The 72089-nt window shown below is 36.2% G+C and overlaps 1 protein-coding gene and 2 pseudogenes across 1 annotated transcript; all 3 read right to left on the bottom strand.

Annotated features, from left to right (window-relative positions):
• Positions 1–1190: 1190 nt before the first annotated feature.
• On the bottom strand, positions 1191–24694 carry LOC149813033 (E3 ubiquitin-protein ligase UPL5-like). Its single transcript, XM_089990965.1, has 3 exons — positions 22085–24694; positions 11649–12238; positions 1191–1630 (listed from the first exon to the last, which is right to left on the bottom strand). Exons 1-3 carry the CDS (start codon positions 24285–24287, stop codon positions 1367–1369), a joined length of 3057 nt encoding a protein of 1018 aa, XP_089847091.1. The 5' UTR covers positions 24288–24694; the 3' UTR covers positions 1191–1366.
• A 28971-nt stretch (positions 24695–53665) lies between these two features.
• Positions 53666–54465, bottom strand: LOC149813034 (phospholipid-transporting ATPase 2 pseudogene; annotated as a pseudogene).
• Positions 54466–68918: 14453 nt separating this feature from the next.
• LOC149813035 (phospholipid-transporting ATPase 2 pseudogene) lies at positions 68919–69718 on the bottom strand (annotated as a pseudogene).
• Positions 69719–72089: the final 2371 nt, after the last annotated feature.

A 72089-nucleotide genomic window follows, 5' to 3' on the forward strand; every position in this document is an offset into this window, starting at 1 on the left:
GATTTTAAAACCTCAAAAAAAAACTGGGTTATGCATCAAAATTGGATGATTCAAGAGCAGATTATTATAAAACCAAGCATGTTGATCACATCGGTACGGTTAGATTCAAGAGAAAAGAACAAAAAAATCATGAAAATCACGGTTCACACATTAGTTTTCATATTTTCAGTTCTCATATTAAGGTGACTATATATATATATATATATATATATATATATATATATATATATATATATATATATATATATATATATAGAGAGAGAGAGAGAGAGAGAGAGAGAGAGAATAACTAAAATATGAGAACTAAAAATATGGTCATTTCCAACACTTTTTTTTGCAAATCCAACCATGTGGAGGTGATTGGCATGGTGAATTTGCTAGGAATCAACCATTGGATCATGTATTTTCGATAAACAAATATGATTTTTGAATGCTTGAATGTTTATGAAGATTATGAGCCATTGATTTTAAAACCTTAAAAAAACATGTTTATGCATCAAAATCGAATTATTCAAGAGCTAGTTCTTATAAAACCAAACATGTAGATCACATTTGTACTTTTAGATTAAAGAGAAAAGAACAATAAATCCATGAAAATAACAGTTCACATATTATTTCTCATATATATATATATATATATATATATATATATATATATATATATATGAGTAGGTGCTTGAACACCTACTTGAAGATGGTCGTCCATTGCACGCTTGATGAATGACCAACACGCAAAAAAAAAATTTAAAACTCGTCAAAATGATGAATTTTCTGCCCAAATGGCTTTAGCGCCTTTTGAGCACCGCTAAAGGTCTGGGCAGAAAAATGACCTTTAGCAGCACTCAAAAAGTGCCTAAAGGTATAAGAGACATGCACGGTATTACAAAATTGTAATGCCGCACATATCCCTTATACCTTTAGCGGTGCCGCTAAAGGTGGTTTTTTCCACCCAGAAAAGCACGGCTAAAGCCATTTGGGCAGAAAAACTAGTCATTTTGACGAGTTTTAAGTTTTTTTTGTGCTGGCCGTCCATCAAGCACGATGGACGGCCAGCATGTTCAAGCATCTCTCTCTCTCTCTCTCTCTCTCTCTCTCTATATATATATATATATATATATATATATACTGTTGTCATACTACAGATGTGAACGTGATCAACATTGTCAAAACATGACATGAAAGTAAAAAAATGCAGCAGCAATTATTTATTATATATATAGACAGCATAGCGTCCTGCATTTGTGTACTGCAGAAATATTTACATGTATGACGACAGAGGGTAACAAACAATAGGTGCAAAATATGTACAAACATTCATGAAATAAGAAGATACACCACATGCAAACGCCCGTCTTTTCGCTTTCTCCTACCCCATGCCAAAACTGGCAGCAATATGCTTTTGACAGATGAGATGGAGGCGATCGTTCATTATACCAAAGGATGGGTAGGGGGGAAGCATGAGCTGATAGAAGCAGGTATGAGATGAAGGCAGATGATCAGAAGAGCAGTCGTGCTTGTAGATTTGAAGCTTAGTGTCCAGTCCAGCAAATCCTTTAGCCGGTAAATGATGCAAAGAGATCCAAAAGCTTAGAAGCATCTTCTGCTCCTCAATTGTCATGTTCTCAACTACCTGAGGGAAACATTAAAGTGTGAGCAGGAAGGCAGTATCCATCATTAATGTGCATGCAATTCACAATGCCTGCATGTGCACGTGCACACATGCACACCGAAACGCACGAGCATGCACACATGTATGAATGTATACATGTGCTCAGTTGTGTGTGAGCTATTGTGTGTATGCTGCACACATGTATGTATAGCGCTGTGCACTCATGCTTATGCATATTGTATTGCTTGTGTATGTGTGAACATGTGTGTGTCATCATCCATTTTTCACTCCACTACATCCCCTTAACTATTTCTAATGGAAACTTCATCAAAGCGCCACCTCTCTCTCTCTCTCTCTCTCTCTCTCTCTCTCGTGTCAGTGTACACAAACATAAGCAAAACAAATTATTTACCAAAACTTCAAATCATGTTTCAAGTATCCACATGGCAAAAGGTTGTTTAACCAGACCACACCAAGCTAATTAGCATGAGTTTTTCCCCGAGGCCACAAGTAATTAGTACGAGCTATTCCAATAAAGAGAGAGTCATATGGTTTGGCTTTTTTTGGTGGGGTTCAAACATCCTTTTCCAAAAAAATTGTAAAAACACAAATTTGATGAAAGTCAAGATTGAAGGAATACACGGAGAGAAACAAGAGTATAGGGAGTACAAAGATTGAGGAGAGAAAACTTAGTAGAAGGGATACAAGATTTGCATGTTTCTAGGTAGGTTAGAAAGGACTTGTGATTGCTCTGGTACCATGACAAAAGAAAAGAATAATCCTAGGTGACAGCTGTCAAAGAGCACATGCAGTTTCTACATGATTTTTTTGTGTGGAACAGCCTTCTATTATTGTCATACAGTCACTTGATAAACCCGACAGTAAAGAAAGTAGATAAGAAAACTATCCTTAACAATATTTCCTAATAAGCGCTACTATGCTATGTACCATCATTGGATGTTCAGCAAACCAAGAAGGGTACAGGTACCACGGTCATTTGAAACATCACTTCTAGCTATCTAGGCATATCGATGACCAAAAGTGTGGCCTCTTGGTTAAGTTGGCACACTATCCTTTCCTATTGAAGTTCATATCTAACACCATTGGCATCTCATTTTTACTATTGGATATTTCATGAGAGCCCTGTCCTCGACTTCTGTTATTAGTCCTATCACTTAGTACAACTAATGCAGTGAAATCTGCAACATAGCCAGCTTAGAGTAGGTGTGCTCAGTAAGCTCGTGAAGACTAGTACAGTTCATGTTCTTGAAATGGTAAAAGATCCTAGCACAACTACAGACTCTTCAACTAACTATGTATCTTTAATTCTACCATCTTCGGTTCATAGATTGCTCAAGGTGTCCACTAGGTTTGCATCTTCAGTGTATTTTTTCATCAACAGCCAGCAATTACATTAGCATTTATGGCTTTTTGAATGTTTATAGGCACACAGCAATAAAACTGAAATAGGAAAAGCCCATACACACTTCATGGCAAGGTTCAACATAGGAGGTTGCTCCTTGTCCTGATGAGAATAGATCCAAATGAATTTTAAAAGGTAAAAGCACAATCTCAATCCACTCTAAGATGCTGCAATAGCCATAAACATCTATGATATTTTGCAATTATCGCATTTTCACTGGAGTTCTCAAAATCTAATAAAATAATTTTAAAAAATATTTTCAAAATAATGCCTATATCCAAGTGTTGGTCTATGTCAGACGGACACTTCACTCAGCATGTGTATCCCGTGTAGACACGATACGACACTTGGACACACAAAGACACTTCATGGACATAGTCAACACCGGGTCATTAATTTTATCTATTTTCTTTTATGATCTTAATTACTTATTTCATATTCACTTGCATTCTTTTTTTTTTTAAATTGATCATCAATTACATAATATTTAAATTTCAACTTAATTTGATTATTTGATGTAGTTAAAGCGATTTAGCATTACTATTCAAGAGCTTGCACTTGAGATGAATATTCATATTTTATTGCTTTAAATTAAGAATTATATGTATATATATATATATATATATATCATAGTCACCAATCTTGGTGATATTTTGAACATATGACATATTTATCAAATTTCAAGGTCAGCTGATATTATTGCGATATTTTCATAATATTGCCAGAACATAAATTATCGCAATATTATCATTGATATTTTCCAGAGATTTTCAAAGGAATCATCTTTTTATGTATTTCAAGTATATGTTTTCCTTTTTGTTTCTTTTATATTTTAAAAACTTTTCCAATTGTTTATTTATATTTTGAAAGAAAAATACTATAAAAACATTATTTCTTATCATTTTGATTATTTTTATATTTTCAACCTTTTAAAACTTTTGATATTTTCTCCAGAAATACGACTTTTTGAAAAAAAACTGAAAAAACCCTTGCCCAGAACGATATTGGTGACTATATATATATATATATATATATATATATATATATATATATATATATATAGGGTGCTCTGGTGCACCTACTCCCTAATACAGCTATTGGATCTATTAAGATCCAATCGCTATGATAATTCATTTAATATGGATAATAAAACAAGCAAACCAAAAGAGGGATCACTAATTAAGTTTAATATGGGTTTTCAAACTTCCACAGAAAATTAATACTCCTAGCAAAATCAAACAGAAAGTAATTGCATTTAACAAGGGTTTCAAATCTCTATAAAGCTCCTCCCTTTTTCAAACTTCCACAGAAAATAATTACTCCTAGCAAAATCAAATAGAAAGTAGTAATTGCATTTAACAAGGGTTTCAAATCTCTATAAAGCTCCTCTCTCTCTCAGCTATTTCAAGACCAATCATATTGTTGGATCCAATAGTACGTAAACAAGTTTTGGGTCCATAGTTGAAATTCAGAATAAGAGGGGTAGAACTTAATCCGGACAGATTGGGTCCAAACTAGATTAATATGTCTCAGATGGATCTGAAATAAAATGATCATTATCTAGTTAGTATCCATAGAATCCTGCATTTCTGGGTTTATTAAATCATTATGAATTCAATATCTCCATAGTTGTCATGCACTCTATACTATGTCACATGGGTGCGGGTGCGGCACTTTCAAAAACCTTGGGTGTGGGGGTGCGGCAGGGGGCAAAAATGTATATATATATATATATATATATATATATATATATATATATATATATATATATATATATATATATATATATATATATATAGAAGGGGGGTCCGGGGGTTCCCCCGGGCGCGGGTCCCGCATCCATGATTGCTCATTAGTGATCAGAAGGTTACCAAACATATTTCTAAATGTTGGGATTTGACTACCTATCATATGGGTGCCAATGAATTCAATGATTTCATAGACTTAGCAGGACTGATAGAGATTGATTATGGGTCTTCCTGTTTTACTTGGCATAACAAGCAAGTTGGTCCTAACTATCACGCCAGTAGGATCGATCGTTGCTTCGTTAATGACCATTGGATGTTCAGATCATTCCAACTCTTCCACCTTATGACAAACCGCAATATGTAGCGTAAACAGATGAACTGACTTCAGAGGGAGGGCGAATCCTATATGGTGGGAAGAGAGTATTTTTTAAGAGGCCTCAAATTATTTCTTCAAGTCATTTGTCAGGGGCTACATCAATCGTAACCCTTTTAAAGGTTGTCCATATCCGTGGGGTTGGAAGAGGAGGTGGTTAAGGTGGTCTTTATTCTTGATGGAGATAGCGCCCCAAGCTTAGATGGGTACCCAGATAGCTTCTTTACTTCATTCTGGTCTATTGTATCTAAAGACATTTCTGAGGCGGTCAGAGATTCCTTTCTCGAAGAGAACATCATGTCCATGATGAGTTGTAGAGCCTGATTCATAGTTTTTGCCCTTGCAGGAAGGGGGTCCGGGGCTCCCTCCGGCATGAGTCCCATCAATATATATATATATATATATATATATATATATATATATATATATATATATATATATATATATATATATATATATTGCCGATATTTTGAAAATATCATGATATTATCGACTATTTCAATGTAGCCGATAATATCGGGAATATCTCATGAAATTTATAAAATATCGTGATATTTTTTCAGAATTTTTTTTTTTTTAAGTTTGCATTTCCTATTTTTTTGTTTCTTTTATATTTTAAAACCTTTAAAACGTGTTTCCTTATATTTTTGAAAGAAAAACAACATAAAACTTATTATTTTCTTAGTTTTTTTGTTGTTATTTATATTTTTTTCAATTTTTTAAACTCCCAAGAATTTCCTGAAGTATTCCCAAGATTTATCAACTTTTGAAAATCACTCCAAAGAAATACCCTCACCGAGAAATTACCTTTAACGGTACAGGTCACTATGATATATATATATATATATATATATATAGAGAGAGAGAGAGAGAGAGAGCTACCTAGAGATTTTTTTAAGCTAGATAGCAATTTTAATTGCACAATGCTAAACGTTTAATGTTCTTCTATTAATAAATTTGCAAAATTTTTTACTAACCTTAGGGAATGACTTATCACAGCCAATGGATTGTAAAAGACCCAATGGCTATTATTAGGGAGTAGGACCACAGGATGTCTCCATGTCCTATTTTTTTGAGAACTACCGGACGCACCAAGTTTATCTGCATTGTGCCTCATTTCTACATTCATATCCATGCACCAAGTCTATTCGCATTGTGCCTCATTTCTACATTGGTATACATGTGACATAGATGTTGGGATATTAACACTTCTTAATTCTATATTTTCTTATATTTAATATAGTTCCATATTTTAAAATTGTATATATGCCAATATTTTCCCAAAGTTTTTTCAAGGAAAATATTTCTTAATTTATCATGGGATATTCACATCAAGAAAATCCCATAACAAGAATTGTGACTCTGAATGCTGCTATAAGGTCAGATATCAAGAATTAGCATCAGGATTATGTAACTACAAAAAAGACTTTTGGCCTAGTTGCTAGCATGAATATCTTAAGGGCTTTCATTAGCAGAAACTGCATTTAATTCAGATGAACACAACAGATGATTTTCCCTACTGGAGATATACATAAGTGGTCAATCTATATCAGAACTCCATTTGATATGAGAATTCCTTAGTGCCTATGTTACACTGACTATCCATTAGGTTCATGTTTGCCTTTTACAAACGTGTCTTCATCAAAGCCCCCATGAAAATGGCCTTATCCCTGCTATCCTACAGCCAAAACCTTGGGACATAGTGTTCAAACGATAGATTTACCTCTTGCCAATGGACACTGCTATGAGAGATCTTCTAAGTTATGTAGATTGCTAAAGTAGATGACATGATTGTTATCACAACTGAAGACAATATCTGTCAAATAAACCGGTTGCATTTTTATCTTACAGGTGAGTGACATGAGATTTATATCACATTTTCTGGGAAGTAAGGTAGAATATGAAAATCTGTAATACCAGCTTAGAAGGAGAAGAGATGCAGCAACTGACCTTGTTCTATTGCAGGTTAGGAGAAAATTTTGTGTTATTTTATTTATAAATGAAACCCTGAAAGGGTGAAATTTAATGATATAAAATATAAGAAGAATATCACATAAATCATGGACAATAAAGTACAAACAAACAAAAAAATAAAAATTACACGCCAGTTCAAGATGGGCAACAGCCAGCATAATGACCAAAATGCCTTGAAGAACTTGCTTCAAGAATCTTTCTCTTATTGATGAAGTCTTAGGAAACCTGATTTCTCGATTTATCTAATCAACGAGCAAAGTGGTTCACTGCCAAGGAGTTAAATTCTGAGATGCATTGGGTAACCAACTCCTTTGTCAATTTTGCCTTAGGATGCATGCCATAACCAACTATCATGAAAGACTAAACTACCCCTGTAAGGGACGTGTGCTACCCTTAACATTCCCCCTCAAACTGTGGAAAGGATATGACCGTGAACAGTTTGGTTAGAGAAACCAATGCCAATTAATGAATAGAAAGCATTGTCAAAAGTCAGTTATTTGATTTTCTCTAAAGATGAACAAACACTGCAACTCTTTGCCTCCAACTTTTTCCACATGTGAAATGTTACTAAGGGCATCAAGATCTTGAATATCAATTGAAGATGCAGCATAAGAGTGATTAGTTGACTGCGCAAAGAATAGACCGATGAGAACCCCTATGAAAGAAGAATTGCCCTCAGACATGCTGGAATATGAATGGTCGGCAACCTATAAGAGGACACTTTCTCTAGTAGCAACCCAAGTTCGTGTCTCCATGCTTATTACACATTTGGCATGTCGGATCATCAGGTCTAAAGAGAGTAGAAGGTGTAGGGTTGGGAAGCAATCCTGTTCCATGTCCACCATGATTACTGCCTTTAAATCAACCATTTCTACATGAGAGAGAAAAATTAGAGGCAGTATTTGCAAACATGACATGAAGGCAACTAGTCCCATTCTCCTTTTATCATGAACTATTAAACGTTACTTCATGTTTAAGTAACAGGGTTTGTAACCCATCAAAGAAGGGTCATGATACTCTACTGGAATACATGGTTGCAAACATGTAATATGGACCTAAATCATGTATAATCTACATACAAAAATCATTGGAAATAAGAGATCCAATCGCAACCAGCTGATCAATAATGGAATTTCATGCAATTTAGAAAGTCTAGAAACATCGGAATTCCTGATGTTTTAACTTGTTGAATTCAGTTTTTAAGTGATAGACCTTGGAAAATTTTGTGCAAACCCGCTTATGGAAGATCCACAAAGTTTAAAGGCAGTAACCCCAGTGGAACTTGGAACATGAGATAGGGGGCAGTGATATAGGCCACTATAACTTGATCATGCTTATGCCAACTTACACATTTTGGGTTCCGAGTAAGTTGTGCTTGGTTGTATTCTTCCTTTTAGGCCCTCTCTTTGGACACACTCTCAAGCACAAGCTCAAATCCATTGAAGTGCCTCATCAAGTCATGGATACTGGTAAAGGGAAGGATTTGTTTTTTCTATGTAACAGAGGTGGTAAAATCTAGTTTCTCAGTAACCAACCGAATTAGGAAGGATCAATTTATGGGCAAAGGCACACTAAAGCCATAATAAGAAAGAATATTTTGAGTAGCCATAATAAGAAATAAGGCTGAGTGGGAGCAAAGGATCAAAAGAAGATTTTGGTCGAAAAAATCTCCGGATGTTTGTGGGTCCTAATGCAAATCTAGATAAGGACCTCCTGGTGCTAGATCCAAATCAGGATAAAGCCCTTTCAATTCTATATTTGTGAACCAAATAAATGTCCAAGATCCAAAGTAGATGTGGAACTAGATATGGAACTTTCGATGCAATATCTGAAATTCATTGGATCCAAATGGTCCCAAAAAATTTGGATCAGATCAAAGACCTTTCACCACTATGATCTAAATCCAGATAATCTGTGATCCAAAGTAAATGTCTAAGATCCAAAGTGGATCAGAATCTATAAATAGACCTTTCAATGTGATATTCCAGATCCAACAGGTCCAAATGGTTGCAAACAATTTAGATTGGATAAAATATCTTTCAACCTATGATCCAAATCTAAATAAAGCAAATGACTAAAGAAGGCAAATGGTCCAAGATAGGAAACACAAAACAAATAAGCATATGCTCAAAAATATCCTGAAAATATGCATGCAGTAGATTGAAGATGATTTTCTGATGTCACCAGATGCCAATGAGGAAGAAAGGCCTAATCTATTGATTGGAATAGGTAAAAGAAAGCACTGGAAAGAATGATAGGTTTTTTTCTTTTCATATCTGATTTGGAGGAATGAATGAAGAGAAGAAAATATTTCTTTGGTTTTCTTTTAGGGACTGCTTTGCATGGTGGGGTAACACTCTCCATGCAAAATAGATTGCAGAAAGTGTTAGCACAGAAGCAAACTTTGTTTCCACAGTAAAGGAGGGTGGAGCACAAAGCCTTTACAAAAGCTCTTCTCAAGTTTGCATGTGACACACCTTGTGTTGTGGGCCCCATATAAAACAGCCTCTTTCCACCCTTTCTAGCGGAAAAGGGCTATTTTCTGTGACACAAACTGACCCTTAAGAAGAAATGAAAGAGATGGCAATGCTTTGGTGAAGAAATCTGCAAGTTGACATTTTGATGTGACATAGGGAAGTTCAATAATGCTTTTCAAAAATTCACCACGAATTTGTCGGCCATGACGAGAAAGAAAGAAGACAGAAGAAGAAAAGAGATTTGCTTGAGTAGAATCTTCACAAGTACTTCAATCAATAAAGCCCAAGAGTGTAGACACCTAGGTACCATGTAATGAAACCAAATGTGAATGAATACAATGCCACTAAGGGCTACAAAGAGTGCATAAACACAAAAGCCTCTAATGAGCAAAATACAATACGCCGCAAGGGCTAGCACAATCAACTCGCAAAGAGTGTAAGAGAGAGAGAGAGAACACAAAATATAAAAATAATATCTACTGAAAATGCTTGAGACAACCATACCACAAGAAGGGGATTACCCCTCTTTATATAGAGAAGAGAGGACATATAGAGCCCTTGCGAACCACCCTATAAATATAGCTGTTGGGGAGGTCCCAACAATTCTAATGGCTAAGGACCATTATTGTAATGAAACCAAATGCTGCCCCTAATGGGCAGCTACTATTACATAAAACTAAAAAGACTAAAATGCCCTTAGAGGACATTACTAATTACATCATAAATTCATAATATATATACATATATAAATATGTATAGATTTTAACACCCCTGGTATAATCTATGTCAGTTTAAGAGTCTTCTCTCAAAGTTGTGTTATTGTTTAACCTCTTCACCAGGTTGTCAACTATGTATATATGCATACAGAGTTTAAAAATTGTGTTATTTTTTAACCTGTTCATCAGGAATCAAGTTTTGCATCTGTTGTTAACAAACAGCACAAAAATGAGCATGAGCGCTAAGAGATTTAGCCACTGCTAAAACTAACTAGACCAACTGGATATAAAGAAATGGATCTCTGTATTAATGTTTTCTATCATAAAATCCCCATTAAATATTTAGCATTTGGTTTGTAATGTACTATATATATACTATAATGTCTGTAATTTTCTTTTTGAGTCAGGGGTATTTTGGTCTTTTCCCTTATAATAAAGTATCCACTAGGGACTGTGTGCACCCCTTTTTATTTTATTTTTTTCTCTTTTTTTGTCCTTGGCCAAATGTCCAAGGGCTCTTTGATCCTTAGCCAAAGAGCTGTTGGAGGCTGCCCAACGGTCAGATTCTGACCATTGGGAGCTCCCAATAGTCTTCCCTTTGAATGGGGGCTAAGTGTATAAATAGGGGTAAACCCCTCTTGTTTTCTTCAATGATTGTGTTAAAGATTTAATGAATAAAGGCTGATATTTTTTACTTTTATGTTTTCACTATTGCCTTATTGGCTTTTGTATTGTCCCATGGTGGACTTGTGCATGTGCACTTGTGTGATTATAATCTTGTAAGCCCTTAGTGGCTAGTGTTTTTCGTGCTTCGCATATTTCATTACACTGCATTCTTCAAATTCATATATTGATGTACTAAACATATAGCTCGGATGAAAAATACATCTAATAGTTGCATATCGATGAAAAAAAACAAACAATAACAAGAACCATAACTAACACTACAGGATGATTTATTATTATCACAACCACAATAATAATGACATAGAAGAAGGGAAAACATATACAAAGAGTCCTTATGAGGAGCACAATCACTTCATCTTTGACATTCTCTGCCAAAGGATGAGTCTACCACAGGACAACACTCACGAAACCCAAGATAAATTTTACGCTAACATTTCAATATCCACAATAACATTCAATGAATAGATAAAGCTCACATCAGATGCTTTTAAGCCCAATATACTACAAATCGATGCTTTATGAAAAAATATATAGATGGAACCTTTGTATCTAAAGAACTCAATGAAAAGAAAATGTCTAAAGTTTGAGCAGAAACAAATGTTAAGAGAGATAACAGAACTATGTTAGTTTAATAATTGTACCTGCCAAAACCAGACTATTTGACAGTCTGACTCCAAGTACCCACTGTAGTCAGTATGTGCTTTCCACTCATCCACTGATATATCTCTATCACCACCATGCAGCATTAGGTCAAGAATTCCCTGCTCAGAAATTTGGAAGAAAATGCTGTTGAGCTTTGGAGTATTAAGAATATCACTAAAACCCTGTGAGAAATGCATAACTTGTTTAGATACACGTTTTGAGAAGCGATGCTCAATAAGCAGGTCCACAAACTGTTGTCTGTTGCTGCTATTCACACTGATGTTCTTGCCACCAGGGCAGAGTTCCACGGATTTCCAAGAACCCATATCTTCATATTCAACAAAAAATGAAAGTGCCAAGTCGCCTGAATCGAGAAATTCAGTATCCATCTCCAAGAGCTGTTTGCAGCTCTTATAAACTTCTGGTTCTTCATCTTTAATGTCTTCCAATGAAATATGTTTCCCAGCTAAGTTCAGGACAAATGACCGTGCAAGGACAACATTCACTTTTACTCTATGCATCAGTGCCAACGCAATCATTCGGCCACAAAACATGAAGTACTGAAGGTGCATAGGATCAACATTAGAAGCTGTCATTAAAAGCTGTCACGTTAGAAGAATAAGTTGTTTTTCCATGAGAAACAATGATATTGCTATTTCTTCACTGAAGAGGACAGAAAGAATCGAATATAAAATATCTCAGAATCAGTATCGTAGACTATTAGTGATGATTACAACTACTATTCACAAAGTATTCAAGAAAAGAAGATACACACACAGGTCTGTAACAAATAAACTATGTTGAACACATCTAGGATACAAAGAATCAAATATAAAATATCTCAGAATCAGTATCATAGACTAGCAGTGATGATTACAACTACTATTCACAAAATATTCAAGAAAATAAAAACACAGGTCTGTAACAAATAAACTATGTTGAACACATCTAAATGGTCAGATTGAGTCATCACAATTTGCACTTATGGTTTCTAGTTCAATAGTTTTGTACCTTCATTAGTACCAAATATTTACCAGAGAGAGAGTGAGAGGAAGAGAGAGAGAGAGATCGGTCTCAGCAATATCTTGGCAAGCAAAATCTCATGATAGTATATGTTGTTTTGATAAATCTTGAAAAAAAGCTCGGCACTTAAAAAATTTAAAACATGTGTATATAAAATAGCAGAAATAAGCAAGAAAAGAATATGTTTAGATGATAAAGTTTTAATATGTTTAGATGATAAAGTTTTTGTCAAAATGTCAATAGAAGTTACAAAAATTTTGAAGTATAAAAAATATAAAAGATTAAAGAGAAAAAAATATAAAGTAAAAGTGATTGAAAATATCACCATATTACCGTGGTAATATCACGACAATATCACAATAAATTTAATTTTGAAAATCTTGCGATATTTTACCTTTTAAATCATTTTCTCAGGTGATATTTCCAAAATACTTCCAATATTTGTGAATATATATATAGGGAAAACATTTGGTCATGTCGCCTCTAGAAGTCATAGGCGCAAGTTGCTTTGATCCAATTGGACATCATAAATGTGTCAGCATGTTACAAATAGTGGAACCGGTCTTTTAATCATGTTTTTCCAACAAAAAACACGATTGTATGATCAGAGAAAGTACCTCATATTGTAGGGCCTTTATTTTTTAAGCCTTACAAAAACACGCCTAGTTGTCCTAATCAGGTGATTAAAAAAACGATTCTCATTAAGAAAAACATGTAGATCACATCTCTAAGGTTAGTTTCATGAAAAACAACCAAAAATGGAAATAAAGAGGCATTTGTACCTCATGTCACCATGACCAAATATGTGTGTGTATATCATGGTCAACTATATTGCTGATATTTTGAAAATATCATATGATATTATCAGTATTTCAAGGTCAGCCAATATTTTCGAGATTTTCAAAATATTGCGATAATATTGCAATATTTTCCCGAGATTCTCAAAAAACGTCTTTTTTATATGTTTGAAGTATCTTTTTATGTTTCTTTTATATTTTAAGAACTTATCTAATTGTTTGCCTTGGATTATGCTTTTTGATGTGAAAATATGAGTTTTGAATTCTAAGTCACAAAATTTTGGCACATTATGGGCCGTTGATTTTTTTATATCTTAGAAAACATGCACGTACATTACAATTAGATGACATAAAATTTGTTTTCTACTAAGAAATGTATGTGGAATAGAAAGTCACCGAAAGTTTCTTAGGTAGGTGGGAAGTGTGCTTCCTAGAAACTCGCTTCGGAAGCGCGATACTCCTTGCTTCCTAAACTTCATAGGAATTCTTTCACGTTTCTCCTATGCTTCCCATACGCTTCGTCCATGCTTCCCTACAAGCTTCCTATATGCTTCTCTCACATTTCTTTTTATGTTTTTCATGTATCTCCTCTCACGCTTCCACTCACTTCCCATGTGCTTTCTCTAAATCGGTAACCATCATTGTTAGATTTTAACAAAAATTTAATTCTTACACTAAAAAATCATGAAATATAAGAATAGTCATTTTTATTTTAGTTTTTAAATTTTCAAATGTCTTGTTTCTAGCTTTCGCTTCCCGTATCATTTTCCGCTTTCACTTCCTAATCTAAAAACCATGGTTTGATCAACAAAGAAAAACTAAAAAGTTATAAAAATGATGTATATATAGGGTTAAATATTTGGTGCTATTGAAGGCACAAAACTATTGCGCTGGAAATCTTAAGTTCAAACTTTATTGACACAATCGAACCACATAGATGTGTATAACATGGTTTGTTTGCTAAGCTATGTCACATGGGTGTGGGGATAACGCACTTCCAAAAAACCCCGGTGCGGGGGTGCGGCAAAAATATATATATATATATATATATATATATATATATATATATATATATATATATATATATATATATATATATATATATATATATATATATATATATATATATATATATAAAGTCCAAAAGTTGGACATAAATGACCCTGGTTGCATTGACTGCACCCAAAGTCAGGTTGACCGCATCGGGTGCCGGTGCGGCACCTAGTTGGAGAATCACTGTGACATATATTAAAAACAAATTCTTGGCAAAAAAAATTTTAAGTCCAGAAAATTGGACCAAAATGACCTTGTGTGCGTTGACCGCACCTGGTACCGCATCGCGTCGCATCGATGCGGGTGCGGCACCCTGTTAGCCGAATCCCTGTGACATAGATGCTAAGGATCAAACCTTAGATCATGTGATTTAGATCTATAATTATTATTTTTTTAGTAGGGCGTAGGTGCTTAATGAAACGTGCTTAATGGGTTTTTCTCGTTTTATTTTTAAATTTTGACCGCATAGATGTGATCTATGTACTTGATTTTATAGGGATCAGCTTTTGAAGTGTTTGATTCCGACACGTGGGTGGGTTTTTATAAGGTTTGAAAAATCAATGGTCCAAAATCTTTATAAATTTTTGAAGCTCCAAATATCATTTTTTTTTTCATCAAAAACACATGATCCAGGTGTGGATTCCTCACAAATCGACCATGCCCAACACATTTATGGGGTCGGAACTGCGAAAAAAAAACACCAAAAGAGCAGAAAAACCCATTAAGCACTAACGCTCTACTCATATATATATATATATAGGGATGGGAGTAATAGTGGACAACGCATTAACATAAAAAATCCCCCTTTAGCAGTGGCCGCAACCACAGCTAAAGGGTTTTTTCTGCCCAGCTCTTTAGTGGCGGTATAAGACTACAGCTACAGAGCTTTTTTGGATACACACGACACGCTGTAGCGCGTCCGATATGTTAAAATGTGTCTATGCTTTGTTTCTGCAAGACCATTTTATTGCGGAGTGTTTGGACAAGAACGCTGATGAAGAATTTCATTTTCTTTCAAATAGCTTTGGAAATCATTAGACATGTATTCACCTCCCGAGTCAGATCTAAGAATGGATAGGTTTCCTAAAAATTGATTTTTAACCATTGCATGAAATTCTTTAAAAAAAGAGAAAACCTCATATTTACGGTTTAAGAAGTAAATCCATGTAAATCGAGTAAAATCGTCAACAAAGACAACGTAATAAAAGAAACCTCCTTTAGATACAACAGGAGAGGGACCCCATACATCGGAATGAACAAGTTCGAACGGCCGTGTGGGAACATAATTGCTTTGAGGAAATGGAATAACTTTAGATTTCCCAAAAATGCAATCTTTACAAGTCATGTGTTTGTCTTTACAAGTATTGTCGAAAAAAGGGAAAAGAGACATCCTTAAAAAGTTCGGATGACCAAGTCTCTTATGCCAAATTTTAATACTTTTGACATTTACAAAATTAGAAAATGACTTAGATGGAAGAGTCAAAAAATTCATAAAATAAAGATTGCCCCTCTTATGGCCTTGCTCACTCTGCTTCCCTGAATGGAGATCCTGCACGGTGCAATCTTTAAGTGAGAAAGAGATTTGGCAACCATGATCGGTAATTTGAGAGACCGAAAAAAGATTTAAGTTAACTTTCGGAACAACTCTTACTTTAGGAACAAAAAAGTTTTGAGAGGATTTTAAGTCAAGTGTTCCAATACTTTCAATTTTTAAAGATGTCACATCGACCATTGAAACATACAAAGATATAGGGTTGGAAAAAACATTCGAAAGAGAATTTTTATGAGATGTCATATGAAAGGAAGCATCAGAGTCAAGTATCCACATACCTGGAGGTAATGATGAATAGGCTATGGCGGCTCCAGAAGTGGAGGTAGAAGAAGTCTTGAGAAGATGTTGGAGGACTTCGAAAATTTGGCAAAGAGTTTCTTTGATATCTCCTCCATTGATATTTTCTTCTTCCTTCTTTGGAGTGTTTTCTCCAACCACGACCACCTTTCCTTTAAGCTTTGGACAAACCGGCTTAATATGCCCCAGTTCATTACAATAGTGACAAATTACTCCTTTTCTATACCCATTATTTTTTGAAAAATGGGGCGGTTTATATGTTTTTACATTGTTTCCCGGCCTAGTAACAGGCAAAATTTCATCATTCTTAAGGCTTATGCCAAGACGAGTTTCCTCTTGGCATACTTTGGCAAGGGCATCTTCAATAGGTAAGGCTTTACTTCTATGAAGAAGAGATGCTCTAACTTGGTCAAACTCGGGTCTAAGCCCATGAACAAATTGAAAGAAATGCTCATTTTCAATTTGTTCTCTTCTAAGCTCAATATCTTCCGGAGCCACCCACTTGAGCTCAATAAGCGAGTTCATCCCAAAGAAAAGTTAAAGCACTAAAATAGTCACGGACACTCATGTCCGCTTGTCTAGTAGATCTAACCTTTTCTTGACAAAAAAATTGTCTAGCTAGATTTTTTTTGGTATACATACCCTTAAGGAAGAACCATGCTTCATTGGCTCTCCTAAACTTAGCAATGTTGGTACAATTTTTAATATCAACATTGTTCATGAACCATGCCAAAATTTTGGCATGCTTTACTTTTCCAATCTTCTACCTTGGATTGGTGCTCATCAATGGCTCTGATGCGGTTGTCTCCATCTAGAGCTTTCTCAACACCTCCTTCAACTGGTGAGCTTTAAGGTGGGTTCAAGAGTGGTGCACATCACAAAACCTCACAACTTTTTACCTCTTAGACGATTTTCCATAGTCGAAGCCCACATAAGATAGTTTGCGCCATTGAGTTTTAAGGAGAGCTCGACTATTGATTCATGCTCCATTGATGACGAGAAATATAAAATATGAAGAGCACTAAAGATCTTTCAAGAATATAATGGCTCTGATACCATGTAATGAAAATAGCGAAAGCACCAATAAACCAAAGAACTCTTTAAAAGAGTCAAGCAACGAGGCCAAGAACACAAGCACGTAAAGTGCACAAATAACCCACTAAGGGGTAAAATGCCTAGAAGGCAAAAATATATTGAAGAGAGAGAAAGTGGGCTGAAAACCCATGCATTTACAAGAGGGAAAGCCCTCTATTTATAGGAGAGGAAAAGAGAATTGAGAGGGACCACAAGGGGGGGGGGGGGGGGGGGGGGCTCCCTTCTAGTCGTTGGGAGCCCCAACGGTCATAAATATGACTATTGGGGCCCCAACGACTAGATGGGTGGGCCCCCTTGGTGGTCCTATTACATAAAGAAAAGAAAAAATCAAAAAAGGATAAAAAGAAAGAAAAAAGGAAAACCTAAAAAATGGAAAAGTACATGGCAATTTACCAAAATACCCTTATCAGGTATTTGGATGTACAGAAAAAGAAAAAAAGATATGTATATATATATATATACACATTTTAACACGACATGCATCCAATGTTAACTGCATCCACCATTACGCTGCTCCATATATATATATATATATATATATATATATATATATATATATATATATAGGAATAGGAATAGTAGTAGTTGCCTACCGCAAGTGAAAGGGCTTTTTTGGATTGTTTTTCATAAATCTGACCTTGCAGATGTATTCGACATGGTCGATTTGCTAGGAAACAACACTTCGGTCATGTTTTTTCAATAAAAAAATGAATTTTTATGCTTTGAATATTTATTAAAATCTTAGACAGTCAATTTTTAAACCTTATAAAAACCTACCTACATGTCGGTATTGGACGATCCAAGAGTAGATTCCTATAAAATCGAGCATGTACAACACATCTGTAGTTAGATTTAAGAAAAACATGGAAAAAAACCTTCAAAAGCCTGGTAGGCTGTCAGTAGGCCAGAAAAAATGGTAGGAAGCTACCACCTACCTTATATATATATATATATATATATATATATATATATATATATAATTTGGTAGCTGCTCAATCCATAGGTGCACAACCCGCACTCAATCGCGTTGACAGTCCATCGTGCCGGCATGATGGATGGTCAGCACGCAAAAATGAGCAAAAAAGCACAAAAATGTGTTTTTTTTGCTAAAGAAACACCCTTTAGCGGTGCTTCAAAACGTCGCTAAAAGCCCAACGGGGACATGCACGGCATTTTATTTCTTCTTTTAACGGTGTTTCAAAGTGCCGCTAAAGGTCCTAGCGGAACTGGGATGGATGGTGTTTTTTGCACTTTTTCACATTTTTTGTGCGATTTTTGTGTTTTTTGTGCTGACCGTCCATCACGCGCGCGATGGATGGTCAGCGCGCTTGAGTTCAGGTTGAGCACCTACCACCCTCTCTCTCTCTCTCTCTCTCTCTCTATATATATATATATATATATATATATATAGAGAGAGAGAGAGAGAGAGAGAGAGAGAGAGTCAAGTATGTCAATATAGACAGGACTCTTGACAGCAACTTTTTCAGCCAGCTGCAAACCAGTGTAAATACCTTAGCATTCATTAGTCATATTCTATATTGCAACACCTAACAGGTATAAGGGACTAATTCCCATGTTAGATTGTAGGGCATGTTTGCTTAGCCCCTTGTAAGGATTACCCTCTCCCAATTGTGAGAGAATGATTCTCACAAGCCCCATTCATGAGAAAACAGGTCTTGAGAGAATTAACCAAATTTGATTCATTCTCTCACACTTTGTGAGTCAGAGTAATGTGGTCAAGACCGTGACTCCAATTATTATGGGAGAATGATTCTCATGAGAGTCTTGCAAAGGGCCAAGCAAACGTGTATATAGAGCTCTTTGAGAATAACAGAAGAGGGAAAGAGCCATCAGGAATTCTCAACTCCAACAATAGAAACCCCACCACTGACCACAGTTCATGAGACCATGGTGAACCAGAAAGCAGGGTGCACCGTCCATTCAAGGAAAACCTCTTTTCCAAGAAGGTACTTATGGTTGAATGAGATAATTGGATGGTTAGGTCACACTATCATAACTGAAGGATCTTGGTTTTGAATCCGGCAGGGTTTATCCCTCAGCTTGCTTATCAAAACAAAAAAGAGTTTTTTGAAAACAACAGCATAGACCTGCAAGTACTGTCAAAGTAATTCTCTTGTGTGGCAACCAAGCATACACAATGTGGGATTAAATCATACCAGAAAGGTCCGTCACCCTCCATCTTTAAATATTGCTAACTATGTCACATGGGTGTGGGTGTGGGTGTGGGTGCGGCGATGCGGCGCTTTAAAAAAACTTGGGTGCGGGGCTGAGGGAGGGTATATATATATATATATAAGTTTTAAGTTTTAACAGTTAACAACAGAAACACTAATGAAATAAAAAACAATTATCATAATATCATCAAACTTTACACAATTATCATAATTATCATAATAAAAAACAATTATCATAATATCAGCAAGCGAGGGTTTAGGTAAACCCTTACCAGTTTATTATAACTGAAAAAACTTTACATCTATTTATCCTTCCATTGAGGTTGCCAGTCGGACTGGGTTTGATTCTTTCCAAAATTTCATCACCACTCTAGCCATTTTGGCTAGTGTTCTAGCCAAAAAAATGGGGATTACAAGAAGCTTTCTGTACTTGAGTTCTATAAAACCTGTACACCAACGTCTTCAAACAAACAAGGAACCATACCTCTTCCCAACTTGCCTTCGCTAGATCTGTCTCAAAGGTTCTTTCTCGGCCAGCTCCTCTCCAGACCCCTAATGTTTCAAGACATGATCTAGAGAGAGAGGTAGCCGAGAGATTGAGACACAAGTGGAGAGAGAGATTGAAGGAGAGAATGTGTAACTCAGAGATGGAGAGGAGGTGTCGCCGGACGGTGGCAGCTTGTAGGCATCGTCGGCGTTGGGGTAGGGAGACAGGTCGTAGACTCGCAGCGTCGGGGTCGGGAGACAGAGGAGAGGGCAAAAATGTTTTGCCCTAATCCTCTTCAGCCCATTTCATCGGGCTCTTTTTTTTAAGTCCAAAATTTGAACATATATGACCTTGGGTGCGTTGACCGCACCCAGGGTAGGGTTGACCGCACCCGCATCGCATCGCATCGACGCGGGTGCGGCACCTGGTTGGCCGAATCCCTGTGACATAGATTGCTATTTGCTGAGCATTGTTAAGTTCCTCATATTTGAACTATTCTAGTCATTGAACCTTTTGAAGGAAAATCTAACGGTTTCAGGAAAACCCTAGAATTTCCAGATTTTTCGACTAAAGAGATTAGAACCCAGCTCTTGGCATTAACTTGAAACTTTAGGGACATGTACCATATAAAATGGATTCTTTGCAGAAGAAAACAATGATTTGATAATAAACTCCTATAAAGTAAATGCTATGTCACATAGGTGTGGGGGCAGGTACGAGTGCGGATGTGGATGTGGATGCGGATGCGGATGCGGCACTTTAAAAAAACTTGGGTGCGGGGGGTGCGGGAAGGATATATATATAATTTTTAACAGTTTTAAGTTAACACTATGTGTATTTTTGTGCATTTATGTATTTACATATATAATATAGATAAAAATGGACTTGATTAGGGTTAATTGAATCTACTTTTGGATAGAAATGGACCTCAGTGTGGTTGACTTCACCTAACATAAAGGAAGTTGTGTCCAAGTGTCGCGCCCGCCTGGGTGCGGGTGCGACACTGGTGCGGTGCCCTGTTAGAAGAGTCCGTGTGAATGTTATTGAGTCCCAGGTCAAAGGGTAATCCTTTACAAGTCCAATTACACAAAGACCAATTATATGACTTGCACTCAGCATTTCTCCATGAAAAGTGTCAGATTGACAAGAAGTCTTATTCCAATGAAGTAACTGAATACATAATGATCAACAAACAAGCATCTCCATAAAGTTTAACAAAGAAGCAAATGAAGTCCAAACTACAAATTCCAAAAACAAGTGTTGACCGAAATAAAATGAAAACAATTTAAGTAAAGATCTACACTAATTTCAAGAACCCAAATGTTTTCTATAGCAATGTGCAGCCTAACGACCACACTCACAAGGACTGATGATACTTTTCCTGGAATTCCTCTCAAAGTGTTGATTGAATTCTCAACTTTCTTGTCAAAGTGGATATGCAAATGCAACTTCATTATGACCCTCATAGTGGCAAGAATGCCTATAACAGAAGCAACTGTCTGCTAGAATCTTTTGTTGAAAAGTGAGTTTTAAACATTAATATCCCCATGAAGTCTGTTGTTTTGGACATGATATTTAATTTTGCTTATATATGACATATAAATTTCAGATGTCAACACATGAAGAATAACTTTCAAAGTTCATGTCTGTGATGATTGATCAATGCAGGTGACATTGAATTAAAATAGCAGAGAAAGTTGCAATGTTAAGGGCAAAGAACTAACAGCATACAGGTGCATGTTCAGATGTTATTTATAATACAAACTAGTTAAAAGCATTAAATTTAACTCCTCAACACTGTTGTGCAGACCCGGAAATTCAGAAATGAAATTAAATAAGCAATTCTGACTAGGTAAAATCTCTAAAAAAAATTTAAATCACTAGAATTGTGTAAAAGTTTGTCCATGAGTAATATATTCTGAAAAAAGATGCATACCGGGATTAGGGAAGAATCTTCGATTGTCATCTGGACATGCCACAAAGAGTGGTCTTTGTGGATCAAAAAGTTCATTGCATACTAAATGAAACCATTCACGAATGACACCAGGGCCAGTTGCTTCCTCATCTTTGAAACCTATTAAAAGGTCACGTTTCAACTGGCCTGGACTAGACCTGCCCACATATTCATATGAAACTTCCAATAGCTTTGATCTTTCTATAAGCATCTCATAAGGGTCTCCTAGTTGTTCATCATCCACATCAGGAAACATTGCAAAGAGCAGATGTTCAATTGAATCGACATCAAGAACATCCTTATAATCAAGAATCCATAAGTGATCATCACCCCGCTTCACACACCGAACTAGAGAGTTTAATACCAACCTCCGTGATTTTATAATCAAATAAAACTTTTCCGCCTCACCTTCAAAGAGCTTAGACAGGTGACCAAATTCTCCCAGGAGAAGCAGAATCTTTTGAGCAGATTCATTGCCAATTTTTCTGATACCCGTCGATGAATGTCTAGTCAAAAGACCTTCCATATCATTGAGTAATTGAGAAAGTCCAGACAGTACCTTCATCAAAGTAGAATACGACCTCTCGATCACGCTTGTGCTGTACAGTTGTTGAATAGGGATCGGAGTTCTGCCAGAAAACCCAACACATTCCTCCATTGCTTGACGCAATGGGCGCATAAAAGCAGTCAACTCACCCAGATCATTAGCTAACGCTGAAGACGATAATGTTTCCAATATAGAACTTGATTCCAGCTTAAAGCCCAGCTCAGTGACATAGGTAATGAGGTTGTGAGTCATGGTATATGGATCAGCATTATCGAAATGTTCACTCCCATGCGCAACACCGATAGTTTCAAGCGACAATGCAAGAGCATGCCGGCATGATGCATACAGGCAGGAATCGTGTGCGATACAAGCAAGTCGCTTACAGAGATCTAAAAGGACTGAAGCGTAGCATGCAAATATATCTTTACGGTCATCGCATTCTAGTGAGGAAAATAGGTGAATGCATTCTTCAGCACACTCCCTATTACCATCTATGGGTGACATATATAGCACGCACAAAGCTAATGGAGCACCCGAATACTGGAATACCCGTCGGTGTTCGACACTGTCCGCGTCGCCCGAAGGATGCGTCTTGAGGAACAGAGTCACCAAGTGGGGAACTAGATTTTGCAGATATGCAAGCCCGATGTTCCCTGAAATCATCCGACATATAGACGATATGATCTCATCCGCGAGCTGCCATGACTTGTAATTGCTCGTGCTCCTTATCCGGCCGACCAAGTGAAGCTCCGAATCCTTCTCGATACCACAATCTGCAAGGCTGTGCTCTAAGGATAGTTGTTTCCCGGAGTAGATGAGGCGCTGCTCGCAGAGCGGTATCCCCATCCTACGCTCGATCTCTTCATGGAGTGATCCAACAGTATCACTGGAATTTGCGTGAAGGACGAGCGTCCGGCTATCCGGAAACGTCCTCACGAAGAAATGCAATTCTTTGGAAACGATCACCTTGGAAATCTCATCATCCACCGAGTTGTTATTATCGAGCAGAACCAAGCCGGAACGGCCGGAATCAGCATCGGCTGCACGTGGGATCGCGAAATCAACCGAACAACAACGAGCACCATCGATCTCATTGTGAACTGCTCCACTCTCGGCGTCAGCAGGGGAATTGAGCGCTTCCACAGCTTCAGAATTGGGACAACCCAGCGCACAAGGGCCGGTAGTAGCATGCGCCTTGTCTGTCTCCAACGAATCAGAATGAACCATCGCCGAGAACGCCTTGAGAACGCTATAATCCATCGAATTATCGCCGTCCTGAGCGCCTGCTCTCGCAATTCTGGCCGGAACAAACCCAATCTCGGACCACCCAACCAAGCGTCTCTCACCATCCATCATCCCTTCACAATCACCGCAGGTTCCCAACGGCGGTTTATCATCTTCTGGAGGAGGACGATCGATGCATGGGATGAACTCATCGGGGTCGTCCCTTCTGGCCTTGGTCAACGGAGAGCACGCAGCACAGTCCCATTCATCCGTCATGAACTCGTCGTCGTCGAATTTCCTCTTCAAGAAGGGCTTTGGATCCGCACACTCGGTGCTGGTGCTGTCATCGACCCTACTACTGCTTCTCAGCAGAGCCTCTAAAGAAACCGTATCACCAAACGACCTCTCCGCCATAGGCTTCGTCTGAACCTCTGCATACCAAAAGGAGGCGGCGCTGCTGCTGGTGGTGATGATGAGGGCGACACCATGCAATCGAGGACATAACAGAGCGCACGTAGGATGGAAGGATCGAGGGAATACCCAAAATCAGAAAAAAAAAATGAAAAAGAAGACCAAGAACGGGAAAAATCCAAGAAACCCAAATCAGAATTTCACAAACCCCAACGAAAACCCACGAAGCCGAAAGCAAGAGATGTCAACAGAAACCAAAAGCCCCATACACCCCAGTTGAATGCACCAACTTCCGAGTTCAAGAACAAAAACCCAATTTGAAGAAATACCAATAACAGAAACTACATAAAGAGTAATAATAGCCCCCGCAGAAGCGAAGAAGGAAAGCAAAAACCGAATCCCAGGAACCAACAACACAAAGGGCACGTTTGAAAGAGAGAAAAACTCTCATAGTAAAAGAAAGTTTTGCAAGAGTTTTTGATATGAGAAGTTTTCCAAAAGAAAGTTTTTCCCTTGTTTGTGTAAGTGATTCCTATAAAAAAAAGTGTACTTTTTACAAAAAATTCTCTTGAAAAGTCTCGTTTGAAAGGGTTGGAAAATCCATACCGAATTTTCCATTTTGCATTACTTCTCGTGCATCTTTTTAGCTTCTAAACGTGTCAAGAAGTAAGACACAAGAACAAGAGATGAGGCAGACTCCAAAACCACCCGTAATTGTAAACACTTCAGGTTGGTCTGGACTCTGGACCCTAGCTAGTTCAACCTTAGCAAACTGGTCAGCCTCAATGGGACTCGGGTCGGATACAGTTTTTTGATGTATTGTAGGCTAATTGAATTTGAAATTGAATGAAGACGGCGTACACTTTCGTCACTGTTATCATTGCAAAATTTTACTTTTGCAAGTTAAACTGATCTTTGAAAAAAGATTTTGAAAATAACTCGCTTTCGTTTTGAAATGCAAGATAATTCTGAAGAATGAGATTCGCCTGTCTGTAAAACCCATGAATTTTAGAGAATTTTCAATAAAATAAAAATGTGTGTTTACGTGAGATAATATGGTTTATGAGATATTCAATGTGATTTTGAGGCTTGTGGGTCAGTCGAGCGAACCCAATAACGAATACTGGAAAGGGTACTTGGATCCGGACTTTGACGAGATCCGATGATCTGACCCGATTCACTAGGCCAAGTAAGGAAACCCGATGGTTTCGAGATGATAGCGTGAGATCTGAAGCACAATTAAAGTAAACGAGTGCAAGTTTAAAACCAACGGGTGAAAAATCCACTTGAAAATGAAAGAAATCCATCAACAAGGAAAAACGTCCCAATATGACATAAAAAAAATATTTTTGCAAAAGTAAACACTAAGTGATGGTGTGGTGTAGTGGTAGGGCACACGTTTGTTTGGAGCCACAACCTAAGTTCAAAACCCCTTGTGCACAAATTATTTTTTTCACAAGAAAGTGATGATTTCTACCTTGGTGAAAAAGGTAAAAACGTGGGCTCAAATTAAACCTTACCTTTTTGGTCTCTCTCCACCAAAAACGTGAGCAACTCCTCTCACCTTACCAAAAATAGAGGAGAATCCCATACATCAGGGGATGAGGGGTACCACAATAAGAAAAAAAAAGAGTGGAAGTTGAAAAAAATGACACATGAAGTAAAGGGCAAAATCGGAAGAGATGTTATCCCAACAAAAATCGTGGGATTTGGAGGAGATTTATGAGGTTTGAGTTTTGAAACTCCACCTAAGAAAGAGGAGACAAATCAAGAAGTTTTTTTTTTTAGAAATCGTGAAACACAATTTTCTATATCTTTCTCTCTTTCTCTCTTTATCTCTTTCTCTCTCTCTCTCCCTCTCTTGGGTGATCAGACCTCCATAGTTGGTGGTGGAGTTTTCTATTGCTGCACGACTGGACTTTCATTGGCAAACACAGTGTGCTACTCCAACGAAGGAAGAAGCGTTGCTTCGTTCGCTTGACGCTCCAACAAGAGGTAAGGAGCATTGCTATTTGTATGTAAGTGGTTGATGCCTTGTTGCACATCTATATTGCAATATCATGGAGTTTACGCGACAAGCACCACCTATATGTAGGTGCGTTTAGGGCCTCGAGACCGAGGTGGCATCAGCTGAAACACCTACTCGCCAATAGGTCAATATGGAGTGGTTCAGCCAATGGTTCTCACCCTTGGCCAACGTTGGGGCACTGTGGTGTTCTTAGTAAGGGCATTATGTTCATATGTGTATGCCTGGTGATGTGTAGTACTCATATCAAAATCTATAGTTCAAATCTATGTAGGGAAATGCATATATTTTTGGTATGGGCGTTAGCCATGACGGATTCAAGATCGAAACAATATTAAGTAGGCGAATGGCGTGAAACCTTAAGTATCTCGGATTATTATTCATGAAATTATTGTTTGGTTGTATTTTCTTGTTTAATACACCTTTCATACTTTGTAGATTGAATGGTCTTAATCAAGTCTGAAGTTATGTATACGTGATTGCTATTTCACATCATGGTAAAATAAAGATATATCATTCCTATTGGGTAATTCGATTGGATTTAATGTTTTTGAGTGTTGAGTGCACTCATATTTATAGTTGAAAGATTCCATACATTGAGGATGAAAGGGGTGGCAAAACAGTCCATTTAGAATGATCAAAATGTTTGAAAAATAAAAAGATACACCCTTTTAAAAGTTACAGAAAAACGACAAAATTAGTTGACTGGAACAATAGTTAGTCGACTGATAATATGTTCAGTCGACTGATAAAACCTCCAGTCGACTGCTGTTAAAATTTTCAGGAAACAGACACTCTGTTCAGTCGACTGATAAAACCTTCAGTCGACTGATGCTAAAAATTTTCCAGAAAACAGACATTCTGTTCAGTCGACTGATAAAACCTTCAGTCGACTGATGCTAAAATTTCCAGAAAATAGACATTCTGATCAGACGACTGATAAACCCTTCAGTCGACTGCTGCTAAATTTTTTCAGAAAACGGACATTCTGTCCGGTCGACTGATAAAACTTTCGGTCGACTAATTTTATGATCAGTCGACTGATAAACCCTTCAGTCGACTGCTGCTAAATTTTCCAGAAAACAAACATTCTGTCCGGTCGACTGATAAAACTTTCGGTCGACTAATTTTATAAAAAAATAACATTTTTGCTTAACAGATTTGAAGCAAAAAGGTTGGTCGACCAGTGAGTCTATTGGTTGACTAATAAACATGAAAATTAAGTAAAGAGTTTTCTAAAATGATTTTCATGAAGGGTTCTTTTAGAAAAGTTCTTCTAAAGACTTTTTAGGTGAAATGCAATTGAAATATCTATGAAGGAAATAGTTTTGATGGTAAACTAAATATGTGATTCACATATGGACTTTAGGATTATGTCCAATACATGGAACACACATGGTACAAATACTTGCACAATGAAGATCATTTCTTGTTCAGGACAATATAAGAGTTCAAAAATGAACATGTGGTTTCGCTAAATGTTGGGAGTGCCAAACAAGCACTTAAGAAATGATAAAGTTAGATAATGCCATATTGCGGCATAACCAGTGGGGGTACGAAACGTACACTCGAGCTCATAAACAAAACTTAAAATGCCGATTGTATAAGTACTGAACACAAAGTTGAACCAGAATTTTGAGAAATTTTGGTGGCCGCCTATTGGGCTTCTAGTGGGTAATGAGCATACACTAAGATCACCCCGAATGTGGGTTGGGAATTTGGAAAACCCTATAGTGCAATGACTGGCACTAAGAATTTAACAAAATACAAAATATGCATTATATAACTTAAATATGGGATTCTGGGTATACCTGAAAGATGGTGTATGTTACTGGTTTCCCAGGGTTCTGGGTACATCTGAAAGACGATGTATGTTACTAGACCCAAACAAACAAGAATGAAAATTATCCACATATATAATAACTATGGGATTCTAGGTATACCTGAAAGATGGTATATGTTACTAGTTTTCCCTAGGTTATGGGTACACTTAAAAGTCGGTGTATGTTACCGGACCCCTTGTAGTGCGATAGCTCGCACTTGGTTATAAAGAAAATGTAAAATGAAATATAAAACCTTTGAGACTCTGAGTATACCTGAAAGACGGTATATGTTACCGGATTCTTCGGGCTCTGGGTACACCTGAAAGATGGTGTATGTTACTGGACCCATGGTCTACCTTGGAGAGGGTAGGTGGTACGAACTTCGTGGACGTTCATGTTTTCGTGAGAGTTAGGCGTCTCAACGTATGGTCTTGTCCGCTACGAGGTCTATGCCTGTGCGTACCCACAGGGTAAGAGTAAGTTAAGCATTAGATAATTTAAGTTGACTGGAAACTTATCTCTGAAGAATTATATACTGTTGATTTGGCTTTAGTGAAACTTGTGGAATCTACAACTTGTATTAATGTAGATAAATATACCTTTAGTTCAGTCATCTTTTGCACTGTATAATGAATTAGAAATCATAATTATCTTCTTAGAATGATATAAACTTCCATGCTAGTTATATCTGCAGTTGTTGTACATATTTGTACACAGGACACTGAGCACCATATATAAATACATTGCTTCTTACGCAGACAGGGGAGTCTGACCCTTCTGCTTTAAATGTTTTTCAGGCAACGCATAAATGGAGCATCGTGGCGTCGCATCTGGAAGTAGTCAAGAGATCTCAGTTTTTCAGTGTTTTCTATTTGAACTCTGATTAGTAGATTTACATTTTTGTAATGGGATGTAATTAATGGCATTAATGCTTTAATTAATGAATGGTATGCTTTTAGTACTTCTCTGTTTTTACCCTGTAATGCACCCGACTTGTGTTTTTCGCACTTCCGCTATTTCAAAAAAAAAAAATTTACTCCAAAATTTTCACTATAAAAAGTTGGGGCGTTACACTGTCAGTACGAGGTTCAACCGTTTATGGTACCATAACCAGGGATAACTGAACCAAGGATCAATTATGTGTTTTGCTTTGCTCAACTTGTCTAAATTGATGTTCTATTTCCTAAATGCATAAAGAATCAGTTGTGGTATGGATTTCAGAAAATGCAGATTGAAAAACATGATGTATGCTTGGAATAATTGGAAAATACTTGAAAGAATTTGTAAATGAAGACATCTTGAAAATTGTGAGTCATGTTGAGAAAACATTTCTGAAGAAAAGGAAAATTGATTTCTGAAGAAATCTTGAGGTTTTGTTAGAAAATCGATTTCTGAGAAAAACTCAAATGGTTTTGAGAAAGTTGATTCCTCTTGAACTTGAACTTCGAAATTGAAATTTAGAAAATCATGAATTGAACTTAGAAAAGTACTTGGAGAATCTTTGAAAATTGTTTTTAATGAAGGAAAATCTTAATGCTTTGAGAAAATCATTTTCTAAAGAAAATTCAGGATTGTAATACCTGTGAATTTTATCATATAAATAAACTTAAAATTTATGTCCTTAGGTTGTGACAAGGATAATTTATTGTTTTAGTTGTTTTTTTCGTACTTGAATCTCAGATATCCTATTTGGATCTTCAATGTCGGATCCATAAATACCTTGTTCGGATCTTCGATAATCTGTTAAGATCATTAGTTAACGGATCACGAACCTTAATTTGAATATTTTATAATCAGTTTTCAGTCAATGGGATCAGATTTCTGGTTTTGGATTCACAAAATCTTGGACATCAGAGATTTTAAATTGGTTTGGGTTCAATTAGAGTTTCTAATTGGATCTGAGATACGCTGCTTGGAGTCTATACTAGTTGGCTTGGACTCGTAAATATTAAATTTATAGCCATGGTTCCAAGTCAGGGTACGATAAAAACTTCGGATCCTTGGGTCTGGATTTATTTAAGGGGTGTATGAAGCACAATGGACATGGGATCCATTACCTAGATCCAAAAGGAAATATATAGGTATGGGTATTAAAAATTGCAATATTTAATAGATAAATAACTTAAATTACTTTTTAAGAGAATAATATTAGTATAAAAATGAGTTACTTGGGGTTGGACCCAAATGGATCCAACCTGTAGATCCAGAAGCCGTTACAAATCCACATTCATCGTGGACCTAGGGGAGAGCTAATCCGGATCCACATAATGGTGGATCCGGCATAGCGGGTCATGGGGTTCAGACCCGAACCCAACACGATTTTAAATGGGGGTCGATTATAAGAATCGTGCCTAGGGCACGATTCTTGCAAGAGAGCCAAAGTAGGGGGAGGTTATAGAGGGTAACCAACCCCACCCTTCTCGGAGAGAAGGGGGTGGAGTTCAGCTCGTTAAAGGGGGCTGGAGGGGGGGTCTCTCCTCCTCATCTCTGTCGCTCATCTCTCTCTTTCCCTTCGCCTCTTGTCTTTCTCTTGATTCATCGGGCGACAGCAGGTCCATGGCGTCGGCGACCTCCCCAACCACGTCAACCGCCTCCTGTGCTCCTCCAATCGCCGGAACAGGTAGGTTTCTGTTTTTCTTTTTCTGTTGGTATTTAATGCATCTGATTGTGATTGGGACGGTCTAGTGAGAAAACCCTGTTATCGCACGATCGGGGTTTTCCCAGATGGGGTTCTTGGCTGAAAAAAAAGAAGGGGATTCTGTTTGATGAGAATCCCAAATCGCCGAATGAAGAACATAAAGAGGGGTTTCGTTTTATGCTGTGTGTGTGAGTTTCGGGTTTCTAATTAAGGCAGATTTGGAGGATTCCGACCCTCAAGAATGGGGGGTTTCAGTATGCTGTTAAGAGGGGGCTTTGGGTTTCTGATGGTTATTATGAGGGGAGTTGTGTCAGATTTTTCATTATGAAGGGGTTTAAATATTGTGAACACTGATTTTCGGAATTTAGTATGTGTTAAATACTGTATAATGGATTTCTTGTGTTTGGAGTGTCGGAAATCCAACTTCTGACTTCTGAATTCACCGTGTTGAGTGAGTAGGATCATTATGCCTTCACTGTATTCCCTGCACAGGGTTACTAAATTGTGGGGTTTTAGGAAATTTCAATACCTAAGCTAAGCTTCTTGTTCAGAACGTTAATCTCTGTTAAATGATATTGTTTCTAAGTAATAAGTCCACAGTAGGAACTTTGATTCAAGTGTATACATGTAAAAGTATGGCCTTGGAAATGTCATTTTTTTTATTACTGATTTCTATAAAATATTCATGATAGTTGCACCTTTGTTGGACTTCAAGAGAGGATCTATGATAATCGAGTTTGTTGTTTTATCAAAGGATTCTGGAAATCTATTTTGATCAGTCCTATAGGGATGTCAGTGATCTCTGTTAAATGTAACATATATGTTCATAACAATAGGTGTTAGGATTAAGAATCAAAACGATTACCTTATGAAATCGTTAAATTGATATTGGAATGGGTGAATGATGCAGGCAATTGGATTTGGAAGGCAATATGGTCTGTCGGGCCTAAAATATATGGATATGAATCCATATTGAAAAAATAATAATAAATAAATAAATGAATGAATGTTTCCCTGCATTCTAATACATGCTATTTAGTGCTTACATTCTCTGTGTTCCCTTGTGCTTACATACATGCATATTTTTTTCCTGCATTCTAATACATGTCTGAAGGGCCTAAATGAGTTTTTGCATGATTTTTAGACATCTGTTTATGCCTATGCTTTTGGTTCTTCCTTTTGATGATCAATGGGAAGTTTATCTTGAACTAGAAATTCATGTATTTCTTTTAGGCATGGTATATGATCATGTTGATTATGTATTTTTAGCATGAGTCTGGGAAATACAGCATGCTTATTTCGGGCTATGTTTGGTGAAATAATGCCTGTTGTTTTCTGTAAAATAGAGTGTGTTGTGTGGTAGCCGAGCTGCATTGAAAATTCATGTAGTTCTTTTCGGCATAGGGTACTTGACCATGTTATTTTGACTGACTGTGCATTTTAGTAAAGTCGGGGAAATATGGCATACATAATTGAAACTATGTTAGCAAAATGGTGCCTGTTTTGAGAACACTTTACTTCATATGAAATCCGCCATTGATGAATGTGTACAGAAGCCAGGATATGCTTAAGATTGTCAAATTGAGTTCAAATGAATAATAGTGCACTTAGTGACATATAGATATGTGCCTTTCTGCGAGGCAGTCACTTGGGAAATCTTGCCTGATGGGCAATATTGATTGAATACCCGATGCAGGTACTTGGATGGTTAACTCTGGGTTTTTGGCACAGGTTACATACATAAGTTAATTCAATGTTAACAAATTTATGTTGATAACTCTATCTGTTATTATATACATAAATTTGAGTTTGTGAATATTTAATGGCACATGTTAACATGCTTTATAGTTTGTAACATGTGGGATATTTGATGTCTGTTAACAGGTTATTGCAAAGTTTGTTTGGTACAGGTGCATACATGATATGAATGTGTGCAACCCTTAAATTCAATTCTTAGGTTCGGGTTATGTTCATGGGGGTGGATGTTAACTTATGTTATGAATAAAAAGTTTCATGTGCTTACATTTATGGGACATGTTTGATTATCGTACATTTATGAATCAGTTTCAAGTACATGTGTATACATGAAATCGATGTGTGTTTGGCACATACAATCATGCATAAATGTTCTCATGTACATATGAATTATGGATGAATGCATGTGTATTAAGTGATTACATAAAAGCACTTGCACATGGATGGTGAACACATGCATATGATTATGGTAACTCATGCACATTGTTAAATTGGTTTGGATGAATGTGTATTTAGAGGCATGCTGACCTCATTACATAAATTGCAAGTTGTTATGATTTTTGCGTACGATGCATCGATGGTCTAAATGAATCATCACAGGCCTGGAGAGCCTTGAGCTTTGGTTTGCTCTTTCTTTAATTGTTTAAATGCATCACAATAATCATATTTACATGATGGTTTTAATTGTGTTGTTCTATGGTTGCCACGGGTGGTAGGCCGTGAAGAGCTACGCATTGGTGATTTGCGAGCTTATGTTTGCATGTTGATTTGCAAGCCTATGATTAACTTTGCATGTCGATTTGCAAATGTGATTCTATTGCTCTATATTGCACTGTTCGATGTGTTTTCACGGGCTGGAGTCTCGTGATGGTTCTCGCAGGGGTAGATGCAAGCTTTTGCCTTGTTTTGCATGTGGAATTGCAAGACTCAATAATTGGCTCTTAATAAAAAGATAATGAATAAGAACAATGTAATATACGTTATGAGATCATCTATATGGAGAATGGAGATCTTAGAGTTTCGGTCTTGGGGAGACTGTGAGGATACAAAAACTCTGTGTGCGTAAATTTGGTCTCCTGAACCCGATATTGAGGTTCCTTCTCCTGACCACGGTTTTAGGGAGAGTCTGCCACTTTACCCGAGAGTGGTGTGTTGGTCATAGCTGTGAGTTTGTTTGGTACCAAGGAAGTGACACTTGTGGGCGTGGGGTGTCCCTTGTGTCCCCGACATTAGATGTGGAGGTCTAATGTTTCGAAGGTGATTCGGTCGAGGGCTAAGTTTGAAACCCAGTAATAAAATACAAATTGTGTGTTAAGCTACCCTGGAAACCTACTTGACCTCGAGGATTGTACCCATTTGGAGTATCCGCGGGCAACGATAATTAAAAAGAAGAACTTAAATTATATGCATTTAATAGGGCATGCATATGGAAAAGGAGACTTAAGGAAAGATAATAAGAGGATTCATGCATTACACATAAGTTGTGCATTTTCCTGCTATACATTAGAACATGCATATGTTATCTGTTTTCTTAATTGTTATATGTTTGGTGGATGTGTGATGTTTAACTTTCAATGTATGTCAAATATCTTGTTGTACTAAAATTGTGCATCATGGTATGGTTTAATTTTTCTTTATGCATAATGGATGTATCTTGTGTTATGAATGCGTACCTAAATTATAAATTGTCATAATTGCATTTCTCTGAATAATTGTGTGGATTCATATTGTGGTTGTGAGATATATATAAATGTTGCTATAGATGTTACGTGCCAGTTAGCTTCTGATAAATTGTTGACTGTCGTAATATAGACCTTTGTTTATTTTTGGTATACACTGAACATCATATTTGACACCCATATCACATACTGGATTCATGATGTATCACATTAAAAGTTACAGATTTCCTACTTAGACAGTTGTAGTCTAATTCCTATAAATTTTCAGGTGAAGAATTGGAGTTAGGAGCGGTTGAAGGATGAGGTTTCGATCGAGATTTTGGATTTACTGTTCCAAGGATAGTGTGAGAACTCTGATCTTAATTTTCATTGATATTGAAATGAAAAGAATGTTTTGGTCTTGCTCCACCTGTAATGTTCTGGAATGCTTAGCCCTATGGTATGACTGGTTTCCGCTATATTAAAAAAAAAATCTTCAAAAATTTGGGTTAAGATTTCGAGCCGTAATAAGGATAACTTGGAGAAATCGGTTTTCTCAGATTGGATTTTTGATTTGATAAAAAAGAGGGGTGTGTAGCCTTGTGAAACCCTTTTCATGATGCATATTAAACCTAAGTGATGCATGAATGCAGTATTGTAAAAGATATTTTTTGAAGAAAATTCTCTGAAAAATAAAGTTTATGTGACTTATAGAATTTCAATAGAACAAATTCGCCTTATATCCCTGACTATGGCCACAGATATGGATTGAATATAACCTATTTGATTATAAAAAGAGAAAAATATTTAGAAAACCTTGAAATATGCAATGGTTTTTGAAGATAGTCTAAGGGTGTAGGCTGATTGTGACTTAAAAAAATGATAAATCTGGGTTTTGTTCATATTCTGAATATGGCCACAAATACAAAACCCACTGAGTTTATCAACTCCTTAGAAGCTAGTGCATGTGACATTCGTGTAGACCATGATGAATTTGAATATGCATGAATCATCATTCATCACACATTGACATTATTGAAAGAAATAAACTATATGCAATGCAACTCTATTCTAAGCAGGAAAAGTAAATTCTTATTCCAAATTTACAATTACAATTTACATAAAGAGAGAAAAGCAAATAAAAGAAAATACACTCATGAATATCCCTCAAAACTAGCAAACTTGTTAGTGAAGATATATCAACTTTTCAGGATTTATCCAATAATATATGAAAATTACTGGATTTATCTAGAAATAAGCCTTTTTTTATGTTTCCTTAAGATAAACATAATAAAATATAACATAAAATTTAAAAAATAACAAATATAAATAACTTTGAAATTCAGAATTTAGAGAAAAATGATAAAAATACCCCCTAAAACAAGACTATGGCCTTGAAATCAGGGTTTTCAGAAAAGATTTTGATAAAACTTTAGATTTAGGGCTCAAATGGATTCAAATAAATACCAAATCGGGTGTGAAGCTCCCTAGAATGATTAAAAACATAATTAAACATTAAAATATAAATTTTTTTATAAAAAATCGAAATATCACAAAAATAGTGATTTTCGCCAGTGTTTTACTCGAACCAGAACTCCGCAGGCACCCTATTTTCATGATTTATTCAAATAATATATCAAATGAATTAAAAAATATGTAAAAATCAACATGGATAGTTCTGATAACTCTAAAATTAAACTGCATTCAAAAAAATATGTTTTTTATATTATTTTAATGTAAAAATTGAATAAAACTTTAAAATACACAATTTTGCCCACGGGCACGTACCTATCATGGTGTCAGGCCCAAATCAAGTATCAAACCACCATAGAAATTCATAAAAAATTACAAAGAGATACTAGATATAAAAATAGAGATTTTCATTTTTACAGATTAGAAAAATCATCTCTGACTAGGGAGATATCGTTCCGGCAATATACGCTTGATTCTGACAAATAAATAATGAGTTGAAATAAACACATCCAGTTTTGGGTGCAGGGAAATATAGTAAACAGTATTAAAAAATTATAACATTTTAGCAGATGATAGTATATACAAAGAGAAAGATTCTTCCTTTTACGGATCATCGATCGGATCTTCGGTTAGGGAGATACAATCTGCCCAAGTTGATCTAAGGTTTAGATGATGCATAACGGGCTCTGTAAAACAGATTCTGATTTCTGACAGAGGAAAAATAGCAAACTGATATATAAAAATCTGAAAATTTTATAGAAAATACTAGACATGATAAAGAAAATACCTCAACTTACGGATTGTCAATCGAATCTTCGACAAGGGAGATATCACCTCGGCAAGTTGTTCTCAGATCCACATAGCGTTTTCACAGTTCAAAAAGTAGGGTTTGGTTTTCTATTTTTTTGACAGAGTTCTAGATAACAAAATAATATGGTTTTTTTTGGGAGGTCATTGACAAACGTATGAATCAACCTTAAAAAAATCATATTTTTTTAACAGAAAATTGGACATAAAATATTGTGGTTCCCACATACTCAAAATCGAAAATATGTATTATCTTAAAAACACATGAACAAACATAATTTAAACATGCAAAAACCATAAAAAAATTGCAAATAACGTAAAAATCATGATTTGATGCTTGAATATATAAAATAAACATGGTCATGATGAAAAAATAAAAATATCAGGGATTACACAGTTAGAAATTGATTTAGCCGATAAAAGGGGGATTCGATCCATAAAAAGATCAGATCTCATCTTTTCTTTGGCGTAAACATAAAAAACAATAGTTCAAACGATTTCAATGGTTTGAAATCATGAAAAACACCTTTATACAGTGTTAGATCGCTTTATTGAATCGATTCCTCGGTTCTTGAACGAAAAACAAGCTTGAAATCCATATGCAAGGGGCAACAATGGTGAAAATCGTAGCAACAAGCATAAAAAAATTAATAAAATTAATGAAATAAGGTAAGTAAGGTTTACCTTGGCGGTGGCTGCAATGGAGGTGCTGCTGTGAGAGAGGGAGATTGTTGGAGGAGAGAGAGGGAGCAAGAAAAGGAGAGTGAGCATGGGGTTCGACCCCCTCCTCCCCCTTAGAGCCTCTTTAAATAGGCATTAATTAGGGATTTATTTGACTTTTCTTAATTGGTTTGGATAGACTACATGGGGGCGGTTTTTTTTGAAAAACCCTAACCTATTCCAACTCTAGCTAATTAACTTAATTGGCCTAATTCAATTAAAGAAGGTTTCAAATGTGGCACCACCTAGGCATGCCCACATTTGATTTTTAAAACTTTTATTTAAAGGTTAAAAATACTAAGGTGAAAAATAGACTTTTAAAAGCGAATTTTGACTCTTTTAAACTTCTAACCTAGTTGAAACACTAACTAACCCTAGGCTAAACCTAACTCTTTGAAATGTGGCGCCACTTAAGTGGGCCCCACTTGTTTTTCAGAAACGATTTTGGATCTTTGAAAATATAAGGGTTAAAAATAAATTTTTTTCAGAAATTTTAAAAAGACACCTAAACTAACTAATATTTTTTTGTATTTTTAAAATATGAGAGATGTAAAATGAAATGAAATGAAATTGAAAATTAGGGTTTACACCTCTGCAGGGTGGGCCCCGCTTAAGAAAAAGTTGAAAACTGATTTGAAAATCAAGCTTTTGAAATAAAGGGTTTTAAGAAGGAAAGTTTTTGAAAGAAAGTTTGAAAATAAAACTGAGGTTCTAAATCAATCAGAGCCTTAAATGGATTGAAACTCTTCCAGATGTGGCGCCAACTGTGTGGACCCCACACCAGGGTTTTGAAAAAGTTAAAATAAAGACTGACAAGGGTTTTGAAACAGGGTTGAAATCATTAGATGAGAATCAGAAGTTTCGAAAATAAAGTTCTACACTGACTGAAACTCTCGAACAGAGTCCTGAAATTTTGAAACTCTTGAGTTTTGTTTTTTTTTTGAAAAAAACAAAGAGATTTTGAAAGATCTGTTCATAAATTGGTGAAAATGAACAAAATACGAAATCAGGGTCAGAGTCCTAATCAACTGGGACTCTAGAATAGTCCCAGAATTTCGAAACTCTTAGAACTGAATCTGTTTTCGAAAAACAAGTGAGATAAAGTAAAAGGAGCAAATCAGAGTAAAGTTATGGGCCGATTGAAATTCCGGGACAGAGTCCTAAAATTTTGAAACTCTACAACAAAGTCCTAAAATTTTGAAATTTGATTGTTTGAAAGATAAATGAAGAATTATTTGAAAGATTCTCTTAAAATTGAAGTCAGGATTAGAGTCTTGATCCAACTAAAAATTTGAAGTAGAGTCGTGATTCGACTAAAACTCTAAAATTTTGACTTCTTTTGAAAGATTTTGAATTTTTTTATTAAAAGTAAGTAAAAATACCAACAAAAGATAGAGTCCTGATCCGACAGAAACTCTGAAAAAGAGTCTTGATCCGATTGAGACTCTGAGATTTTGACCAAAATGAAAGTTTTTGATAAATTTTGTTAAAAACAAATAAAAATGGAGGTGAGAGACACAGTCTTAGTCTGACTGAAACTCTGTGATAAAGTCCTAGTTCGATTGAAACTCTAAGATTTTGGCTCTTTTGAAAGTCAAATGAGAAGGTTTTTGAAAATAGGTGAAAAATAGGAATAAAGGATGAAATCGGGATAGAGTCCTAATCTGATTGGAACTCTGCGATAGGGTCCTAGTCCGACTGAGACTCTAAAATTTTGGCAAAAATGAAAGATTTTGAAAGGTTTTCTCGAAAAGAGATAAAAATAGAAGTGAAAGGTAGAGTCCTGATCCAACTGAAACTCTGAAAAAGAGTCCTAGTCCAACTGGGACTCTAAGATTTTGGCCAAAATGAAAGGAATGAACTAGGGTAGGACTGCTTCTGGTTTAAAACAAAAATGGGATTTTAAAAAAGTTCAAAAAGTTAAAAAAGATAGAGTCCTGATCCAACTAGGACTCTGAAATTTTGAGAAATCCAGATGAAAGAAATGATCCAAAAGTGACACCACCTAGATGGGTCTTATCCGAGAATTGAGATCAGTTAAAACTGAGTTTAAAATGAATCCAGATCATTTTCTAAGGAAAATATTTTAAAATATAAGATCCTGGGGGTTGGCAAATAACAAATATCGATCTAAAAACCCAGGTTTTTGAAAGTGATTTCAAAATAGGGTTTTAAAATTCGAATCTGGATTGAAAGATTTTAAAAAACTAGAGTACTGGATCTCGAAAATGAGATAAAATGTCATGAAGTGATATGAAATGACACAAAATGATATGAAATGATATGAAATGATATGGAATTAGATACCAAATGCATGCAGTGATCTGCAATGACACATGAAATGTAAACCCTGGATGAGGGACCTGAAATCCCGAACCCCTAGCAGACACAAAAAATTGGAAATTCTCATCTGAGGATGAGAACTGATAATTGAGATTGTGTTAAAATGAGGATTGAATCTGGATTATGAGATAAAGTATTAAAATTTATTATAAAATTTGGACTATGAACAACCCTGGCTCGGATGTCGGCCAGCTGGTTCCTTGAAGGCTTCTGAGAGTGGGTCCGAGTGGCAAAGGAAAGTGTTTGTGAATGAAGGTGGAAAATTTGGAGTGTTTACAGATGCCCCTATTTGCTACTAAGCCGGTTGAAAACCGAGCTTAGTGACAAAAAACACACCAAATTTGGACTATAAAAATGCCCCAGTTAGAAGAATCTAACTGGGTATGAAAGAATTAGCTTGGGTGATAGTGGTAGATATGGGATGAAGAATGAAGAAGAAAATTTACCTCATTTGAATGAAAATTAGGCTTAACTCTTAACCTGGATGGAGCAAAAAATGCCTTGTAGAAGAACGAGGCTCAGGTTTGACCCTTAACTTGAAGCGAAACGACAAAATTCTTGAAAAGAGAAACCATGATAGAACCTTTAGATTTTGCACAATAAATCCGAGTGGGGTTTGAAAAAGGAAAAAAATGGGGGTCCCTAAAGCTTGAAAAGGGATTGATCTTGGGCGTCTCATTGTTGAGACTGAATGACTTTTAAAATAGATGACCTTTCGCAAAAAACAATTCAGGTTTAACCCTTACCCTGAACGGGAACGACAAAATTCTTGAAAAGAGAAACCATGATAGAACCTTCAAATTTTGCACAATAAATCCGATAGGGGTTTGCAAAAGAAAGAAAATGGGGGTCCCTAAAGCTTGAAAAGGGATTGATCTTGGGTGTCTCATTGATGAGACTTAATGACTTTTAAAATGAATGACCTTTCGCAAAAAAAACAATTCAGGTTTAACCCTTACTCTGAACGGAAAACTGTCTATAGTGAGACAGTGAAAAACACAGGAAAGTGTGCGAATCTGAGAGCCTAGGCGCTTAGATTAAAAACAGAAGGGAAAGATCTTGAAAACTCTAGTTATCAAGTCCTAAAGAGGGATAAAAATAATGCCATGATATATCAAAATAGACATCAAGCTCTCACTTCATGTCGGGATAACTTGAAAAGATTGCCAATAGGATAAAAATTGTGATTGATTAAAAAATGATTGAAATGTAAGCACGTTTGTTTGAAAAATATTCTCTCTTCTATTTAGAGTATTACCTCCAACCGAGCTAACTCCGTAGAATCCAGAATCAAAATCAAATTTATTATTGTTGAGTTTCTTCAAGGAAGCTATCCATTTCCTTGATATCAAAAGAAAGGAATTTGTTCTTAGTATCATAAAAGCGATTAATGAAAAGATATTGATAAAAGAATTTCACATGAATAAAGATAATTCTTGGCAGTTTGATATCTGGGGTTTACCCATGATGATCTTTTTGCACCCTTTTGAGACATAGGGATTAAACTTTTCTTAGGGTTTGGCGAGAATTTTATTGCATCAGCCTTCAACTCGGCTATGTTCTGATTTTCCCTAGAAGGACACATCACATGATCCTTCAACTTGAAGATGATCTGAGTCTTCTTTGGTCCGAGGAATTATATTAATATTGTCTCTTTAACTGAAATCTCTTGATAATCTTTTAAACTCTTTTAAGACATGAAAAGTAAGTTTTCTTGGGATTTGTCAAGAATTTCATCACATCAACCTTCAACTTGGCGAGGTTCTGATTTTCCCTGGAAGGGCATGTCACAAACTCCTTCAACTTGGAGATGTTTCGAGTCTTATTTAGTCCAAAAAATTATATTGATAGAATTGTCTCATTGGATTGAAAATCTCTTTATGATAACAATGATCAAATATCCTTTAGGGATTGGTGGGAGGTTTATTGCATCAGCCTTCAACTTGACAATGATTTAAAATTTTTCTGGAAGGACACGTCACATACTCCTTTAACTTGGAGATGATTCGAGTCTCCTTTGGCCCCAGGCGTCTAACTCATCCATCAGTCTTCATCTTGATGATGATTGAGAGATCCCTTTTGCAGATAGTTGATTGTAGCTCGATTGATTGGAGAGATATTGAAATTGAGTGAATTCTTTTATATCGCCCAGGATATTTTCACTGCCTTATTAACAGAAGAATAGTCTTTAAAAATACGCCATAGTTATGATCAATATCAGTTCACTTATGACTTTTCAACATCATTGAATTTTTCCTTTGCCAGTCATATCGAGGATTTTTCTTCGTCCTTTCGATTGACCAAGAGAAAATCTTGAATTTTATTTTTTCTTCGCAAAAGCTTTGTCCTTTTGGAGAGAATACTGAAGGTAATATGAGGTGAACTTTTGTGCAATAAAAGTTTTGAGATCAACAACTGTTTTTAATAGCAAATTGGCAAAATATTCTTGGAATACTTGGTGAAAGAAATCGCTTGAGATTTAATTGACACATCCATGGCTAAATTCTCCTCTCCTTTCCCCAAAGGAGAGACTCAGGCTTGACCCTTACCTGAACGAGTAATAAAAAAATACTCATTTTCTTCCTTGAAGAGTAGGTGTTTGCAAAACAAACTTTCGAAGAGAAATCAAGTTTTCATCAAAACTCCCTATCTCTAGGCTTCTCTTATGAAAAGGTGGCCGATAACAAAGGTCGAGAAAAATATCATAGAGGAGCGAGTCCATCACACTCTCCCTAGAAACAGGGTCCTCAATAATGGGGTGGCCTAACAAAAAATATTGGGGGGCCACAAGGAGAACGAGCTTCCGTCGAAGCTCTCCCTAGAAACAGGGTTCCTTGTATGATAATAAAAAATTGCTTTACAAACTGTTCGCGAAACACGAGTCCCTTCAAACTCTCCCTAAAAAGGGGTTCAACGAACCAACAAAATTGCATGAAAAAAGAACACGTTCCCTCGAACTCTCCCTATGAGAAAGGGTCTCTGGCAAGAAAAATGATTGATAATTGATTTTGAGCCAATTGGCAAACAAGTTCGACACAAAGGTCAAATCCTGAAAGACCATGATTGACGAATGCAACCCGAAGGTTAGAAAATAATGATTGACTTTGATAGAATTGATAACCCAAAGGTTTGCTTGATAAAAATTGATGACCAGAGATCTGACAAAATTGATGAAATGGGCATCCCACAGGTCTGATTGATAAAAATTGATTAATAAAAATTTGGTTGATAAAAAATGATCGACCCGGAGGTTAGAAAATGATTGATTTTGACAAAATTGGCGACCAGAGGTTTGATTGATAGACTGGAGTGACCCGAAGGTCTGATAAAGATTGATTGGCTCGTAAGTCTGAAGTTTGGCATTGAGCCTGAACTCTAATGCAAGACTAGTGTTTGGATTGTGACTAGTATGAAAACCAGATTTTGAAGAAGCACCAGCACGAACACTGTGTTTTGAAAAAGTATCAGCATGAACATTGGATTTTGAAAAGATGCCAACACGAACACTGGACTTTGGAAAAGTACCAGCACGAACACTGGGTTTTGAAAAAGGTACCAACATGAACACTGGGTTTTGAAAAAGATACCAGCGTGAACACTGGATTTTAAAAAAGTCTTAACTCGAAGGTTGATTTTGGCAAGATTGTCGAAAATGGTTTTGATAAAAGACTCGACCCGAAGGTCGGATTTATAAAAGACTGGTGTTTTGAAAGCGCTTGATGGTTATGATGAGAGATTTTCAATCTTCACCCTCACGATGACTTGGACAACTGCCAGGAGTCTCAAGATTATCCCTTATCCTGAATGAGAAATAAAATTTGATGCAAATGCAAAATGGATGCAAATGCAAAATGGATGCAAATAGATGTAAATGAATGAAGAAAGATTTTGTTTGATCCTGCCTTCATACAGGGTATCCCAAATAAAAGACAAGTTTCATAACAAAAGATGCCCCAATGTAATACGGGAGGAAGATGTTCAAATAAAAGAATAATTAATCATTATTTGAAGGAAATTTATTGAGGAATGCAAAAGATAGAATAGAAGTTTTCTAAGTGTAGAATTTCTTCAAATGTCGGGTATTGATAAGATCAGGTAATTCTACCCAATCTGCATTAATCAGACAATATAAATTGTGTGGTAATGCTTATTTGACCACGTAGGGACCTTTCCAATTTGGTGACCATTTGCCATGGGGGTGGTGCTTGAGATGAGCTGTTGATCTAAGAACTAGATCGTTAACTCGAAATCTTCTTTTGATGACTAACTTGACATATTGCCTAGCTATCCTCTGACGATAAGATTGAAAATGCTTTGCCGCCTTGAGTGTTCTCTCATCGAGTAGATCAAGTTTTACCAACCTCTGTTGTTGATACTGATCGAGTGGTAACTCTAGTAATGATGCGAATTTAAGAGCGGGCGTCTAAATATGAAGAGGCAGTACCACCTCGGTTCCATAAACAAGCTCTGAAGGAATTGTGTTGGTTGGAGTCTGAATGATGGTTCGATATACCCAGAGTACATCATGGATTTTCTCATGCCAGTCAGGACCCATGTCAATGATTCTTTCCAAAATGCGAATCAGGATTTTATTTGTAGCTTCCGCCTGACTGTTCCCTTGGGGATAGTAAGAAGCTGAGAAATGATGATGAATTTTGAATTTTAAACAAAAATCTTCATTCTCTCATTCTTGAAATGAGTGTCATTATCTGAAATGATATCATGTGGTATGCCAAAATGGCAAAGGATATTCTTGTGGATGAATGAAACCACATGTCGGCCTTCCACTGTACACAAAGTAACAACTTCAACCCATTTGGTGAAGTACTCTGTTGCGGCAAGGAAATACTTATGGCCATTGGAGGCAGAAGGAGTAATTGAGCCTACAACGTCGAAGGCCCACATAGAGAATGGCCAGAGAGACATGACCGATTGTAAATATGTGGTTGGCGCATGAATGAAAGGTGCACGTATCTGACATTGAACACACTTCTTCACGAAACGATAGCAGTCTTGTTGCATGATTTTCCAATAATACCCTGCCTGAATGATCTGCTTAACAAGAGTTTGGTAGCTGACATGGTCACCACAAATACCTTCATGTGCTTCTCGGATGACTTCCTTAGCTTTATCTTTGTCTAAGCATCTGGAATACTCGGCACTGAATCCATGGAGATAAAGCACATTGACAAGAATAAAATATTGAACAGACATACGTTGAATCACTTTCTGCTCCCTCTTTGACAATTCTGGTGGAAGCTCACCAGTTTCAATGAAATTTTTGATATCGTGATACCAAGGCTTCTTCTTTTGCTCTACTTGGTTGATTTGCATAACTGGAATGAAGGCAGGCTAATCGAGTCTGTCAATTTCAAAAGAGTGACAAGATTCCCCGTCTTTGAAAGACATAATGGAGCCTAGGCTGGCCAAGCCATCAGCTATTTGATTAAATTCTCTTTTGATATGATAAAGTTGAAATTCATCGAAATTGTCGATAAGGGCTAGAACAATCTTCTAGTAAGAAAGTAGCTTCGGGTCCTTGACCTGCCATTCGACTTTGACCTGACTGATGACGAGTAGTGAATCGCCAAAGGCATGCACTCTCTTAACATTGAAGTCTTGCATAATTCTTAGTCCTAGTATCAAAGCTTCATACTCGGCCATGTTATGAGTGTATTGAAAATCAAGTATGAGAGAAAAATGAATTATTTCCTTCTCAGGCGTTATTAACAGAATCTTGATCCCTATACCAGTCATATTCTTGGAACCATCAAAGAATAAACTCCAAACTGGAGATTGCTAAATGTTATGGATTCGCTCATCAGGGAAATCATCCTCGGCCTTTACATCTTCTGACAAAGGAAAATTGGCTAGTTGGTCGGTGATGGCCTGACCTTTGATTGACTTCTGAGAGACATACTCTAAGTCATATTGCATTAACAGAACTTGCCACTTGGTGATCCATCCACTGAGAAACAATTGCTTGAGAATATACTTGAGAAGATTAAGCTTTGATAGAATCTTGATTTCTGATGCTAGCAAGTAATGTCTCAATTTCTGACACATCCAGACCAGTGATAGGCATGTCTTCTCTATCTGAGAATACTTCTTCTCATAATCAATGAAGGTATTGCTCACATAGTAAATGACATTTTCTACCCGACTGCCTTCTTCATACTGTGCCAAGAATCTACCACAAGCGGCTTGATTGACTGAGACATATAACAAAAGAGGCTTTCTTAATTCTGATGGATTCAGAACGGGAGGATTGAGGAGATACTTCTTAATGCGCTCGAACGACTACTGACACTCTGGTCCCCATTCGAATTTTACTCCTTTTCTGAGTAGATGATTGAAAGGTTCACACCTCATGGCCAAATTAGATATAAATCGTGGGATCGACTGCATACGTCCCTAAAGACTACGCAACTCTTTAAGATTGGTCAGAGGTGGCATATCAATGATAGCCCTTGCCTTAGTGGGATCCACTTCTATCCCCTTTTTACTGACCATGAAACCAAGCAACTTGTCTGACTCTACCCCAAAAACACATTTCTGAGGATTGAGTCTCAATTTGAATAAAATGAGTCACTTGAAGACTTGACCAAGAGCATCAATGTGGTCTTCTTCTTCCTTGAACTTGACCAGGATGTCATCGACATATGCATCCATAATCTTATGCATCTGGTAATGGAAAATGATAGTCATTGCACGTTGATAGGTTGCCCCAGCATTCTTAAGCCCAAATGATATGACTGTGTAACATAAAGTGCCCCATGGTGTGGTGAAGAACGTCTTGGACTGGTCACGGGTGACCAACTTGATTTGATTATATCCGGAATATCCATCCATAAAGGAGAACATGGCATGACCAGCCGTGTTGTCGATCAGAAGATCGATGTTGGGAATTGGATAGTCATCCTTCAGAGTAGCTTTGTTGAGATCACGAAAGTCGATACAGATTCGAACTTTATCGTTCTTCTTGGGAACTGCTATAATGTTTGCTAACCAATCTGGATAATATATTGCTTGAATGAACCCAGCTTTGAGCAAATCCTCAAGTCCTTCCTTGACCTGTTGCTCGATTCGAGGATCTATTTTCCTCAACTTCTGCTTAATCAGTTTGACATCTGGCTTCAAAACGAGGCGATGTTCAACCAATTTGGGGTCTAAACCTGGCCTATCCTCGTAAGTCCATGCGAACACTTCTTGATATTGCTTGAGAAAATTGATGAGTCTTTCCTTCTCATCTGTGCTCAGACTAGTACCAATCTTGAGAATCTTCGGACTATCCTCTGAACCAATATTGATGTCTTCAGTTGGATCCTGAACTAGGGATGATGGTTCGTCTTACTTCTGAATTGCTGTGAATTCTGATAATTCTTGAAGAGATGAATCAAATTCTATGAGTTCTTCTGACTGCTTTGTTGTCATACTGTCCTCTATTCTTGCCTTGACCCAATAGATCTTTGCGGGCTTTGACACGATTGAAGGATTGATGACTAGTCGCCTTATTGATTGGGAAGACATTCTGAAATTTTGGAAAAAGAATAGTATTTAGAGAAATTTTCCCATTATAAAACAAATTGCGCGAAATAGAGAAAATAATGACAACGATTTTCAAAGACAAATTATAGAGGAAGAAGAGAAGGATGGTATCCAGATAGACGAAAAAAATTGATAGCTTTATTAATGACTTGAATGAAATGATATCACGAAATGAAATGGGACACCGTCCCTACAAAATACAGAAATCAAAGAAATAAAGTAAAAAGAGAATGATGGCAGATGCCTTTAATGGATCCCCTTGACGAAGACAGTGTTCTTATGAGATCTTATGCCCATGAATCCCAATCCCGCTCTGCATGGGTGATGGTCAGAGATTACTGGCTCTAGCCGACCGACGTTGTTCTTGCCCATGCCTTTGAAAGGCTAATAACCATGCTTCAGTAAAAGATCAAATCCTTTCTTGGCTTTTACAAACTGCGGGAACAAAGGATGGTCTCTGAAAGTGCTATAATTAAGATGACCTCCGACCTTGAAAAAATGTGGTCCTTGCCATCGAACCATTATTGCAGTATGCTCTGTCGATTGTCCTTCCTTTAGCTTTAACATTTTGAGGCTTTTATTGAGAATAACCTCATCGCTTTTCCTGATACTAGGGATATCGGCTATGTAGGTTGGTCTGAGAATCATTGACTGTGACAACCTCTCTTCTGGATCTTCCCCCAAGATCGTGGTGATCATGCCGCCTTTGGACCATTTAATGCATTGATAAAGGGTGGATGGTACTGCATTTGCATTATGAATCCATGTGTGTCCCAATAAAAGATTGTATGTCGGTGGTACATTGACGACATGGAAAAAGACTGTATGAACAAAGTAGTTGATGAATATTTCTAGGAAAATCTTTCTCTTTGTTGTTTGTCCATGGTTGTCAAAATCGTAGATGGTGATGGGATCAGGGAGGTATTCTTCTTCCTTTAACCACAGAGCCTTAGCGATCATTTCAGGACAAATGTTGAAGCTACTGCCTCCATCAACTAGCACATGGGGTACAGTCATTCCCTAGGGCTAGAATGGCTGGTCAGATATCATTGTTGCATAATGTTGAAAAAATGATTGATTCAGTATAGTCATTTTTTCATCATCGCCACCCTCTATAAGGAGATTCTTATCAATATAATCTTGAATTATATTTTTTAGAATAAAACAGTTCTTGGTATCATGTCCCACGGTTCGGTGGAACTTGCAGAATCGATCTTTCATCTTTCCCATGACGACTAATGGATCAGCCACCTTCGAGAGCTTGATCATTTCACTGGTAAGCATATATTCGAGCATAGTCTCTAGTGATTGATCCAATGGGGTAAACTTGAGGTTATAGCTCCACCCTTCATGCTTCACATTTTGTTGGGATTTTGGTTCATGTTCAATGGCTGGCAGAGGCGGTTTGTTATTCTGTGGAAATTACCCTTTCGGCTTATTCTTGCTAGGATTCGAGCCTGCATAACTGAATGATTTTCCCTCATTCTTACGATGATTTTTGCCGTGGCCCGCATTAGTGGAATAAGTGAAATGAGACTTCTTCTTTGACTCTTGCTGACTGCTGTTCTTGGCAAGGGTGATGACCTCATACACTCCATTCTCCATGCCTAGTTCGAGCCATTCACCTCGCTCTGTCAATTCAAAAAAGGTCCTTGATGGAGAGGTAGAAATCAGGCCTCATAGGGGTTGTGAAAAATTATTCAGGATTAACGACAATGTGTGTCCTTCTGATATTGAATCCCTCATTTTATTGCAGGCGGACCTCCACCTATGAATGAAATCCCGGGCCTTCTCATTTTCCTTCTGCTTGAGGCTGCAGAGATGACTGAGGGTTGGTAGGGCCTCTGTGTTGAATAGGAACCGCTCGATAAATAGATTAACCACCTTGTCAAATTCCTTCAACTCAATGGGATTGATATGTTCTGAATACCACTTAACTGATGTTCCCTCCAGACTGTGTGGGAAACAAAGAAACATAGCCCGGTTGTCTCGCTTGAACTTGGCACATTCAACGAAAAACATGGTGAGATGTGCTTTAGGGTCGCCAAAACCATCAAACTTGATGAATTTTCTAGGGAGATTGTCGAGACTATCATCCTGTGATCGTTGCAAAAATTTTCCTTCCTTTTCTTTTCTTTTTCTTTCAGACTTTTCCCCCCTTTTGAGGAGAAAAGAAAGAAAGAAGAGAAAGAAAGAAAAAAAGAAATTCTTTTGCAAGGTCTCACTTGACCTTTTTGAAAAAGATTTTGAAAATTACTCACCTCTGTTTTTGAAAATTTTGTGAGAAAAATGGAGAGACAAGATTTGCTCGTCAGTACGAGGTTCAATCGTTCCTGGCGCCTTTACCAAAGGTAAATGAACCAAGGATCAAATTAATGCCTTTTGCTTTGCATAGATTTGTCTAAGTGATTATTCTGAAATCCTAAATGCACATAGAGTCATGCTTGTGCTATGAGTTTTGAACTTTTGAGAAATATGCATGCTTTCGTTGGAAATATTTCAGAGATTTGGATTTTTCCAAGTGATTTTGAAACAAGTTTTGAAATAACCTTAAAGAAGTGATTTCAAAAATTGAACTTGATTTGAAAATTTTTTGATCCAAACTTGGATTTAAAATGAATCTGAGATTTGAAAAGAAAATTTGAATTTTGGAAGTTGAAATTATAACTGAAAATAAAGGTTGAAATGGAATTTTGAGATTTTGAGAGTTTTGAATTTGAAATTCGAATTGAAAAGGAAGATTTGAAATCAAAAATAAATTTTGGAAAAGAGTGAAATTTGAAGAATAAAGACTGGATTTTGGAGCTTTGAAATAGATAAATCAGAATTTTGAAATTGAAATAGAATCTTGAAATTGAGATTTAGACACGAAGTCTAATTGAAATCTGGCTTTGAAATTGGAATTCAGGATTGATTTCAGGAATTTAGAAATTAAAATTTAAAGTTAGAATTTGAAATGGGAATTGGATTTAAATTGGGATCTTGAAATTGATTTTGAAATTCGATTTGATGTTTGAAATTAGAATTAAACTTGGAAATTGGATTGGAAATTCAAATTGGAACCTTGAATTGATTTTGAAATTGAGATTTAACTTTGAAATTGGAAATGAATTTAGAAATTTAGAATTTGAAATTGGAATTAGAATTTAAAGAATGAATTTAGAAATTGAAAACTTAGAACTTTAAAATAAACTTTGAAATTGGATTTCAAAATTGGAATTTGAAATTAGACTTGGAATTTGAAGTTGAAATTGAATAGAAATCAAGTCTTGATTTTGAAATTGGAATTTAAAGATGAAATTCAAGTTGAGATATAGAATTCAGAAATGTGGAATTCAGAAATAAGAATTGAAAATTGGAATTTTGAAATAAGATTTGAAACTAGATTGAATTGAAAAAAAAAATGAATTTGAATTCGTAAAAAGTTGAAAAATGGTTTTGAATTTAGAAATGAAGTCTGTATTTTTGATATTTCAAAAATCACTTAGAATTTTGAAAGTAACTTTGAAATAACTTGAAAAAGAATGCAATTCTACCCTAAATGATGAATGCTTCAAAAGAATTTGAAGATTGAAATTTAAAAGCAAATTTTATTCTTTAATAGAATTGAAATAAGATTAAATCATAATATATTCATGACTATGGTCACAAACATATTATGATATAATCTTTATTTAAATTCTAATAAAGAATAAAATAAATTTTTGTAATTTTATAGGATTTAAAATAAAATTTACTTTTAATATATCCACGACTATGGCCACAAATATATCTCAAGATAACTTATATCTTAAATTCTGATAGAGGAAGAAAAGATATTTAGAAAAATATAATGGAAATCAAATGTTATTTCATAAAAGATAAAAATCTTAAGTATTGTTCACATTTTGACTATGGCTATAAATGTGAATCATTTACTTAGGGTTATTTACCTCTTATTAGAAAGGTGCATGTGCCATTCGTGTTATACCACAGTGCTTTTTGAAGAATAAAATGAAATGTCACATAAAATTATGAGAATTTAAAGCACAACTATATGCTCATACATTCTAATCTAGGCAGAAAGATAAAAATTCTCATTAATACAGGATTATTACAATTGAAATTGAAATTCCTAATCTAGGAAAAGAAATCAAAGTCTTCCATGTCTTTCTTGCAAAATGAGTCAGCACAAAGCAACAAAAATACAAGATATAGAGAGGAATTGAGAATGTCACATTGAAACTAAAATGCTTGTGATCAGGCCTATGCTAACAAAGAAATGGATATGCATATGCCTAAGTGTTATGCTTATGCTAAATGAAGAATGCATATGCTTATGCCTAATGCTAATGAGAAAATATATATATGAATATATATGCAATACCTTAGGATAATGAAGATCTATATGAGAAGATATATGCAATGCCTTAGGCTAATGAAAATCTAAATGAGAAGGTATATGCAATGCCTTAGGCTAATGAAAATCTATATAAGAAGGTATATGCAATGCCTAGGCTGATGAAGATCTATATATATTTGCCCAAGGCCATACATATACCCACTGATGAAATGCATATGAGAATGCTTCTGCCTACATGCATATGAGAATGCATCTACAAAAATTCATATGAGAATGCGTGTGAGATGCATTAGGTGAATGAAAATATACATAGGTCACAACAGCTTGTAGGCGGTTGTGAATGCCTATGACAAAATGTCATGAATGCATGAGGTCACAACAGTCACATCAGCTACAGGCTATTGAGAATGCCTATGGCAAAATGCCATGCAGACAAGAAGTCACAATAGCTTATCAGGCTACTGTGAATACATATGGATAACTGCCATGAAGGCCAGAAGTTACTGTAGCTTATCAAGCTACTGTGAATACCTATGGCAAACTGCCATGATGGTTAGAAGTCACAGCAGCCACAGGCTGTTGTGAATGCATGTGACAACAATGTTACAAATGCATGGAGGTCACAATAGCCATAGGCTGCTGTGAAAATACAGAGAGGATATCAATATGCAATGAATGCAACAATACAAAGGAATGCCATACAGCAAATTTTCGATAGTGCAGGGAATGGATCGAAAGCATGCTTGGATGTATGAGAACTTCAGTAAACTGAAATGTTGAAAACAGTCCTTGAACAATAAATTGCAGCACTTATTGAGCTTATTTTAGCTGGAAAGAGATCTTGTGACCTTGTTTGCACAGATACAATGACAATAGGTAGTAGCTTCTCAAACCTTCGTGCATGTGGTGGGCATTGTGAAGTGTGGGAGGTGGTGCTGCAAGTGTGCAAGTGAAAGTATAGAGGTGTAGGAGGTGATTAGTGCAGTGTAGTGTGCATACAGTGGAGTGAATGGAAGTGGAGTGACACACAAAGAAATGAGACTATAAATGTTGTGTGCCATGTTCATGTCAAGCTGTGTGGCATGATGACAATGGAATTGGATTCAATCGGCTACAACCAGAAGCATTAGCAGGAACGCAGTTGCAAGCCTATGTTAGCAAGGAACATGGTGAATTTTACAACAAATCGAGATTCGATTTCAACCCAGCAAAGCCTCGGTTTCATAGCGGGTCAAAATCTGTTTTTTGAATCAAAGGGGTACCTGATTTTAACTCAGCCAATCAGGATTTTAAAGCAAATCTGAAACTTGACCAAGGCATTTAGTTTCAATTAAGCAAATTATAATTTTATAGCAAATCAGAAACTTGAACTAAGCATTTGGTTTTAACTCAGCAAATCAGAATTTTACAGTAAATCAGAGGCATGATTTTGAGTTAGATAAGCAAGATGTTTTACAGTAGATCAGGATGCAGTGAAAGTAAAAGCAATAATGGCATCATTTTTTTTTGAAATCCAAATTACATAGTATGCCAGTGTTGCTGATGTGTAGTGAAGTAAGTGAAAGGGCTGGTGCTGGATGCTGTGGTGAGGTGCAATGAAGTGATGAAGTGAATGTGCAGCAAGTGCCTGCCGATGGACAGTATGATGGAAACAGACCTGTGTTTATGCAAGCACAAGGTGTATGCTGAAGGTAGGATGAAATGCAGTAGTGTATAAAGTGCAGGGGATGGACTGATATATTGTGAAAGTGATGTGCAAAAGGTGTTGTATTAGTTTGAGGGACATGCTGTGAGATATTAAGTGAGATGCTATGATAGTTCAAAAGACATGTTGATAAAGATGTAAAGTTAAGAATGAATGGAGATGACATTGATTCAGTTCAACTGCATCTCATCTCTGAAATGCTATACATTTTAGTTATGATAGAAAATGATCATTTCTGTAATGTATATCATTTTTGTAATGATATACATTACGGTAGATGCAGATTAACAAATGTGCCAAAAAAATAATCAAGATACAAGGTATTATGAAGTGAATAAATACAAAGGCAAATATATAACAAAATGCATTAATTCTATGAATGCGATTGAAGCAGGAAGAAAACAAGAAGCCACAACATTCATTGGATTCTGCTTTAGCGGCAACAAAGTGATTTACAGAAAGTTGATAGCAAACCAATTTTCTTTTTGCAAATCAAATTCAGTAGCAACAACAAATTGCCTTCAACTTCACTAGTTTAGCTAGTCACAAAGAGCCAAACCTATTATCCTTAATAGAGATCAGGGGAAGTCCTCTGCTTATTCCCAACTTGGTTTCATTGCCTATGTATACAGCTACTCCACAGGCCCATTCTGTATTTCTCAAATAACACGACTGCAACAAAGTATTGTTGATTGTTAAGGATCATAAGTCATTATCAATAAATGGAGGAAACAACCTCAAATTCACATCAAATCTTATGATGTCCCTGTCAGGCAGACGACACTCAATGACACCCTTGATTTTATGCAAAAGGTCAGAATCAATCCCAGAACATGCAGAAGGTATGACCCTCGTCTTTAGATCCGTTTCACCATCAAGTGTTGTGGTCTCAACATAGCATACACCCTGTGGGTCGGAAGTTCCAATTAAAACCAGATCACATGGCACTTCATCATTCTCACGCAACCAAACAATGTTGCCAACATGAATATCTTGAGCTTGAATATGCTTCTTGATCCCCTGGCGCACAACCCATACTTCTTTCTCATTTGCTTTCTTGCCAGAGAGATATCGATTGTAATCATCCCAGACCTCTTTTGTAGCAGACACTGCAAATATGAAGATAAGTGGTCCCCATGTACTTGCAAGATTAATAGGGGTAATAAGTGGCCAGAGTTGAAGGCACGCAATCAATAAGAAGTACTTGTTCATGAACCGACTGAATTGCTCCCACAGATTCTTTAGAAGAAAATTAAATACAGTATACTTGCGGGTTAAGACACGGTTGCCACAAAAGTGTCAGGAGAAAGTTCATTATCATTGATGTAAACATAACGCTTCATCCTTGGTGAGCAACCCACAAGATTATGGAAACATGCTAGAAATTACTTTTTTGTGAATGTCCCCAGTACTTGTTAAAGATCATGCCTGATTACAAGGCTTGTATTGCAAAGAGACATAAAAAAAAGGAAGTCCTTGGGATTTGGATGGCAGAGATTGGTCAACGACAATGAACAAGATAAAGCATGAAATCAAACCCATATTGGAAATTAAATGGAAATAGGAGATCGAACTGGGAAGAATCTCAGATGCAATGAAAAATGAGCACAGTGCAGTGAACAAGATGAACAAAATGTAATCAAAAGGACAACCAAGTGCAATCCAAAATAGGAAATTAAATGTAAACAAGAAATCAAAATGTAACAGACAATCGAAATAATCAAAAGTCTGCAAAAGCAAATGCAAAAGACAGGAATGCAACTATGATGTTAAGATAAATATCAAATCTAGAAGAAAAAAATGAGAACAATGCATTAAAGTAGAGGATAAACTACGTGATGCATTGTAGCCCCAAATGCAGTAGGCAATGATGCTATTGCAAACATGTAACATTGATGCTGCTATAGGCTGCTCAATGATACACAACATGCTTTCGGTGAATAGTTAAGGCTAAGAGAGGAGAAAGAGGGATCGGGAAAAACCAAAGAGAATAAAAAGAAATAGAGAAAAGGGGAGGTAGTTTTACCGTGGCTCTATACTGTATGGTCGACCTCCTTCAACCAATTGGAAAAAAAAACTAGAGAAAGAACGAAGAGATAGAAGTAGAGGGAGTAAGAAGACAGGAAGGAAGGGAAAAGGGAGAAGAGGATAGGAAGGCTCGATCGGTGGCGGAGAGATGTGAGATGAGGGAGATGCTCCTTGCGATGGTCGTTAAATAAGAGAAGGCCGTTAGAAAATCTTTCAAAAGGGTCCCTCCTTTTTTTTGAAATTTTCCAAAGACATGGCTTTATTTTCAAGGTTTTTCAAAATAGTGTAAAAGCTACTTTTTCTGAAATCTTTTTATGTTTTTGAGGAAAAACCTAAAAATATGAAGGAAATACGAAGAATTTAGGATATGAGGTCCAGATAAGTTTTTTTTTGAAAATATTTAATTTGAAATCTTGAGGATTTTACAAAAAAAGATTTTTTGAAATAATAGGGTTTATTTTTTTTTTTAAAATGGGGTTTCAAAATGGATCTGGATCCAGGGTTTTGAGTAAACATTCGAGTCTAGATCTCAAAATTTAGGAAATGAATTGAGAGGATCCAAATGGATATTGGATCTGAATGAAATGTCTGCGCCATTCAAAAAATGGATTTTGTATTTTTAGATTTTGAAAATAGGAGAATTGACCTTAGAATTGGATTTTGGATATCTGATCTGGATCCGAAATTGGGTCAGATGCAAAAGATAAAATTGGATCTCGGACCTTCAGCAAGTGAATCTGAGAAATGAACAAAAGTTGACACAATTGCCCTTCTGAATATCTCAGAAGATGAGTGCCAGGGGTAAAAGGGGAATTTTTGAAATTTTAAAAAATTTGGGGTGTTTACAGATGCCCCTCTTTGCTGCTAAACTAGTTGAAAGCCAAGCTTAGTGGCAAAGAAAAACACACCAAATTTAAAAAATAAAATGCCCCAGTCAGGAAGCCTGAGCTGGGTGTGGAAGAATTGCTTTCCGAAAATGATTCTTAGGTTTTAGCACCTTATCCTGAACGACTTTGAGAAAGGCAAAATCCTCGAGAATGAAATAATTGAACAAAAGGAAATGAGAAAATCGTGATGGGACTTTGGGATGAAGATCCCAAAATTATGAAAAGGAGAGATTTTGATCAAAGGGAGGTCTCATGGCTGAGATAAAATAAGCTTTTTGGAATGGTTCAGGTTTAGCCCTTGACTTGGATGGGATGAAGATATCTCAAAATTAATTTCAGATTTAACCCTTACCTAAATAGGGAAGAAATACATGAAAACCATGATGGGACATTTTTAAAAAATGCCTCATGAGACGAGGCTCAGGTACAATCCTTACCTAAATGGATATGGAAAATATGGATTCCTCATCAGGATGGGGAAACCATGATGGGACTGAAAGAAATACCTCATCACAATGAGGCTCAGGTTTTACCCTTACCTGAATGAAAATGAAAAACTTCAAAAAAATGAGGTTCAGGTTTAGCCCTTAACCTGAAAGAGGAAATAAAATATATGAATTCCTCATGAAAATGCGGAAGACCATGATGGGACTTTCAAATTTTGCACAAAGGATCCGAAAGGGGTTGCAAAAATAAGGAAAGTGAGATAGCAGGAGGCAACTTGGAAAATAAATAAGGCAATTCTTTTGAAGAAGTATAAGGTAAAAATTTATCAGTGTCAGTGTGAACAAGTTAATAAGGCAACCCTCTTAAAGAGGAGTAAGGCGATTCTTTTGATAATGCAAAGGACGAATAGGGTGATCCTTTCGGAGAGGAGCATGTCGAATCTTTTAGTCAAAGCGAAAGATGAATAAGGCAACCCTTTCAGAGAGAAACATGGCGAATCTTTTGGTCAAAGTGAAAGATGAACAAGGCAATCCTTTCGAAGGGGAGAATGGTGAATCTTTCAGTCAAAGAAAAAGATGAGTGAGGCAATTCTTTCGACAACGCTAAAGATAAACAAGGCAATATGAGGCAATTCTTTCGACAATGCGAAAAATGAATAAGGTAATATGAGGCAATTCTTTCGACAATACGAAAGACGAATAAGGTAATATGAGGCAATTCTTTCGACAATGCGAAAGACAAATAAGGTAATATGAGGCAATCCTTTCAGAGAGAAATATGGTGAATCTTTCGGTCAAAGTGAAAGATGAATAAGAAGATCCTTTTGGAGAGAAGAATGGTGAATCTTTCGGTCAAATCGAAAGATGAATAAGGTAATATGAGGCAATTCTTTTGACAATGCGAAAGATGAATAAGATAATATGAGGCATTCTTTCGACAATGCGAAAGACGAATAAGGTAATATGAGACAATTCTTTTGACAACGCGAAAGACAAATAAGGTAATATGAGGCAATTCTTTCGACAACGCGAAAGACGAATAAGGCAATTCTTTCGACATTGCGAAAGACGAATAAGGTAATATGAGGCAATTCTTTCGACAACGCGAAAGACGAATAAGGTAATATGAGGCAATTCTTTCAACAACGCAAAAGACAAATAAGGTAATATAAGGCAATTTTTTCGACAACGCAAATGACAAATAAGGCAATATGAGGCAATTCTTTCAACAATGCAAAAGACGGATAAGGTAACATGAGGCAATTCTTTCGACAATGCAAAAGACAAATAAGGTAATATGAGGCAATTCTTTTGACAATACGAAAGACGAATAAGGCAATTCTTTTGACAATGCGAAAGATGAACAAGGTAATATGAGGCAATTCTTTCGATAATGCGAAAGACGAATAAGGCAATATGAGGCAATTCTTTCGACAATGTGAAAGATGGATAAGGTAATATGAGGCAATTCTTTTGACAACACGAAAGACAAATAAGGCAATATGAGGCAATTCTTTCGACAACGCGAAAGATGAATAAGGCAATCTAGAGGAGCAGGGCGATTCTTTCGACAATGTGAAAAACGAATAAGGCGATCCAGGGGAGCAGGGTGATTCTTTCGACAACGCGAAAGACGAATAAGGCAATCCAAAGGAGCATGGCAATTATTTTAACAACGCAAAAGATGAATAAGGTGATCCAAAAGAGCAGAGCGATTCTTTCGATAATGTGAAAGATGAATAAGGCGATCCAAAGGAGCAGTGCGATTCTTTCGACAAGGCGAAAGACAAATAAGGTGATCCAAAGGAGTAGGGTGATTCTTTCGATAATGCAAAAGATGAATAAGGCGATCCAAAGGAGCAGGGCGATTAATGCGAAAGATGAATAAGGCGATCCAAAAGAGCAGGGCGATTCTTTCGACAACGCAAAAGATGAATAAGGTGATCCAAAGGAGCAGAGCGATTCTTTTGGCAATGCAAAAGATGAATAAGGCGATCCAAAGGAGAAGAGCGATTCTTTCAATAATGCAAAAGACGAATAAGGCAATCCAAAGGAGCAGAGCGATTCTTTCGACAATGCGAAAGATGAATAAGGCGATCCAAAGGAGCAAGGCGATTCTTTCGACAACGAGAAAGATGAATAAGGTGATCCAAAGGAGCAGAGCGATTCTTTCAACAATACGAAAGACGAATAGGCAGTACCAGGATATATCAAAGTGGACATCAAGTTTTTATTTCATATTAGGAAAGCCAGAAAATATTGCCAAAATGATAAAAATTGCAATTGATTCAAAGTAATTGAAAGTAAGCACATTTGTTTGAAAGATATTCTCTCTTCTACCTAGAGTATTACCTCCAACTGGGCTAACTCCGTAGAATCCAGAATCAAGGTCAAATTATTGTTGTTGGGTTTCTTCAAGGAAGCTATTCATTTCCTTGATATGAGAAGAAAGGAAATTTGTTCTCAACATCATAAAAGCAATTGGGTGGAAAGGATATTGATAAAAGATTTTCACATAAATAAAGACGATTCTTGACAGTTTTGGCAGCTTGATATCTAGGATTTACCCATGATGATTTTTTTTGCACTCTTTCTGAGACATAGAATTTGGGCTTTCTTGGGGTTTGGCGAGAATTTCATAGCATCAACCTTCAACTTGGAGATGCACTGATTTTCTCTAGAAGAACACGTCACAAACTCCTTCAACTTGGAGATGATCTGAGTCTTCATTGGTCCCGAAAATAAGACTGATAATATTGTCTCTTTGATTGAAAATCTCTTTTCATGATAGCATTGACCAAATATCAGTTAGGGATTGGCAAGAGGTTCATTACATCAGTCTTCAACTTGATGATGGTTTGAACTTTTCCTGGAAGGACACGTCACATGCTCCTTCAACTTGGAGATGATCTGAGTCTTCTTTGGCCTCGGTGGTCTGACTCATCCATCAGTCTTCAACTTGATGATGATTAAGAGATCCCTTTTGCAGATAGATAGTTGCAGCTTGATAATTGAAGAGATATTAAAATTGAGTGGATTCCTTTTTCTTTATCATCTAGGATATTTTCGCTGCCTTATTACCACAAGAATGATCTATAAAAATGTGTCATAGCTGCGATCAATATCAATCACTTATGACTTTTTGATATCATTGAATTCTCCTTGCTAATTATATAGAGGATTTTTCTTCATCCTTTTGGTTGACCAACAGGAAATCTGAATTTTGAGTCTTTCTTCACAAAAGCTTCACCCTTTTGGAAAGAATACTAAAAAAAATTTGCGCTAATTCTTTATACAATAAAAGCTTGAGATCAACAACTGCTTTTTATGACAAAATGGCAAAATATTCTTGAAATCCTTGATGGCAGAAATTGCTTAACATCGAGTTGACACATTCGTGGGATTCTGGAAGAAAGTTCAACACAAAGCTGAACTCCGAAGGTAAATCCAATACGAAATTGGAATTCTGAAGGTAAGTCCTGGCACAACGCTGGATTTTGAAGGTAAATCCCACTCAAAAGTTGGTTTTGAAAGAACATCCAAGCTTGAACTCAAATTTTGTAAGGAAAACTGGACAATTCGAGTCAAAACTCAAGTCTTCAAAGGAAAACTAGAAAGTTTGGTTTTTAAGGAGAGAAAACTCGGGTCAAAACCCAAATCTTCAAAGGAAAACTATACCAACTTGGATTTTGAAGGAAAAAAATCAAGTCAAAACTCAAATCTTTAAAGGAAAGTTGAAAAGTTCGAGTCTGGGCTCAAATCTCAAAGGGAAACTAGAAGGTTCAGATTTTGAAGGAAAGGAAACTCGAGTTAAAACTCAAATCTTTAAAGGAAAGCTGGAAAGTTCGAGTCAGGACTCGAATCTCAAAGGAGAATTGGAAAGTTCAGATTTTGAAGAAAAGAAAACTCGAGTTAAAACTTAAATTTTCAAAGGAAAGCTGGAAAGTTCGAGTCAGGACTCGAATCTCAAAGGAAAATTGAAAATTCGAGGCAGAACTCGAATCTCAAAGGAAAATTGGAAGTTCGAGCCAAAACTCGAACTTTAAAGGAGAATTGGAAGTTCGAGTCAGAACTTGAATCTCAAAAGAAAATTATTAATCAGAAGATTGAATTCTAAAAGTCGTCAGTGCGAGAACTGGGTTCAGAAATGGTTCGATCTAAGATCGAAAATTTTGAAAATGACCAGTTCGAGGACTAGGTTTTGAAAATGGTTTGATCTAAGATCAATTTTTTTGAAATCGACCAGTACGAGCACTAGGCTTTGAAAATGATTCAACTTGCAAGTTGAATTTAGAAGATGAAAAATTCTTAATCCAATAGACCATCATAGTTAATTGTATATGGTCCGCTTTCAGGATTATCCCTTTATCCTGAATGGGCATGTTTTTGACAAAGATTAATGATGAAAGATTTTATTTGATCATGCCTGCATACAGGGTTTTTGAAAAGAAGAATAATGATTTTTTATAAAAAAAATGCCCCAGTATAATGGGGAAGGGAGAATGATATTTAAAGAAGGCTCTTTGAGAAGAAACATAACGACAAAATAAGAAAATCAGAATTGGTAATGCGCATCTCTGTGGATTCAAAAAAATATAAAAAGAATTTTGCAAAAGAAGAAAGGCAAGCAAAAGTTTTCAAGTAAATTATTCATTACAAGCGATATATTGCATGAGAATTTGGAGAAATCATAGAGAAAGTAATATCCAGAGATAAGAAAAGGTTGATGATTTCATTGATGCATTAAAAGTAATGACAACTTGAAAAGGAAAAATAACTAAGACTATATCATCCTGGCAAAAAGTAAAAATGACAGAAATGAGAGGGCATTGGCATTGTCAGTTTCTTGAATAATTGGAGAAAGGCTTGGTCAGGACGGTCGACTGGTGCTCTTCTTCGTCTTCAACAAGAAAATTCTTTTCAATGCAGTCTTGAACGATATTTTTGATGATGAAACAGTGATTAGTGTCATGCCCTACTGCCCGATGAAATTTGCAGAACTGATTCATGAATCTTTCCATGATTGTGGGTGGATCCATGGCTTTTCGGAGCTTTACCAATCCCTTGGTTAGCATGTATTTAAAGACTTCTTCGAGCGTCTGCTCTAAGAGAGTAAACTTGTGGTTGCTACCCCAACTGTCACGCTTTATCTTTTCTTTTTGTTGAAAGTTGGACTGAAACGGCTTGTTAATCTGCTTGGAAGACTTCTCCCCTTGAGTTGCATGGTGGATCTTGCTACCTTTAATGTCATTTTCGCCAGAGTTGGCAGAGAAGGTGAATTTTGTCTTCTTTTTTGGATCTTGACTGTTCTTGATGAGGGTGATGCCTTCATATATTCCGTTGTCCATTCCCGTCTCAAGCCATTCAGCTCGTTCAATAAGTTTGATGAACGACTTGGATGGTGAAGTGGAAATAAGACCTTTGGGAGGTTGAGAGAAGTTGTTCAGGATAATCTAGAGCGCATGCTCCTCTGAGATGGGGGTTCTCATTTTGTTGCAGGTGTCTCTCCATTTGCGAATGAAATCTCTGGATTTTTCTTTGTCATCCTACTTCAGATTGTACAGGTAATTGAGGGTTGGCAGTGCCTTAGTATTGAACATGAATCGCTCAATGAACAAATTGACAACCTTGTCAAAGTCTCGTAACTCAATTGGATTAATGTGCTCTGCATACCATTTGGCGATTGCGCCTTCTAAACTGTGTGGAAAGCATAAGAAGAGAGCACAGTTGTCCTCCTTGAATCTGGCACACTCTGCGAAAAACATTGCGAGATGAGCCTTGGGATCACCTGATCCATAGAATTTAATGAATTTTCTGGGGAGGTTTTCCAAGCTATCATCCCCATCCAATCCAACATAGAATCTTCCCTGGTATACACTTTCTTTCCCTTGTCTCGAACTTGTAAGTCCTTGACCATCTTGGTCAGTTCCTGGATTGGATCTTCCATTGGGACTCTACATCCGGGTCTATTCACTGATTCAGGCTCTTCTGCCACCTTCTTAGACTGTCGCAGAGGTTTTTGGATGAACACAGGCTGTTCTTCTTCTAAATCCTCTTCTGTTGAATCTGGCCCTTCTGAGTTGCTGTCAAGCTGAACCCTTTTCTTGGTCACTTTGATAGGTTTTCTCCTGAGATTTATCTTGGATTTCTTCTTGGATAACTTCTTTCCTGAACCTACCTTGGCTTGTTCTGATATCATCTTTGTCATCATTTTTTGGAATAGTGTGTACATGTCGGGATCAATATCATCGCCATCTTGTTGACCCTGCCCCCTGTCAGATCTTGGGGAATCCATCTCTTCAACACTGCTACTGTAGCTGGTGTGCTGATATGGTGTTGTTTTCTTGCCTGATCTGGTCTCAACCATATGAGAATGTCGATGCTCTCTGCAGGACAAAGAGTATTTTAAAAAGAAGGAAAACTTTGAAGGAGAATTTGACAAAAGAAAGAATCAGATTGATAATTTGAAAATGATATCCCATTACCAGGGATTGGGTCATTGCAGAAATTATGACAATTGCATTGTTACTCCGTGAGAAGGAATAAACAACTAGAATATAAAAGAAAATGCTATTTTGAAAAAGAATATTTTTTTGACAAAAAGAGATTTTATTGTGAAAAGGTAAACAAGAATTTTTGAAATAGAATCAGAAGATACACTGAAAGATATGAAGAAGAAAAGGTTTGAAAAATAGATGGCAAGATTTAAATATTTGAAAAATTGCAAGCAGGATCAGAGAATTTGAAGAAATCAAGATCAGAAAAAGAAAATACACCTGAAGTTTTGAAAATCTAAGGAGAATTTTAAAAAAGATTTCCAGGGTTTGGGAAAAATAGTTGTGAAGAAATAAGGAAAAAGGGAAAATATACGCCTGGATTTTGAAAAATAGAAGAAGACTTTGAAACAAATATCTAGGGCGTTTAGAAAATAATTTTGAAGAAAATATGGAAAGAGAAATATATACCTAGATTTTTAGAAATACAGGGAAATCTTTAAAAAAATATCTAGGGTTTCAAAAATTATTCTGAAGAAATAAACAAAAAAAAATATATACCTAGATTTTGAGAAATACAGAGAAATCTTGAAAAATATCCAGGGTTTAAGAAAACTATTATGAATAAGTAAAGAAAGAGAAATACATACCTGGATTTTGAGAAATAGAGGAAATTTTGAAATAAATATCCAGGGTTTTTAAGAAAATTTATTCTGGAGAAATAGAGAAGAGAAATACATACCTGGATTTCGAGAAATAGAGGAATTTTTGAAATAAACATCCAGGGTTTTGAAAAGTGAAGTAAATGAGAATTTACAAGATAATATCCACAAAAGAAACAAAGCTATACAAGCAATGATGCACATAACAACACTTCCTAGAAGTTGACTCTAAATGCAATATTTGAAAAGGCTTGTAGAACCTTAATCTTAACTCTAAGGTTTAAATCATCTGATTCCAATCAAGGTATGCCGATATATTAAAGCCGAAACTCAAAGTACGCGGCATAAAAATTTTCTCTCTTTCTAAGGTAACGGTTTCCCAACATCCTTGAGTACCTATCGATATACTTTAGACTATGGCCCTTAGCACGTGGCAGGGGGGTGTTAACCCAAATAAGTGGTTCAGTTGTGAGGCTCTTTCCCGAACTATGGTTCAGTGAGACAGCCTAGCAACGTGAAGACTGGGACAATATAGGTGAGGATGTTTTCAAAAATATGCTCAACATGCAAGAAATCAGATGGCTCTAATGCAAAGTCCTAAAGAGATAGAATTTTGAAAATCATAAAGAAGCACAGACTTGCATACATTGTTTTCATTCAATCCCTAGATTGAAGAGGGTTGTATTTCAGACCTAAGTCTAAGTGTGCATGAATAGATCTCCTCAATATGGTCCTACCAAACCATACTTAATCCTATATGCATTATGTCAGCTAGGACAGAGTCTAGGCTCCTAAGGTTTGCATGAAAATGAAGCTGACATTTGTAGAATAATGGCTTAGACAATATCAAAGCAAGGCAAAGACATTTAATTCGATCAAACGGAGATGAGTCCCATCTCGGTCGCCACTTCTGTGATCGTTGCAAAAATTTTCCTTCATTTTCTTTTCCTTTCAACCTTTCCCCCCCTTTTGAGGAGAAAAAGAAAGAAAGAAGAGAAAGAAAGAAAAAAGGAAACTCTTTTGCAAGGTCTCACTTGACCTTTTTTAAAAAGATTTTGAAAATTACTCACCTTTGTTTTTGAAAATTTTGGGGAAAAAATGGAGAGACAGGATTCGCTCGTCGGTACGAGGTTCAATCATTCCTGGCCCCTTTACCAAGGGTAATTAAACCAAGGATCAAATTAATGCCTTTTGCTTTGCCTAGATTTGTCTAAGTGATTATTCTGAAATCCTAAATGCACATAGAGTCATGCTTGTGCTATGAGTTTTGAACTTTTGAGAAATATGCATGCTTTCCTTGGAAATATTTCAGAGATTTGGATTTTTTCAAGTGATTTTGAAATAAGTTTTGAAATATCCTTGAAGAAGTGATTTCAAAAATTGAACTTGATTTGGGAAATTTTAGATCCAAACTTGGATCTAAAATGAATCTGAGATTTGAAAAGGAAATTTAAATTTTGGAAGTTGAAATTATAACTGAAATTAATAGTTGAAATGGAATTTTGAGAGTTTTGAATTTGAAATTCGAATTGAAAAGGAAGATTTGAAATCAAAAATGAATTTTGGAAAATAGTGAAATTTGAAGAATAAAGACTGGATTTTTGAGCTTTGAAATTGATAAATCAAAATTTTGAAATTGAAATAGAATCTTGAAATTGAAATTTTTGAAATTGAGATTTAGACTTGAAGTCTAATTGAAATCTGGCTTTGAAATTGGAATTCAGGATTGATTTTAGGAATTTGGAAATTGAAATTTAAAGTTAGAATTTGAAATGGGAATTGGATTTAAATTGGGATCTTGAAATTGATTTTGAAATTCGATTTGATGTTTGAAATCAGAATTAAACTTGGAAATTGGATTGAAAATTCAAATTGGAACCTTGAATTGATTTTGAAATTGAAATTTAACTTTGAAATTGGAAATGAATTTAGAAATTTAGAATTTGAAATTGGAATTGGAATTGGAATTTAAAGAATGAATTTAGAAATTAAAAACTTAGAACTTTAAAATAAACTTTGAAATTGGATTTTGAAATTGAAATTTGAAATTAGACTTGGAATTTGAAGTTGAAGTTGAAATTGAATAGAAATCGTGTCTTGATTTTGAAATTGGAATTTAAAGATGAAATTCAAGTTGAGATATAGAATTCATAAATGTGGAATTCAGAAATAAGAATTGAAAATTGGAATTGTGAAATAAGATTTGCAACTAGATTGAATTGAGAAAAAAAATTGAATTTGAATTTGAATTTGTAAAAAGTTAAAAAATGGTTTTGAATTTAGAAATGAAGCCTGTATTTTTGAAATTCCAAAAATCACTTGGAATTTTGATAATAACTTTGAAATAACTTGAAAAAGAAAGCAATTCTATCCTAAATGATGAATGCTTCAAAAGAATTTGAAGATTGGAATTTAAAAGCAAATTTCATTCTTTAATAGAATTGAAATAAGATTAAATCATAATATATTCATGACTATGGTCACAAACATATTATGATATAATCTTTATTTAAATTCTAATAAAAAATAAAATAAATTTTTGTGCCTCTATAGGATTTAAAATAAAATTAACTTTTAATATATCCACGACTATGGCAACACATATATCTCAAGATAATTTATATCTTAAATTCTGATAGAGGAAGAAAAGATATTTAGAAAAATATGATGGAAATCAAATGTTATTCCATAAAAGATAAAAATCCTAAGTATTGTTCACATTTTGACTATGACCATAACTGTGAATCATTTACTTAGGGTTATTTACCTCATATTAGAAAGGTGCATGTGCCATTCGTGTTATTCCATAGTGCTTTTTGAAGAATAAAATGAAATGTCACAGGAAATTATGAGAATTTAAAGCACAACTATATGCTCATACATTCTAATCTAGGCAAAAAGATAAAGATTCTCATTAATACGGAATTATTACAATTGAAATTAAAATTCCTCATCTAAGAAAAGAAATCAAAGTCTTCCATGTCTTTCCTGCAAAATGAGTTAGCACAAAGCAACATAAATACAATCTATAGAGAGGAATTAAAAATGTCACATTGAAACTAAAATGCTTGTGATCAAGCCTATGCTAACAAAGAAATGGATATGCATATGCCTAAGTGTTATGCTTATGCTAAATGAAGAACGCATATGCATATGCCTAATGCTAATGAGAAAATATATATATGAATATATATGCAATACCTTAGGATAATGAAGATCTATATGAGAAGATATATGCAATGCCTTAGGCTAATGAAAATTTATATGCGAAGGTATATGCAATGCCTTAGGCTAATGAAAATCTATTTGAGAAGGTATATGCAATGCCTTAGGCTGATGAAGATCTATATATATTTGCCCAAGGCCATACATATACCCACTGATGAAATGCATATGAGAATGCTTTTGCCTACATGCATATGAGAATGCATCTACAAAAATGCATTTGAGAATGTGTGTGAGATGCATTAGGTGAATGAAAATATACAGAGGTCACAACAGCTTGTAGGCGGCTGTGAATGCCTATGACAAAATGTCATGAATGCATGAGGTCACAGCAGCCACAGGCTACTGTGAATGCCTATGGCAAAATGCCATGAAGGCAAGAAGTCACAGTAGCTTATCAAGCTACTGTGAATACCTATGGCAAACTGCCATGATGGACAGAAGTCACAGCAGCCACAGGCTGCTGTGAATGCATGTGACAACAATGTTATAAATGCATGGAGGTCACGTCAGCCATAGGTTGCTGTGAAAATACAAAGAGGATATCAATATGCAATGAATGCAACAATACAAAGGAATGCCATACAGCAAATTTTTGATAGTGCATGGAATGGATCAAAAGCTAGCTAGGATGTATGAGAACTTTAGTAAACTGATATGTTGAAAACAGTCCCTGAACACTAAATAGCAACACTTATTGAAGTGTGGGAGGTGGTGCATTGTGAAGTGTGGGAGGTGGTGCTGCAAGTGTGCAAGTGAAAGTATAGAGGTGCAGCAGGTGATTAGTGTAGTGTAGTGTGCATACAGTGGAGTGAATGTTGTGTGCAGCGAATGGAAGTGGAGTGACACACAAAGAAATGAGACTACAGATGTTGTGTGCCATGTTCATGTCAAGCTTTGTGGCATGATGACAATGGAATTGGATCCAGTTGGCTACAACCAGAAGCATTAGCAGGAACGCAGTTGCAAGCCTATGTTAGCAAGGATAAGGGTGGATTTTACAATAAATCGAGATCCGATTTCAACCCAACAAAGCCTGGGTTTTATAGCGGGTCAAAATCTTTTTTTTGAATCAGAGGGGTACCTGATTTTAACTCAGCCAATCAGGTTTTTAAAGCAAATCAGAAACTTGACCAAGGCATTCAGTTTCAATTAAGCAAATTATAATTTTACAACAAATCAGAAACTTGAACTAAGCATTTGGTTTTAACTCGGCAAATCAGAATTTTACAGTAAATCAGAGGCATGATTTTGAGTTAGATAAGCAAGATGTTTTTACAGTAGATCAGGATGCAGTGAAAGTAAAAGCGATAATGGCATCATTTTTTTTTTGAAATCCAAATTGCATAGTCTGCCAGTGTTGCTGATGTGCAGTGAAGTAAGTGAAAGGGCTGGTGCTGGATGTTGTGGTGAGGTGCAATAAAGTGATGAAGTGAATGTGCTGCAACTGCCTGTCGATGGACAGTATGATGGAAACAAACCTGTGTTTATGCAAGCACAAGGCGTATGCTGAAGGTAGGATGAAATGCAGTAGTGTATAAAGTGCAGGGGATGGACTGATATATTGTGTAAGTGATGTGCAAAAGATGTTGTATTAATTTGAGGGATATGCTGTGAGAGATTAAGTGAGATGCTATGATAGTTCAAAAGACATGCTGATAAAGATGTAAAGTTAAGAATGAAATGGAGATGACATTGCTTCAGTTCAACTGCAGCTCATCTCTGAAATGATATACATTTTAGTTATGACAGAAAATGATCATTTCTGTAATGATATACATTACGATAGATGCATATTCACAAATGGGCCAAAGAAATAATCAAGACACAGGGTATTATGAAGTGAATAAATGCAGAGGCAAATATATAACAAAATGCATTAATTATATGAATGTGATTGAAGCAGAAAAAAACTAGAAGCCACAACATTCATTGGATTTCCCTTTTAATAGCAGCAAAGTGATTTACAAAGAGTCAATAGTAAACCAATTTCTTTTTGCAAATCAAATTCAGTAGCAGCAGCAAATTGCCTTCAGCTTCATCAGTTTAGCTAGTCACAAAGAGCCAAACCTATTATCTTTAATAGAGATCAAGGGAACTCCTCTGTTTATTCCCAACTTGGTTTCATTGTCTGTGTATACAGCTACTCCACAGGCCCATTCTGTATTTCTCAAATAACACGATTGCAGCAAAGTATTGTTGATTGTTAAGGAGAATAAGTCATTATCAATAAATGGAGGAAACAACCTCAAATTCACATCAAATCTTATGATGTCTCTGTCAGGCAGAGGACACTCAATGACACCCTTGAATTTGTGCAAAAGGTCAGAATCAATCCCAGAACATGCAGAAGGTATGACCCTCGTCTTTAGATCCGTTTCACCATCAAGTGTTGTGGTCTCAACATAGCATACACCCTGTGGGTCGGAAGTTCCAATTAAAACCAGATCACATGGCACTTCATCATTCTCACGCAACCAAACAATGTTGCCAACATGAATATCTTGAGCTTGAATATGCTTCTTGATCCCCTGGCGCACAACCCATACTTCTTTCTCATTTGCTTTCTTGCCAGAGAGATATCGATTGTAATCATCCCAGACCTCTTTTGTAGCAGACACTGCAAATATGAAGATAAGTGGTCCCCCATGTACTTGCAGAATTAATAGGGGTAATAAGTGGCCAGAGTTGGAGGCACGCAATCAGTAAGAAGTACTTGTTCATGAACCGACTGAATTGCTCCCACAGATTCTTTGGAAGAAAATTAAATACAGTATAGTTGTGGTTTGAGACACGGTTGTCAAAAAGTGTCAGGAGAAAGTTCAGTATCATTGATGTAAACATAACGCTTCATCCTTGGTCAGCAACCCACAAGATTATGGAAACCTGCTAGAAATTACTTTTTGTGAATGTCCCCAGTACTTGTTAAAGATCATGCCTAATTACAAGGCATGTATTGCAAAGAGACATCCAAAAAAAGGAAGTCCTTGGGATTTGGATGGCAGAGATGGGTCGACGACAATGAACAAGATAAAGCATGAAATCAAACCCATATTGGAAATCAAATGAAAACAAGAGATCAAACTAGGAAGAATCTCATATGCAATGAACAATCAAATGCCATGAAAAATGAGCACAGTGCAGTGAACAAGATGAACAAAATGTAATCAGAAGGACAATCAAGTGTAATCCAAAACAAGAAAATTAAATGTAAACAAGAAATCAACATGTAACAGACAATCGAAATAATCCAAAGCCTGCAAAAGTAAATGCAAAAGACCGAAATGCAGTTACGATGTTAATGATCAAATCTAGAAAAAAAATGAGAACAATGCGTTAAAGTAGAGGATAAACTACGTGATGCATTGTAGCCCCAAATGTTGTAGGCAATGATGCTGTCGCAAACATGTAACATCGATGCTGCTATAGGCAGCTCGATGATACACAATATGCTTTCGGTGAATAGTGAAGGCTAAGAGAAGAGAAAGAGGGATCGTGAAAAAACAGAGAGAATAAAAAGAAATAGAGAAAAGGGGAGGTAGTCTTACTATGGCTCTCTACTGTATGGTCGACCTCCTTCAGCCGATTGGGAAGAAAAACCAGAGGAAGAAGAAGAGGGAGTAAGAAGAGAGGAAGGAAGGGAAAAGGGAGAAGAGGAGATGAAGGCTCGATTGGTGGAGGAGAGATGCGAGATGAGGGAGATGCTCCCTGTGATGGCCGTTAAATAAGAGAAGGCCGTTAGAAAATCTTTCAAAAGGGACCCTCCTTTTTTTGAAATTTTCCAAAGAGGGCTTTATTTTCAAGGTTTTTCAAAATAGTGTAAAAGCTACTTTTTTTGAAATCTTTTCATGTTTTTGAGGAAAAACCTAAAAATATGAGGGAAATACGAGGAATTTAGGATATGAGGTCCAGATAAGGTTTTTTTGAAAATATTTAATTTGAAATCTTGAGCATTTGACAAAAACAGATTTTTTTAAATAATAGTGTTTAATTTTTTTTTTTTAAACAAAATGGGGTTTCAAAATGGATCTGGATCTGGGGTTTTGAATAAACATTCGAGTTTAGATCTCGAAATTTAGGAAATGAAATGAGTGGATCCAAATGGATATTGGATCCGAATTAAATGTCTGAGCCATTCAGAAAATGGATTTTGTATTTTTAGATTTTGAAAATAGGAGAATTGACCTCAGAATTGGATTTTAAATATATGATCTAGATTCAAAATTGGGTCAGATGCAAAAGATGAAATTGGATCTCGAACCTTCAGCAAGTGAATCTGAGGAATAAACAGAAGTTGACATAATTGCCCTTCTGAATATCTCAAAAGGTGAGTGCTAGGGGTAAAAGGAGAATTTTGAAAATTTGAAAATTTTGGGGTGTTTACACATCCCCATCTAATCCATCATAAAAGTCTTCACTCGTGAAGACCTTCTTGCCCTTATCTCGGGCCTGCAGATCCTTGACCATTTTGACTATGTCTTTGAGTTGTGGCTGATCAGGGTCATCAACAGATTGATCTTTAGATTTATAGGCCGACCCTTGCCTCTGAGTTGACTTTCGAAGTGCCTGTTGAATCTCACATTCTTCATCGGTGTCGCCCACTGATTCAACTTCATCAAAAGTGTCTCCATGGTGACTCTGCTTTTTTGATATTTTTATATGCAATTTCATTGTAGGACCCTTAGCCTTTTTCTTAGCTTTGCCTGAACTAGCCCCTGTTTGCTCGGTCAACATCTTTTTCATCATTCTCTGAAACAATGCAGACATCTGAGGATCAACATCAGCATTGCCTTGCTGGCTCTGATCCCTAGGAGATCATGGAGAGGCCATTTCTTTTTTAGATATGAAGGAGTGATCGATATGCTGGATATCCCATTACCAGGGATTGGGTCATCGCTGGAATCACGACAATTCCGTTGATATTCTTTGTAAAAGAGATAAACAACTAAAATATGCCTTGTTACCTAGGTGAGTGTGATCATCGCAAAATTTTTCCTCTCGTAATATTCCCTCTCTTCCTTCTCTTTTCCTTTCCAACCTTTTATTTTCCTTCTTTTTGAAGGGAGAAAAGATAAAAGAACGGAAAGAAAGAGAGAAGAGAAAAGAAAGAAGAGAAGAGAAGAGGAACTCTCTTGCGGGTCTCACTTGACCTTAATTTTGAAAATATTTTGAAATAACTCGCCTCCGTTTTTGAAATATTTACGGGAAAATTGGGAGATGGGATC

This window comes from Nuphar pumila, chromosome 16, assembly GCF_984573655.1.
Source record: "Nuphar pumila chromosome 16, dmNupPumi1.hap1.1, whole genome shotgun sequence".
NCBI classification, from domain to species: domain Eukaryota; kingdom Viridiplantae; phylum Streptophyta; class Magnoliopsida; order Nymphaeales; family Nymphaeaceae; genus Nuphar; species Nuphar pumila.

What these genes read in the sequence shown, in the direction of transcription:
- LOC149813033 (XM_089990965.1), bottom strand. Translation starts at nt 24,287, where the DNA reads ATGGCGGAGAGGTCGTTTGGTGATACGGTTTCTTTAGAGGCTCTGCTG. An exon ending in AAGATTCTTCCCTAATCCCG is followed by an intron (nt 12,239 to 22,084) that starts GTATGCATCTTT and finishes TTTTAATGACAG; the next exon opens with CTTCTAATGTTGATCCTATG. An exon ending in AAATAGTCTGGTTTTGGCAG is followed by an intron (nt 1,631 to 11,648) that starts GTACAATTATTA and finishes TGTTTCCCTCAG; the next exon opens with GTAGTTGAGAACATGACAAT.